The 72,089-nt window shown below is 43.1% G+C and overlaps 2 long non-coding RNA genes and 2 pseudogenes across 2 annotated transcripts; 3 read left to right on the top strand and 1 right to left on the bottom strand.

Annotated features, from left to right (window-relative positions):
* Positions 1-6,549: 6,549 nt before the first annotated feature.
* Positions 6,550-6,675, top strand: LOC145540949 (thymosin beta-4-like; annotated as a pseudogene).
* A 13,928-nt stretch (positions 6,676-20,603) lies between these two features.
* Positions 20,604-32,692, top strand: LOC145540473 (arsenite methyltransferase pseudogene; annotated as a pseudogene).
* A 5,749-nt stretch (positions 32,693-38,441) lies between these two features.
* On the bottom strand, positions 38,442-47,704 carry LOC145540950 (uncharacterized). The gene is made up of 5 exons (XR_014078660.1): positions 47,582-47,704; positions 41,883-41,968; positions 41,520-41,547; positions 41,103-41,353; positions 38,442-38,501 (listed from the first exon to the last, which is right to left on the bottom strand). It is a non-coding gene; the product is annotated as an uncharacterized LOC145540950 (long non-coding RNA).
* On the top strand, positions 46,021-46,450 carry LOC145540951 (uncharacterized). The gene is made up of 2 exons (XR_014078661.1): positions 46,021-46,084; positions 46,280-46,450. It is a non-coding gene; the product is annotated as an uncharacterized LOC145540951 (long non-coding RNA).
* Positions 47,705-72,089: the final 24,385 nt, after the last annotated feature.

Genomic DNA, 72,089 nt, shown 5'->3' with positions numbered 1-72,089 from the left:
TACCAGGCAGCTTGGCCCAGGCACTCAGGCGTGCAGAATGGGCATTTGTGTGGAATTGGCTCCAAAATGATCCACACGTCTTCTTTCTTTCTTTTTTCACTCTGACAACATTGTGACTAATGGCTTTACTTTTGGAGTTTCTGGATCATTGAGTCAATTTTAGGGTCATTAGTGAGGGGGAAAACAGCCTTCTCAGTCTTGACCGTCCCTCTCATAGCTGTCACGATCCCCGTGAGTACCCTCAACTCAAGTGTCAATGCCGTTAGGTTTGCACAGTCTCCATGGGCCAAACAAATTAACAGTAGCAACAACAATGTGCAGCTCTTTCCAGCATGAAAGCCTGGCACTGTAACGGACGTGCCAGTCACTTAGTCTGCCGGGTCTGGGTGGCCTCCATCTCCTGTTCTCCATCCCCACTGAGCAGGCAGTGGGCCAGACGATTCTACTTTACTGCAGTCATCCCTGACACAGCTCCAATCAACCCACTGGCATGCCAGCCATCAAACATAGTCTCTGCCTGGCATCTGGATTAAGGGGCATAGCCGTGCTAATCAGCGATGGGCAATGGAATTGTTGTGCCCTGTCCATTCAACACTGGTGGCCCCTTAGCTACGCACATGGCAGCATGCAAACAGAAGCAGAAGAGTGGGGCAGACACTAACAAATAGAGGGATGTGGGCACTCAACCCAAGGGAAGAGGTCCTGAGAGTGCTGCCAGAATAATTTCCGCTGCCTATAACTGGGGCCATAAGTTCCCCTGAATGAGGCAAGAATGTTTCACCTGAAAGGCCTTGGAAAATTTTCCTAGAACAACCAGCTCTTTTACAAATGGGAAAATGAGACCAGAAAAAGTAACTACGACCAGGGCTACCATCAATGATGGACCAGGTGTCAATGATGGACAAATTGTTACCTAAAACAAGTTCATGTACCCGAAGCACAGTGATGCCAAACAAACAAATGGCCAAACAAACAGAAACAATGGAGTTTGGAGAAAAGAAAGCCTTATTGCAGGGGCACAAGGAAAATGGGGGCTTATGCACAAAAAAATTCCCTAACTTCCCAAAGAATTTGAGCAAAGCATTTTTAAAGGCAAAATGAAGCAGTGTGGTTAGTTGTTGCAAACTTCTTGGTGCAGGAATCCTTTGTTCTAGCATCTATCCACATAGGTCAGGTCACGATGTTCCTATAAATCTACAACAAGACAAGTGTCATTCTCTATTCTGCAACTTTTTATCTCTATATGAATGGGAAAATTTTATACCTTTAAAGATCAGAGCCTTGAGAATGGGGTATCTTGTATATTTCAGGCTACAGGCAGCATTCTTAATTCACAGCAAAAGCAAAAGAATACAAAGGCTAAAGTAAAAGAAACAAAGCTAATATGGAGTCAAATTTGTTCTTCCCTATTACACTAAGACAAGGAGCTTCCCAGGTGGCTCAGTAAAGAATCTGTCTGCCAATGCAGGAGATTCAGGATACCTGGATTTGATCCCTGGGTGGGGAATCTCCCTTGGAAAAGGAAATGGCATCCCACTTCGGTATTCTTGCTCGGAAAACCCCATAAACAGAGGAGACTGGTGGGCTATAGTCCATGGTGTCACAGAGTCAGAAATGACTGAGCAACTGAGCACATTACACCAAGACTGGACTGAGATGCTTCATTTAACATACCAAGCTTGGCTACTAAGGGTTCTGCACCCAATTCCAATATGTGTGTATGGATTTTTCCACTCCAACAAGAAATACTCCAGCAGCAGCAGGGTGTCCTACAATTCAACTCACTTCTGACATGGTATACCTGGAGATGGCGTCAGAACCCACAGGATAAGTGCTCAGTCCTACAAGACTGAGTGGTAAAAAATCCACCTGCCAATGCAGGAGACTCAGGAGATGTGGGTTTGATTCCTGGGTTGGGAAGATCCTCTGGAGGAGGAAATGGTAACCCGCTCCAGAATTCTTACTGGGAAAATCCTATGGACAGAGGGCTACAGTCCATGGGGTCACAAAGATGTTGGTTGGACACAATTGAGCATACATGTATGCATATACCTACAAGACTGTTCCCTCTACCTCAGATACGAATCACAAGTCCAGGTTGTCACCTGTGCTTCTCACCAGCAGGTTTTAGGTTAGAGGTTCCAATGATCCCCTCCTTGAGTTCAATTAATTTTCTAGAGCAGCTCACAGGACTCAGAGAAACATTTTATTTACTGGATTACTGGTTTATTATGAAAGGATATAACTCAGGAAGAGCCATATGGAAGAGATGCAGAGGGCAGGATGTGGGGAAAGGACTCTCTGAGCACCTCTCTCCCTTTCAATAGTTCTGAGCACTGACTGGACCACCACACTTTTTGCTGTGAGTGGTTGAGCTAGTAAAGGGGGGTTTGTTGGCTCATGTTCCTGGGAAATGCAAGGGCACATCTTACTGCAGCACAGCTAGATCCTGGGCCCGAGGATGCCATCAGGTTGTGTCTCTTTCTGCATGGATACTCTTCTCTCACATGTTAGCTTTATTCTCAGGCAAGCTCTATTGATGCGGGTCCCAGACAGTCCACCAGCAGCTCATGACCAAGTCTTCTCTCTCCAAGTCATTCCCACAAAAGTTTCAGAATTTAGTTCTATTTGTCCTGGATTGTGTCTCATGCCCAGTACTGGACCAAATTCTGTGACTCTGATTGTCCAGACCAGGGTCACTCGCCCAGCTCTGAGTCAGAGAGCAGGGGAACAGGAATTCGAAAGGGGGATTTGAATGGAGTATAGACAAGGAAATGGATGTTGGGCAGGCAGATATGACTGATGCCTACTGTGAACACCTGCCACCCACTAGGATGGGGCTCCAAGCTCTACATCCACAGACCAACTGGTCTTCCAAGCATCCCTAAATTATATCCATTGTCATTTTCCAAATAAGAAAATGAAATCTTAGAGTGCTTGAGTCACTGTCTGCATTCCCACAATAGGTACAGGATCAAGGTGGATTCAAAGCCAAATCCTACTTCCCAAAATGGACAAAAGTTCCTTGCTGATGCTAGTGCCTATGAGCTCCTCCGCAGTCTTTAGCAGAGTCTGGCTCTCCCAGCCCTGTGTTTGCTAGTGGAAAGCATTAATGCATGTGCACACACACACACATACACAGGTCAACTAAGGTTTTTCCAACTTGAGCCATAAGACGATGCCTCCTTGTAGTTCCTATTTATGACTCCAAGAGAAATTAAGGAATCAGTGTGGCCTCACCTCTCTCCTTCCCTTCAGAGCCAAGGAACCATTTGAAGATCTCTGCTTTGCTCCCTTCATCATCACCCCTGCAGCCACTTGGTCTAAAGGCAGATCCCTAGTCTCCGTAAACTGAGGCAGAGAGCAAAGAAGGGATGAGAAGCGGCAGGGAGGGCTGAGTAACAGGGGTGGTAGTCCATGCTGCTGCTTCATCTTGCCTGTGCCAAGAGCACGGGACAACCTCCAGCAGGGCAGTGCACCTCCCTGCCCCTGGGTTCTCCTGAGTGGAAAGATGCTGCCTCTTGAGTGGCAATAAGGATTAAATACTCCAATACACATAGCATGCTCAGAACAGTGGCCAGTGCATGGTAGGCTCACAATAAACAAGCTCTGCAGCACTGAGTCCAAAAATTCAGCTTCTCTGCACTGGTGCCCAATCAAAACTCAGAGAGTTTTGGGTGAAGTAGAAAAGAATAGTTTTATTACTTTGCCAGGCAAAGAGGGACACAGCAGGCTCCTGCCCTAAAAAACTGTGTCCCAACCCAGGAAGATTTGGTGAGTTTTATAGGGATGGTTCAAGGGCAGGGTTGCTAATAAGGATAAGGGTGTTTGCAGGGCCTACGCCTCTTTAATCTGGCCTCAAGTGGTCTCCTCACGAGCTTCTGTGGTTCTCAAACTGATCAAACTGTGATCTTCTCTGGAATGAAGAATGCTAACATCTTCCTTTTATCGCAGGTTTTAGTTCTATAAAAAAGCTCAAAGATACTGTTATACGTACCACTTTAGATGGAACTAGGACCCCACCCCAAGGCTGCACTGTTTTATCTTTATTGCTCCTCCCTATTCTCTGCATCCCCTCCCTTCCCTGATTAGCAACTGCTTGAAAAGCTTCCGTACCCAGGAGCCCCACAGGGTCCTACTCAGCTTCAGTATTATCAGAGATAGGACTAGGAACAGGAACGGAAGGGTGGCCTACACACACAGAAAGGACAATCCCAGAGAAGGCGGGACCCTATGACCAGGCAGAGACATTCCAGACCAAGGAATCCCACTCAATCTCTGGGAGAAAAGATGGACCTGGGGTGACCTGTGAACACTGGGTCCCATACATGTGCACACAGATGCCCTCTGCATGGAGATTCAGGCCTCCCAACATTGCCTCCAGCCCAGACTTTCAGGAGAGCTACCAGGGAACATGCAGGTTCTGAGAATACAGTCTGCCTTCTGTCCTTTAAGAAGTAACAGATTCCAGTCTTGTAGATCCCAACGGATACTATCAGCCAGGTTCTGCCTTCAGATGGGGATTAATCCACTGACTACACTGTTCCCTGAGCACAGACCACGGGCCTCCTGATGGGGAAATATATATACACATATCAATAAATAAATCTGTATATATATTACATGTGTATCTACACATATATACATCTGTACATTATGTGTGTATATATACATATATATGTATTATATATAGATACACATATACACAGTCAGATATTATATTTTAACAAATATATATATATTTGTTATATATATATATATATTTGTTAAATATATATATTTAACAAATATCAACAGGTATTTGAACAAAACCTGGATGAAGGGAAGAGTCCAGCCGTTCACAGATCTGGACTTCTCTCTCTTACATCCTTTCTACATGCTTCACTCTTCAATAGACAAAAATTTTGGCTGTCAGTCCTTGCTCACTCTCAACCTCTGTACCATACTTTCTCTGTATCTGGGTACACTTTATCCTCTCCTTCTTTCCCTTCCCATTCAGGCTCTCCAGTTCAAGTTTAAAGAGATGTGACCAGCCTCAGTGATCGGCCCAAGTTTTCTTGCTATTTGGATCTTGTGTCCCAAGGAAACTCAGTTGCTTTGGGGAAAGTATTTGTTTTGCCTTTGGTGGTCTCCCAGATATCTTTGGTGCTGGGATCCCATTTGCTTTTCTACATCCCCTTCCTGGAGATGCCAGTCTTGACTGGAACTCTATGACAGCTAGCCCTCACTGCCTGTGTCTCCAAGGGCACATTCTTTCCCTTCTCTACACACCCCCAAAACCAAACCTTACATCTATCTTAGCCTAGGGTTAAGGCTTTCGTAACAAAATATCATAGACTGGATGACTTATAAACAGCAAAACATGTATTTCTCATGGCTCTGGAGCCCTGAAGTCTGAGATCAGAATACCAGCATGATGGGATCTGGTGAGAGCCCTGTTCTTAACTTGTAGATGGCTGCCTCTGGGCTATATGCTGACAAGGAGGAGAAAGAGAGGAAGAGGTCTTTCTCTTCTTATAAGGACACTTATTACCTCCATAAAGACCTTATCTTCAAATGTAATCACAATGAGGGCTTAGGGCATCAACATAAGAATTTTGGGGGAGACACAAACACTCAGCCCGTAACAACATATGGCACCAATTCTTTCACCAAAATGTCCAGCTCTGCCTTCACTCGATCCCATACCACTCAATCCAATACCTCCACCCATCTCCACGCCCTGATCTGTCACATGCATGATCAGCATCTTGCCCAGCAGGAAGCATGATGGAGGCAGCCTGTCTAAGGGAACAGCTGATGAAGTGTTGATCTCTAGTTACACCCCTGACTTTTGACCGCTGATTCCCCTTGACCTCTGATTCCTAGGGCTCTCACACACCTGGTTGCCGCCTGACATTTGGCCTTTGAGTCCCACCCCCATCCTTGATCTTTCAGTCCCACTGGACCTCAGTATCCCCAGTTCTGCTGCCTGTGCCCCCTGCCAGCCTCCTAATTACCTGTGGTCTCACTGAGACAACACTTCCAGATGGCCCTTCCCCCAGCGTTTCTTCCCAGAGCAGCCACTCCATTGTCCTGTCACATCGTCACATCTGCCACAGGTGTCCCTGTGGAGGAGTATTATACAGCTTCACAAAGAGGCTGGGGCCAGGCCGGGATGATAGGATAGGTGAGCCCTGCAACAAATTTATAAATAGAGTATTCCTGCCTTCAATTATCATCATCTAGCACATCATCAGCGACTATTTCTGGAAAACCCAAGCTGAGCCAATTGAAGGTTTCAGCTCTCATTTCAGGATTACTGCATGGCCATCATCTACAAGAAAAGAAACAAGCCAAAAAAATATCCAACATGCAGAGGCAGAGTTTAAGAGTCATCTCCAGCACTTGCCCTGGCAGGTGAGGCAGTGCCCATTAAAGGTACCAGTATCCCTAAGTCATAGCTGAAAATAACCAAGAAAAAGGGAGAAAGAGAGCACTCACCAGCCATCGCAGGCCGTATTTCTTTCCTTCGCAGCTCGCTCTGCTCCCTCTGCAACCACGTCTGACAAACCCGATATGGCTGAGATTGAGAAGTTTGATAAATCGTAATTGAAGAAAACAGAAACGCAAGAGAAAAATCCAGTGCCTTCAAGAGAAACTATTGAACAGGAGAAGCAAGCCAGCAAGTCGTAATGAAGCATGCACTGCAAGTATGCACTGTACATTCCACAAGCAATACCTTCTTATTTTACTTCTTTTAGCTGTTTAGCTTTGTAAGAGACAAAGAGGTTGGATCAAGTTTAAATGACTGTGCCATCCTTTTACACATAAAAGAAAGAAGAACTACTAACAATGTGTAGGCCACGGCCTGCCTCTCTCATCTGCCTGTCTAACCGGAAGGAAAAAAAATTGTTGGTGAAGGAGGGAGTTGGGTAGGGTGACTGTGAACTCTAGAGTAAAAAGCAAGCTGGTCCAAGATGTCCTGTGGGCTGTGAAGTGCAGTTTAGAGTGTCATTTCCTTTTTGGTACAATGTTTTAAATACTGAATGCACATATTTTTTAACTCAAATTAAAGTTTTAAAATGTTATAAAAAAAAGGGGGAAAGGGAAGAAACTGAGAAGATAATAGTGAAGAAAAGAAAAGGAAGACAAAGAAAATAGGGAGAAAAAAATAAATAGGTGGCAAAACCTGGTGAACCTTGGGCTGATTCACCTTCATACATATGAGGCAATCAAATTGTCGGGATGTCAAGATTTTTACTTAGGAATCAACCAGTTCCATATACCAAAAAGTAGATTTACATCAACCTACAGGTGGTCAACCAGTTAGATACAAACGCTCAAGAGATCTTAATAGCAGTCAACATTTACTTAACTTGACATGGGCAGTCACTCTGCTAAAGGCATCATGTGTATTATTTTCTGAATCCTCATGAAAATTTAAGAAATAAGAACTATGATTATTTCTCTCCTTACACATGGGGAAACATGTTTATCTATTTCCTGGACATGGGGAAATATCCTGCCATGATCATCCCACTACAAGAAGAAAAAAAAAATTCTACTGACTCCAGAGGCCAGTTGTTAACCAGTACATTTATTTCTAAATCAGGCTCCAAGGAATAAGATCATTCAGCAGAACATGGGTAAAATTAGGGAAGGAAGATTTAAATGTGTAAAAAGAAAGTGGCCACAGCAAATGCTGAGAGACATGGGTGGATTTAGCACATTCCAATTTGAAATTCTGATCTTTATTCCTCAGCAGTCAAGTTCAAAATTCAAATTCCTGGCACCTTCTTTGATTGTAAAAATGTTCACTCTTCAGAACCAGAAGATTCGTGCTGGAATGTCACTTTAAAAGCACTGTTTTCTCCATCTCAAGAGGATGGTAAAGACACTCATTCAGGTGTCATCTTTTTGAGATAATCAACGTCATTGTGAAAATAAAATGAAAGTGAAAGTGTTAGTCTCTCAGTCTGACTCTTTGCAACTTTATGAACTGTAGCCCACCAGGCTCCTCTGTCCATGGGATTCTCCAGGCAAGAACACTGGAATGAGTAGCCATTCCCTTCTCCAGGGGATCTTCCCAACCCAGGGATTGAAACCAAGTCTCCTGCTTTGCAGGCAGATTCTTTACCATCTGAGCCATCAAGGAAGCCCAACTGTGAAAACAAAGTGTTTCCAATTTTTGGCTTCCATGGAGCCATTACTGGGATATGGAAGATTGTCTGTTGGCAAAAATCAGCCCGAGGGGTCTTTGGATACTTTTTTATCTCCTCCGTGGTTGGGACTCCAGTTCCTCTGGTGTGTTACTTTGTAGGAGCTGCAAATCCTCTGAGAAATAAATTCAGGGTGGCCACTCACATCCTGTGGATTTGACTTTGTGACAGCAGTGAAAGAGAGCTAACTGACCATGCAGCCCAGGAGGAAAGCCAGGGAGAACAACGTTTATGGGATCCTGGTTGCAGAGGGTCATAAATCTCTTAGGCTCCACAGACAGAATTCCGAATGAGGCTCCAGACCTGCACTGTCCACCACGATCACCATGGCCATCTGTCCACTGAGCGCTCACAGGTGGTCAGTGCATATGAAGAGATGCTATCAGTGTGAAATACACACCAGATTTCTAAGACTAAAGATGAAAAATTAATTAACTCATTAATATTAAGTTTAGTCATTACTTGATAAGTTAAATAAAATATTTTATTAGAATTGAATGTTTCTCTTTACTTTTTTAGTGTAACTTCTATAAAATTTTCAATTATGTATGTGCCTCTCATTCTGTTTCTGTTGGGCAGTTCTGCTCTGGACATTCAAACCACTGAAAGGATCCTACAACTAACTCAGACCACAACCAATCAATGTATGCCAAAATTATACCACTTACAGACCAACTATCTATGAGAAAAACCTGATGACTAGCAGAAAAGATTTTCCACAATTAAAGACATAACGAGATGTATGGGAGGAATAGAGACATAGCATATCTGGATTCAAACCCTTGAGTCAGCAACCCGCATAAGGAGGAGCATTACAATCTCAGAGGTCCTCCCCAAGGAGTGAGAATTCTGAGCCCACGTGGGTTCCCCAGCCCTACACTAGAAAGAGGAGCCCCAAGAACATCTAGCTTTCAAAACCAACAGGGCTTATGTTCAAGAGAACTGGAGGACTACAGGAAACACAGAATCTCTGCTCACAGAGGGTGCATGCAAAATCTCACCTATTCTGAGTCCCAGTGCAGAGGTGGCAGTTTGAAAGTGGCCTGGGTCTGATACTTGTTGATCTTCAAGAGCCTCCCAGAGAGGCAGGAGGCAACTGAGATTTCCCCCAAAGGACACTGATGTTGGCAACAGCCGTCTAGGGGAAACACCAGTGCTGGCAAACACCATCTTGGAAGTTTTTCTCTAGCCGATTAGTGTTGCAGACCCAGCTGTATCCTCCAGTGGACCAGCACCAGCCCCAGGACATCCTGAGCTACACAACCAACCATGTAGGAAGCCCACCCTGCCCCCCAGTGGCCCATGGCCATTACACAAGGCATGATCTCACAGACAACCAGGCCAGGAGCCAGCCCTGCCTACCAACACATCCACTGAAGTAAGCCTGCCACAAGAGGAGGACCCTCACAGCCAACATAGAGGGCACCCCTAGAGCATATACTCTAGTGACCAGAGAGGAGCATGCTGCTGGACCTCATCAGACATTTACATAAGGCCACTTCTCCAAGATTGGGAAACATACCTAACACATAAATATAAACACAGAGTTGGACAAAATGTAGAGACAGGAGGAATATGTTCCAAACAAAGAAATGGGACATAACTTCAGAAAAAAGAACTAAACAGAACTTCCCTGGTGGTCCAGTAGCTAAGACTCTATGTTCTTAATGCAGGGGGTTGTCGTTCGATCTCTGGTCAGGGAGCTAGATTCCACTTGCCACAACTAAAGATCCAGTATGCCACAATGAGGATGGAAGATCCTATATGCCACAACCAAGACCTAGTGCAGCTAAATAAATAAATAAAAATTAAAGTAAAATAAAATACACTATTAGAAAAAGAATTAAACAAAGTAGAGATAAGCAATCTAAAGAGTTCAACGTAATGATTAAAAAGATGCTCACCAAACTTGGGGAAAGGATGGATGAATACAGTGAAAGTTCTTGGAGGAAATGCTTTCAGCTTTTTACCGGAGTATGATGTTAGCTGTGGGTGTGTCATATATGATCTTTATAATGTCAAGATATGCTCCCTCTATACCAACATTGTTGAAAGTTTTTATCATGAATGGATTTTAATTTCATCCAACTTTTCTGCATCTATTGAGAAGATTATGTAATTTTTATTCTTCAATTTGTTAATGTGCTATCACATTGATTGACTTGCAGATGTTAAAACATCCTTGCATCCCTAACTCATCTCCATCTTGAGCAAGAACAAAGCTGGAAATATCACATTCCCTGACTTCAAAGTATCATACAAAGTTACAGTAATCAAAACACTATGGTTTTGGCACAAAGAGACACATTGATCAGTGGGACAAGATAGAGTCCAGAAATAAACTCACATGTATATGGTCAGCAATTCTATAGCAAAGGAGACAAGAATACACAAGAGGGAAAAGACAGCCTCTTCAGTAAATGGTGTGGGAAAGCTAAATAGCTGCCTGCAAAATAATCAAATCAAACTACTTTCACCGTACACAAAAATAAACTCAAAATGGATCAGACTTAAATGTATGACCTGAAACCATAAAACTCCTAGAAGAAAAAACACAGCATTACATTCTTTGACATATGCCTTAGCAATATTTTGCTGGATCTTTCTCTTCGGGCAAGGGAAATAAAAGCAAAAATAAACAAATAAGACTACATCAATCTTAAAAGCTTTTGCACACCAAAATGAAAAGGCAGCTTACTGAAAGGGAAAAGATATTTGTAAATGGTATATTCAAAAAGGGGCTGATACCCAAAATATACAAAAATTTGTACAACTAAATATCGAGCAAACAAACAACCCCAATTTTAAAAACCAACCCAATTTTAAAAATGGGCAGAGAACTTGAACAGACATTTTTCCAAAGACAGTCAGATAGTCAACAGACATATGAAAAGGTGGTTCAACATCACTAATCATTAACGAAATGAAGATCAAAAAAAAAAAAAAGAATGGCTATTATCAAAAAGACAAGAAATAACAAGTCTTGTGGAGGACATAGAGAAAATGGAACCGTGAACTCTTGATGGGAATGTAAATTGGTCCAGCTACTATGTAAAATAATATGGAAGCTCCTCAAAAGATTAAAACTAGAGCTACCATATGATCCAGCAATTTCACTTTTGGGTATTTACATGAAGAAAACAAACACACTAATTTAGAAAAATATATGCATATCAATTTTATTGCAGTCTTAGTAGCCAAGATATGCATGTGTGCTCAGTGGTGTCTGACTCTTTGAAACCTTATGGGCTGTAGCCCTCCAGGCTCCTCTGTCCATGGGATTACTCAGGCAAGAATACTGGATTGGGTTGCCATTTCCTCCTCCAGGGGATCTTCCCCACCCAGGGATCGAACTGGAGCCTCCTGCATCTCCTGCATTGGCAGGTTGATTCTTTACCACTGAGCCAAAGCCAAGATATAGAAGGAAACTAAGGATCTGACTGGCAAAGAATTTGTGGTATATGTCTACAATGGAATATTAGCCATAAAAAACGAAATCTTGCCATTTGCTACAACATGGGTGACTCTAGAGGGTATTATGCTAAGTGAAGGAAATCAGACAAACAATGAAGGATCTCACTTCTACATGGAATCTAAAAAATAAAACAATCAAAATGAAACAAAATAAAAACATTCAAACAAGTAGGGAGAGGGATGTGAAAAAGGTGAAGGGGATTAACAGGTACAAACTTCCAGTCATAAAATAAATAAGCTGCAGGGATGTAACATACAGTGTAAGGGATACAGTTCATAATATGGTAATAAATTTGCATGGAGACAGGTGATTACTAGACTTAGGGTGATCACTTCATAATGTGTGCAAATGTCAGATCACTATGTAGTACACTTGAAATTAACATAATATTGTTTATCAAGTATATTTCAATTTTATTTATTTATTTTATTGTTATTTTTTATGTGAACCATTTTTTAAATCTTTATTGAATTTGTTGTAATATTGCTTCTGTTTTATGTTTTGGTTTTTTGGCCGTGAGGCATGTGGGATCCTAGCTGTCCAACCCGGGACTGGACTCGCACCCCCTGCAATGGAAGGCAAAGTCCCAACAACTGGACTGCCAGGGAAGTCCCAGTATATTTCAATTTTAAAAAATAACTGTGTGAATAGCTCTGACTGGTTGAACATGGAAAGCCCCCACCCTTCACCCCTAATCCTGCCTCTTTCTTCTTTTCTAATTCTCTTTATTTTATTAAAATCATATGTTAAAAGTTTACACTTCATTTGTTTTCCATCATCAGTAATGATAGAAGGATTTTTTTTAAAAGAATGGAATTGTATTCATTGTACACAAAATTTGAAACTATTTTCTTCAAACATGTCAATGAAAAATTTAAGTTATTGTTCCTAAATTTCCCAAGAAATTCTTTTTCTTCAAAAATAGGTCTATTGAAGCTAGGGCAACATAAAATTATAAGTAACAAATACCAAATTTTAAAATCAAATGTACTTAAAGCTTTTCTTAATTTTTTCAAAATTTAATTAAATTTTTTTAATGATTCATCTAAATATAAAATTGTTTGTGGTTCTGGTATTCACTGTCTATCTAAAGGCCAAAGTAAAGAAGAGTATCGTGTCTTGCAGTGCTATATCTAGACATACATACAATATTGCAAAATGTCAGCCATCACATGCAATGTTTGTGAATACTGGACTAATTGGTGAGTCCTTCTAATTGGAACGCGAAAAGGAGGAGGAAAATGGGTGTCGACACTAGTGGAAAATGACACTATTTTGCAAGACTGTAGTATTCAGGTGTTCTGAGAGAGAGAAATCGACAATTTAACGAGTCTGTCTTCAAGGGAAAATTTGACAACTTGATTAGCTTCTCTTTTCCTTTACCAAGTGCTTCTGCAACTCAAACCCTCCTTGTGTCCCAAAACAGTGTTCATCTACAAAATATGCAATGACACAGGCTACAGACCCGCATCACCTTCCAACATGGTCTACTGTTATGCTGAAGATGGGGAATCAAAGTTTCTGAGGAGGTGTTTCCCTGGTGCTTAAATGGCTTTAGTCAGGAGAATGGATGGAGGGAGGGAAGTAGGGAGGAAGGGAGACAGAGGGAGGGATAAAGCTACCAGAGCTGAACAGACAAAGGTGAGTAGGGAGGTTAGAGTACATGGGTCTATTTGGATAACAAGGAGAATGGAAACTAATAAATAAAAATCAACATTCCCCTCTTCATTAATTCTAGCTACTCATTTTTCTCTGAATTTGACTGACACTCTGTCCTTGGGGTGTTAAATGATGCTAGTATGAAGAAGCAGATAGTCTTTGTGAAGCAGAAATAATCACAGGCAAAATCTTGGATCCATATGGGAACTTCAGTGAACGCAGATTTTGACATTCCCTCTTGGTGTTCTTCCTTTTCCGATGATGACTGAATTTGTTCACTGCAACTCCTGGTGTTTGGTATACCACCCGTCAGCTTTCTAATCATTGTTAATTCTATCACCACAGCAGTTATGAACCATCTGGTACATCCTTCCATTTTCACATGTTATTTACAGATGGCAATTACCCAACTTAATGTGGCCATTTGGATGGCCAGGTCCTCATTTGTTTCCAAGACACAGTTGCAGGGATGACACCGTGTGAATATACCATCAAGGCATTTTAACCCCATCTCCTCCTTTTCCATTTGCAACCGCCCATTTCCTGGGCTGTGGCTCACGCTCCAGGGCAGAAGGTGGCCAGGCCACAAACTCTTTAACAAAACAATAGGCTTAGAAGTCAGGCATTGCAAATAAAGAGAAGAAAGGATTTGCTAAATGTCTTTTTTTCAATTACATTTTATTGGAGTATAGTTGTGTCAGCTACAAATTGGCACTGCCATCTACCTCTACAGGATTAAATCATGTGCTGCTGTAGCTGTTGATCTTCAACACCCTCTAAGAAGAATTCAGGGTGGAGAGCAGAAGTAAGGCACTCTGTGCTCAAGGGGAGCGGAGTGGGCAGGAAAGAACCTGGCAGAACAGGTCTCCAGATAGTTAGATAGTTAGATGTTTTCAGAAGCCAATTTCATGAGCCCAATTCTTGTATCTCCCCATATCTAGAAAAACACTAAAATCATTCATGATAATGACTGTTCCTTGTAACTAGCAAAAGCATCACAAGATTGGTGAAAACCTTCTGGAAAAATATATACTTGATTGCATGTATTCCCCCTTCACCAAAATCACATATATATGATCCTTCCCCAACTGCCTCTTTGGATCAGATTCTCAGAGCTAACTGCGGTACTGTCTCCCAGGCAGAGGTCCTCATTTTGCCCCAAATAAAATTTAACTCACAACTCTCACATTGTGCATTTTTTTTAAGTTGACAGTTGATTTACATTCTTGTGTTAGTTTCCTGTGTATAGCAAAGTGAATCAGTTATACATATATATATATATCCACTCTTTTTTAGATTCTATTTCCATATAGGTCATCACAGAGTATTGAGTAAGGTTCCCTGTGCTATGCAGTAGGTCCTTAGTAGTTATTTATTTCATACATAGTAATGTGTATATGTCAATCCCTATCTCCCAACTCATCTCACACCCGCTTTCCCCCTTGATAACCATAAGTTTGTTTTCTACATCTGTGAGTCTATTTCTGCTTGGTAAGTGGGTTCATTGGTACCTATTTACAAATAGCTTTTTGAGATTCCAACTATAAGTGATATCATGTGATATTTGTCTTTCTGACTTACTTCACTCACAATGACAATCTCTAGGTCCATCCTTGTCGCTGCAAATGGCATTATTTTGTTCTTTTTTATGTCCGAGTACATTTCTTTAGAATCTATCTGATATGTCAGAAGCCAGGCCTGGGTATGAGATCTGATCAGAAAAGGAAGCAAAAGCCCCCGTTCTGGCCCAGGGAATCCTGGGCAGAGGAGGCTCCTGGCAGGTGATGGGGAGTGGGTGTCAGACAAGGGGCAGGGATCCAACATGACTCCCTTCACCCCAGGGTACCAGATGCCACCTTGGAGAGGAGATGGGAGGGGAGAAAGGCTGGGATTAAAAGGCTAACATTTTTTTCCTTAAAAGTGTGAACATGTTGGGACTCCCCTGGTGGTCCAGCGGTTAGGACTCCACACTTCCACTGCAGGGTGCTAGGATGCGACCTCTGGTCAGGGAACTAGGATCCCACATGCCACAGGGCAGCAAAAAGTGTTGCTAATAATAATAATAATAAAATAATCTTGAAACACACCCCAAAATTTTTTGAATATGTTACCTAACAAATTAATCAGGCCGCACTATTTTAAACCTAGAAGGACTTAAAGTTAATTTAGGGGAATACTGCATTTATGGACAGCATAAAAAACTCCACTTTCTCTAGACACCTGAGTATGTTTGCAGCCTGCAACCTATAGCCACTTTGGTCAGTTCAGATTTTCTCCACTAATGTTGAATCCATAAATTTAGATATATAAAATTGATGTCTCCATCAGAGGGACAAATAATTAACCGGATTCATCTTACAGAGTAAATCAAATTATGGGAGAAATATACCTATTTAAGAGAATAAAACTATTAAACGTCTCCCAAGCACAATTTGCCTACAAAGAAGGTATTTTAACTCAAGAAGTAGGATGTGATGCTTAGGCCAGTGTTTGATATGCTAATTATGCTATTATTCAGTTATCTAGTATGAATTTATTATTAATGTCAGCTAACATTTACCAAGACTTTATTATGGGCGGCCAACATGCTAAACACTTACATTAGCTCCAGACTGTGAGGGACGTTATTACTCCCTTTCATAAAGGGGAGACTAGAGGAAACAGTGGAAATGGTTATTCTACTTATTGAACTCACTGTAGAAAATTTTTACACTCTATAGGGTTGTCACTAGCTAGCAAAACAATCAAATCTGTGTGATAACAAGAGATATTTTTTTTTTTTATAAAGGATAGTTGATTTTACAACCTTATGTTTATTTCTGCAGTACAGCAAAGTGATTCAGTTATATATATATATATATATATATTACATATATATATACACATTTTTTTCATATTCTTTTCCATATGGTTTTTCATAAGGCTGTTGAATATAGTTCCCCGTGCTGTACAGTAGAGCTTTGTTGTTTATCCATTCTCTATATAATAGTTTGCATCCACTAATCTTAATCTACCCCCTCCCCCATCCCCCAACCCTTGGCAACCACATATCTGTTCTCTATGTCTGTAAGTCTGTTTCTGTTTTGCAGTTAGGCTCATTTGTGTCATATTTTAGATTCCACATATAAGTGATGTCATATGGCATTTGTCTTTCTCTATCTGACTTACTACACTTAGTATGATAATCTCTAGGTCCATCCATGTTGCTGCAAATGGCATTGTTTCATTTTTTTATAGCTGAGTAGTATTCCATTGTATATATGTACTACACCTTCTTTACCCATTCATCTGTCAATGGACATTTAGGTTATTTCCATGTCTTGGCTACTGTGAATAGTGTTGCTATGAAAATAAGGGTGCCTGCATCCTTTTAGATTAGAGTTTTGTCTGGATGTATGCTCAGGAGTAGAACTGCTGAATCATATGGTAGTTCTATTCTTAGTTTTCTGAGGAACCTCCATACTGTTTTCCCTAGTGGCTGCACCAACTTCCAATTCCACCAACAGTGTAGTTCACAAGGGACATTTTTTAATGGAATTCAACAGTATGAGGGTCTTCTATTGGGGGAATAAAAATACCACAGGAATAATTTTTGGGTACATAACCTAAAAGAGTTTGTTTTCTTTTTGTTTCTGGGATTTTTTTCCTCTTGATTTATTTATTTCAGTTTCTTTGTTTGTCTTCTTGAAGGAATTTGTTTTAAAACAAACAAACAAATTGCTAAGATGCAACTCCCTCTGATGTAGAGATAAATGGGGGGCTTGACCCCCTCTTAGTGATATCTGAGACTGGATTTGCTAAAACTCTATCACAGGCCAGGGTTGCAGTCATTACTGAGCACTGTTCTTGAATAGTTTTTAAGCTCTGAAGGCAGAGAAACTCTTCCTTCAGTAAGAAAATCCATTTTTGTTTTTCCAAAATCTTCACTGAAAACTTCCAAAATGTTGCCCCAGTGGGGTCCCCAGCACACTGCCTCCTTACCTACCCATAGGTAGCAGGGCCTGGAGCAGGAAGGGAGTTTTCACCCAGTTTTGTTCACCCCTGAGAGTAGACTGGAACTTGAACTTTGATCAGGCAAATCTGGCCCTACCAGCTATGTGATCTCTGAGTTTTAGCTACTTTGCCATCAAAAAGGATATAATAAAAATATCTAACTAACCCATAGGTTTGTATGCTGATCATATTAACATCAATAAATGTAGATAAAGTTCTTAACATCATATCTGGCCTGTGTTGAACACTCAGTGAATAGTGGCTATCACTATTTTACTGCAAATAATCACTTCTCAAGTAAAAACAGGGGCTGCACCAAATACTGGCCTAAGTACCATTCACATGGGAATAATCTTGACATAGGGAACTTCCCCTTGACTTTCATACTAAAAGACTAAATGGCATGCAGAAAACCATAATTGAAAAAGACACATGTACCACAATGTTCATTGCAGCACTATTTACAATAGCTAGAACATGGAAGCAACATAGATGTCTATCAGCAGATGAATGGACAAAGAAGCTGTGGTGTATGTATATATATATATATATATATGGGCTTCCCTGGTAGCTCAGAGAGTAAAGAGTCTGCCTGCAGTGCAGGAGACCCGGGTTCCCTGGGCTGGGAAGATCCCCTGGAGAAGGAAATGGCAACCCACTCCAGTATTCTTGCCTGGAAAATCCCATGCACAGAGGAGCCTGGCACGCTACGGCCCATGGGGTCACAAAGAGTTGGACATGACTGAGAGACTTTACTTCACTTCATATATATATATATATATATATATATATATGGAATATTACTCAGGCATAAAAAGGAAAAGGAAGAAATTTGGTCAGTGTTAATGAGGTGGATGAAACTAGAGCCCATTATACAGAGTGAAATAAGTCAAAAAGAGAAAAACAAATATTGTATTTTAACACATATGTATGGGGTCTAGAAAGATGATACTGATGATCCTATTTGCAGGGCAGCAACAGAGATACAGACATAAAAAACAAACTACAGGGTGGGGGGTGGGGGGGAGAGGGTGGGACGAATGGAGAGAGTAGCATGGAAATATACACACTACCATATGTAAAATAAATAGCCAATGGGAATTTGCTGAATGACTCAGGGAACTCAAACTCAGGGCTCTATGACAACCTAGAGGGTTGGGATGGGGTGGAAGGTGGTAGGGAGGTTCAAGAGGGAGAGGACATATGTGTACGTATGGCAGATTCATGTTGCTGTGTAGCAGAAACCAACACAATATTGTAAAGCAGTTATCCTTCAATTAAAAATATTTATTTAAAAAAGGCTAAAAGGCAAGAAGAGCCTTTTAAAAGCCTTTCATTGACAGAGGGTAGATCAATTTGTTCAGGTCCGTTCTAGAGACAGGCCAGCTCCTAGTAATTTAAGGAGAAATTCAATATTGTGTTTCAGCCTAAGTAAAAAAGATAATGCCACCCCATTTTTTAAGGCAAATTTGAAAACATCCATGGGGAGCTCCCAACTTCCAGTTCTGTATTTAAGAACTGAGCTGATTAGAGGGTTTGGCTGTTAAGAAATTGTACAAACTCCACTGTTGATTTTAGAACTTTTTCTGCTCAAAATTAACATGGTTGTTATAGGAATTATTTTCTTAAGTCACAACAAAATTTTAAGAAGCACATTCATCATCCCAAGGGTGCAACTGTTCACACTTGGATGCATAGCCTAATCTTAATGCTATCTTCCCAGTTTTCTGCTCCTTTTTAAACTAATTTCTTTGAAAAAAATTGCAGCAATTGCTTCCTCCAAATTCCTCCCTGGTGGGTCTGCCTTCAGCCATTCCTCTCAGCCTTCCACTAAAAGAGCCCTCTTCTCTCTGGTGTTTGCCTCTCTTTCCCTCTCCTTCCTCATGAAAGCTTTGTTTGCTCTGCTTGTAGGATGTCAGTCCTCCAGTCCCCCATTCCCCACCCGTTCTTGGCTTGCTTTGCAGTTTCTCCCCTTCCTCCAGCCTTTCAGAGCTGGAGCACCGGGGGCTCAGTCCTCTTCTCTTACCTGGGGTCCTTGCCTAGACCCAGGGCTTGAAACACTCCCTCCAAAGCTCACTCCCCAGCCCTGCCCTCTCCCCCAACCCCAGACTGCCCTCTGTAACTCTCTACCAAGCATCTCTGCTTGGCTGCGCTGTGGACACCTCAAATTCAATACCCGATGCTAAGACCTGATCAGTCCCAGCTCCACCCTTCCAGTTTCCTAATTAAAAACCCTAGAGTTATCCTCTCACACTCCCATCCAGTCTGTCCCCAAAACTGTATCATTTATGATTCAAAATATATCCTAGGTATTCCCATGTGGTCCAGTGGTTAGGACTCAGCTTTCACTGCTGAAGGCACGGGTTCAGTCCCTGGTAGGGGAACTATGATCTCACAAGCCATATAGCACAGCCCCAAAATAAATGAATGTGAATCTATATCTCATCTCCTACCATTTCTGCTCACATCTGACACAATCACAAGGGTCCCATTTGCTTCCACCTCTCATCTGTAGAATTGAAGTCATCTGGACAGCAAGGAAAACAAACCAGTCAATCCTAAAGGATATCAACTCTGAATATTCATTGGAAGGACTGATGCTGAAGCTGAAGCTGAAGCTCCAATAGTTTGGCCACCTGATGCAAAGAGCCAACTCATTGGATAAGCTCCTGATGCTGGGAAAGATTGAGGGCAGGAGGAGAAGGGGGCAACAGAAGATGAGATGGTTGAATGGCATCACTGACTCAACGGACATGAGTTTGAGCAAACTCAGGGAGATAGTGAAGGACAGGAAAGCTTGATGTGCTGCGGGCCATGGGGTCACAAAGAGTCAGACATGACTGAGTGACTGAACAACCCCGTTGTTCTCTATGGAGCAGGATCGTCCAGTGGAAATAGGAGGGGATCACACCTGTAAGCTTACATTTTCTACTAGCCACATCCATAAAGGGAGAATGAAGCAGCTCAATTAACTTTAACAATATATTTATTTAATTCCATATATCTAGCTTCCCTGGCAGCTCAGTCAGTAAAGAATCTACCTGTAATGCAGGAGACCTGAGTTCAATCCCTGGGTTGGAAAGATCCCCTGGAAGAGGGCATGGCAACCCACTCCAGTATTCCTGCCTGGAGAATCCTACGGACAGAGGGGCCAGGTGGAGTACAGTCCATGGGATCACAAAGAGTCAGAGATGACTAAGAAACTAAGCACAGCACACAGCATCTAGCCTCAGGAGTCATCTGCAGGGTACCCAAGTCCTGGAGACAGAGGAGACATGGTGATCCCCCACGACACTGAGATCCAAAAAGATGTGCAGGCACTGAAGATATCAGCAGACCAATGCCTGTATCACTGCTGCAGGCTGGTCCGCAAAATCTTCCAGGAAGCCCTGCAGAATATACACAAGGAAGCATCCTTGAGGTATTATGGCTGTGGTCTGGTCATCTCTGAGTGTCTTGAAAATGGCTGTATTTTGGACCTGGGTAGTGGAATTAACCAAGATTGCTATGCTCTTAGTTGGTTGGTGAGAAGGGACATGTCACTGGAATAGACATGACAGAAGGTCAGGTAGAGGTGGCTAACAAGTACATTGAATATCACACGGAAACATATGGCTTCCAGGTGCCCAATGTGACCTTTATTCATGGCTACATAGAGAAACTGGAAGAGGCTGGAATCAAGAATGAGTGTTATGATATTGTGATATCCAATTATGTCATTAACCTTGTACCTAATAAACAGCAAGTGCTGCAGGAGGTATATTGAGTGTAAAAGCATGGTGGGCGGCTATATTTCAGTGACATCTATGCTAGTCTTGAATTGCCAGGAAAAATCAGGACACACAAAGTTTTATGGGGTGAGTGCCTGGGTGGTGCTTTGTACTGGAAAGACCTTCCTATCCTTGCCCCAAAAGTTGGCTTCTGCCCTCCATGTTTGGTCGCTGCCAATTTCATTACAGTTCAAAACAAGGAACTAGAAAATGTGATTGGTGACTGCTGCTTTGTTTCTGCAACATTTCACCTCTTCAAATCCCCTAAGACAGGACCAACCAAAAGATGCCAAGTTATTTATAATGGAGGAATCATAGGACATGAAAAAGACTCAATATTTGATGCAAATTTCACATTTAAGAAAGATGAAACTGTTGAAATGGGTGAAGAAACAGCAGCTATCTTGAAGAATTCACAATTTGCCCAAGATTTTCTGATCAGGCCAATTGGAGAGAAACTGCCAACATGTGGAGGCTGTACTGCTTTAGCAGCAAAGGATACAATCACAGATCCATCCAAGGTTGCAGAAGGGTCTGACAATACAAAGTCCAGAAGTCCCCCTACTGTTGTTGGCTGCTATCACAAAGAAATGCTGCTAACACAACAGCTGACCAGAAGACAGTGGGCAGGAGGTGACAGAATGATTTACACATGTTTAAACCTGCTCTTCCTCATTGCCCATATGACAAGAAAGAACAAATGGCAAAAATCCACTGTATTTCAGATAAAAATAAATGAATTATTTTTACAAAGTAAAAAAATTCCACATATCTAAAATATTGCCATTTCAATGTGTAATCAAATATAAAAATGATGAAGATATTTTAAATTATTTTTTGTACTAAAGAATACAGACTTGGGCTTCCCCCGGTGGCTGAGTGGCAAAGAATCGCCCTGTAATGCAGGAGACACAGGAAATGCAGGTTTGGTCTCTGGGTTGGGAAAATCCCCTGGAAGAGGGCATGGCAACCCACTCCAGTATTCTTGCCTGGAGAATCCCATGGACAGAGGAGCCTGGCAGGTCACAGTCCATGAGGTCGCAAAGAGTCGGTCACGAGCGAAGCAACTTAGCAGCAACAGCAGCAGCAGTATTGAATTTGGCCTTTGAGCCCAGTGTGTATTTTACAATTACAATGCACTCAGTTCAAAGTAGCCACAATTCAAGTTGTTAGTAGCGATGAGGAGTTAGAGGTTATCGTACTGGACAATGCAGCTATAGAATAGTATAAACACAGAAAACATCCCTCCCACTTCTCTTCAAGCAAAAGTAGATTTCCTGGCAATGGCTCTCAGGACCCTCTGTAATCACACTGCCCTCACCTTTGTGGCCTCACCCCTCCTTTGACTGACTCCAGCCTTATTGGGCCCCTCAATGGTCCCTGGATAAGCCCATGTGACCCCAGGGCCCTTGCAAGGTCCCCTTCACCTGGGGACTTTCCTATACCATGGTCACTCCTTCACCCCCCTTCAATCTATCTTTTAATTTATTTTATTGGAATATAGTTGATTTACTATGTTGTGTTCATTTCTTCTATACAGCAAAGTGATTCAGTTATACATACATATATTGGGTTGACGAAAAAGTTCATTCGAGTTTTTTCTTACCATCTTAAGAAAAACCCCAAATGAACTTTTTGGCCAACCCAATACATACTTTTCCATATTCTTTTCCACTATGGTTTATCATATAGTTCCCTGTGCTACATAGTAGGAATTTGTCGTTTATTCACTCCCTCAGTCTTAACCCAAATGCTACCTTCTCAGTGAGGCTGTCCAGACTGAGGCTTTTTTCAGACTGAAAACACTCCACCCACCACCCCTACACACTCTCACCATCCTCTATCTTCCTTAGACCGATCTACTTTCTGTCACACTTTTAACCTCCTAACATGCCATAAAATCACCTCTCTCCCCACACTAGACAGTCATCTCCATGATTACATCAGGGTTTTGTTGTTTTTTGTTCAGTAATACCTTCCTAGGGCCTAGAGCACTGCCTGGCGACACACAATAAGCACCCATTAAAGATTTGTTGACTCAGATTGTATTTTTATTCACTTCACACAACATGAAGACTGTTCCTCCACCATTAAATATTCCTCTTTATCATCATTTAATGATGGTATGGTATATATCATGTGTAGATAAAGTACATTTTTATTCACCCAACCTAATTGTGAAAATTAAGATATTTCCAGCTTTTCGCCACTATGCAGCTATCCTTGGGATCTAGATAAATACTTGTTGGCAAATCTGATTATGTCTGGATCAAAAGAAATGTAATTTGAAAGCCTATTGTTTTTCAGTCTCAGATTTCCCATTATAAGTAAAATTTAGTAAGCACTGTCATTATAATGTCATGTGCATCTGGGATTGTCTCTTTGAATAAATTCCTAGCAATGAAATAATGGAGGAGGACAAATGTTTTTGTTATCATTTTGGTACATATGGACTGTACTTGTCTTAATCATTGACTAGCTTTAGCTAGATCAATGAACTATACATCTTAATCACCTGCATAGTCTTTGTATTTTTTTTTATTGAAGTATAGGTGGATTATTCTTTTCCATTATAGATTATTATAAGATACTAAGTATAGTTCCCTATGCTTATTGGTTATCTATTTTACTTATAGTAATGTGTATATGTTAATCCTGAACTCTTAATTTATCCCTCATCCCCTTCCCCCTTTGGTAACCATAAGATTGTTTTCTATGTCTGTGACCTATTTCTGTTTTGTACATAAATTCATTTGTATTGTTTTTTTTAAATTTCACATATAGGCGATATCGTATGGTATTTGTCCTTCTATGACTGACTTAACTTAGTATGATAGTCCCTAGGTCCATCTATGTTGTTGCAAATGGCATTATTGCATTCTTTCTTATGGCTGATGTCATAAACATCTTCTTTATCCATTCATCTGTTGATGGACATTTAGGATGCTTCATATCCTGGCTATTGTAAATAGTGCTGCAATGAACATTGGGTTGCAGGTATCTTTTTTAATTAGAGTTTTCATCTTTTCCAGATATATGCCCAGAAGTGGGATTGCTGGATCATATGGCAACTCTATTTTTAGGGTTTAAGAAATCTCCATGCTCCTCTCCATAATGGTTGTACCAACTTACATTCCCAACAGTAGAGGAGGGTTCTTTTTTCCACATCCAAAAGAGGACTTTTATTGGACCTGGGATAGTTTCGTTTTTTTGGTGGTCCTTATAGAATGCACAACTGCAGACATGTATGTAGAGGCTAAAGTTTAATTCAACCAACCACACCAAGCCCCACTGTCTCAGCACCCAGCTTCCAGGGCAGAGCTTGGGAGAGGAACACCACCACCTCTCTCCCGCCTGGCACTGCACCCATCAGACACTAGTTTCACTGATACCAAGTCGGTGTTGTCCATGCTGGGGTAGTGGGGCACAGAACCTGGAAAATCTGCTTCCCTGCAAGTCATTAAGGAGAAAACACCCAACTATCTGAAATGCTTGGGTGCGGTCAGCAGAAATGGAAGGATCAACCAAAGTCCCGGACTTTTTATCAACTAACTGCAAACATGGACACTTCTGTGAACAAGTCATTTGACTCCTCTCTACCTCAGTTTTCCCATCAACTAAGTACTTCACCATGAGGATCAAACTATATGTTGTCTAAAGCAACAGTCCCCAACATTTTTGGCATCAGGGACCTATTTCTTGGAAGACAATTTTATCATGGACCGGGGAAGTCAAGCAGATGGTTCAGGTGCTAATGCGAGTAATGGGGAGTAGCAGATGAAGTTTCACTCGCTCATCCACTGCTCACTTCCTGCTCTGCAACCCAGTTCCTAACAGGCCATAGCCCAATACCAGTCCGAGGCCCAGGGGTGAGGACCCCTGGTCTAAAGTACTTGGGATGGCACCCAGCATAGAGTGATTCCTGCACAGCGACAGCTATGGGCATCTCTTAATACCTCTGTGAGTCTTTATCCTTGCCATCATCATTTTCCATCTACATGTCTGCATTGCAGTGGGGATGTTTGAAGGGGGTGAAAAACATCTTACTCTTTTTACATATAAAACACAAACATATGCACAATATATGAATGGACAGACAGTATACCTGTGCTATTAAAGGGTCATGTTATGCCCTGTATATTTGGACAAGCTATAACCTGAAAAGATAATTCACTCAAGTGTTCATTGCAGCACTATTAACAACAGCTAAGACATGGAAGCAAACTAAATGTCTATTGACAGATGAATTTGAACAAAGAAGAGGTGGTACATATACAAACTAGAACACTACTCAGTCATAAAAAAGGATGAAATGATGTCATTTACAGCAACATCAATGGACCTAGAGATTATTATATTAAGTGAAGCAAGTCAGTTCAGTCACTCAGTTGTGTCCTACTCTTTGCGACCCCATGGACTCCAGCACGCCAGGCTTCCCTGTCCATCACCAACTCCTGGAGCTTACTCAAACTCAAGTCCATCGAGTCAGTGATGCCATCTAACCATTTCATCCTCTGTCGTCCCCTTCTCCTCCTGTCTTCAAATTTCCCAGCATCAGGGTCTTTTCTAAGGAGTCAGTTCTTTGCATCAAGTGGCCAAAGTATTGGAGTTTCAGCTTCAGCATCAGTCCTTCTAATGAATATTCAGTACTGATTTCCTTTAGGATTGACTGGTTGGATCTCCTTGCAGTCCAAGGGACTCTCAAGAGTCTTCTCCAACACCACAGTTCAAAAGCATCAATCCTTCAGTGCTCAACTTTCTTTATAGTCCAACTCTCACATCCATACACGACTACTGGAAAAACCATAGCTTTGACTTTAGACGGACCTTTGTTGGCAAAGTAATGTCTCTGCTTTTTAACATGCTATCTAGGTTGGTCATAGCTTTTCTTCCAAGAAACAAATGTCTTTTAGTTTCATGGCTGCAGTCACCATCTGCAGTGATTTTGGAGCCCCAAAATATAAAGTCTGTCAGTGTTTCCATTGTTTCCCCATCTATCTGCCATGAAGTGATGGGACCAGCTGCCATGATCTCAGTTTTCTGAATGTTGAGCTTTAAGCCAACTTTTTCACTCTCCTCTTTCACTTTCATCAACAGGCTCTTTAGTTCTTCATCCCGCCCAGCATTTCACATGATGCACTCTGCATATAAGATAAATAAGCAGGGTGACAATATACAACCTTGACGTATTCCTTTCCCGATTTGGAACCAGTCTGTTGTTCCATGTCCAGTTCTAATTGTTGCTTCTTGACTTGCATACAGATTTCTCAGGAGGCAGGCAAGTCAGCCAAGGACAAATAGCATATGATATCACTCGTATGTGGAATCTAAAATATAACTGTGTAAAATTCTTAAAGAGATGAGAATACCAGACCACTTACCTGTCTCCTGAGAAACCTGTATACAGGACAAGAAGCAACAGTTAGAACTGGACATAGAACAACAGAGTGGTTCCGAATTGGGAAAGAAGTACATCAAGACTGTATATTGTCACCCTCTTTATTTAACTTATATTCAGAGTACATCATGGGAAATGCTGGGCTGGATGAAGCACAAGCTGGAATAAAGATTGCTGGGAGAAATATCAATAACCTCAGATATGCAGATGACACCACCGTTATGGCAGAAATAAAAGAGAAACTAAAGAGCCTCTTGATGAAGGTGAAAGAGGAGAGTGAAAAAAATGCCTTAAAACTCAACGTTCAAAAAATGAAGATGATGGCGACTGGTCCCATCACTTCAGGGCAAATAGATGGAAAAGCAGTGACAGACTTTATTTTGGGGGGCTCCAAAATCACTATGAAAGGTAACTGCAGCCATGAAATTAAAAGACACTTGCTCCTTGGTAGAAAAGCTATAACAAACCTAGACAGCATATTAAAAAGCAGAGATATTACTTTGCCAACAAAGGTCCATACCGTCAAAGCCATTGGTTTTCCAGTAGTCATGTATGGATGTGTGAGTTGGACCATAAGGGAGGCTGAGCACCAAAGAATTGAACTATGGTGTTAGAAAAGACTCTTGAGAGTCCCTTGGACTGCAAGGAGATCCAATCAGTCAATCCTAAAGGAAATAACCCTGAATATTCACTGGAAGGACTGTTGCTGAAACTGAAGCTCCAACACTCTGGCCACCTGATGTACAGAGCTGACTCACTGGAAAAGACACTGATGCATGGAAAGATTGAGGGCAGGAAGAGAAGGAGATGACAAAGGATGAGATGGTTGGATGGCATCACCGACAATGGACATAAATTTGAGGAAACTCCTGGAGATAGTAGAGGACAGAGGAGCCTGGCAAGCTGCAGTCCATGGGGTCACAATAGTTGGACATGACTTGGTGACTGAACAATAACAGAAAATATAACACAAATGAACTTACCTACAAAACAGAAACAGACTCATATACAGAACAAACCTGTGGGCCCCAAAGAGAGGTAGGAGTGATGGGAGATGGTCTGAGAGTTTGGGATTAGCAGATGCAAATTTTTATATATAAGATGGACAAACAAGAAGGTCCTACTGTATAGCACAGGGAACTCTGTTCTGTATCTTGTGATAAACCATAATGGAAAGGAATATTTTTAAAAAATATCAGCCCTGGACCACAAGACCACAGAGCAGACCCACTGTCTTGGACCACTCAGCCCCCATCAGAGCACCTGCCAAAAGGGCAGAGTTCATACAAACACTCATCTCAGTCTCAAGGGATTCCTTAAAAAATCCCCTTTCTCCTCAGAATACACTGAGACATTTCTCTTGTCTTTAGAATGTTTTATTGTTTGGTAGGATTTTTTTTTTTTTTAATATAGAAAAAGATGCCTTTCTTTGCACCTTGGATCATACCATGCAGCTGGGTTTACTGAGTTGCCTTTGTAGACAGCTGGCTTCAGGAACACCTCTAGTTAGAAACATGTTGAAATCAAAGCAGAATGTCCCCAAATGGAGCCTGGCATAGAGGAATCACTCAACAGATCTTTCTTGACTACACATTAAGCACATTTTATTAATTGAAGTATAGTGGATTTATAATTTGTGTTGGTTTCAGGTGTACAACAAAGTGATTCAGTTATAGATACATGTATTCTTTTTAAGATTTTTTTCCCTTGTAGATTATTGCAAAATATTGAGTGTAGTTGCCTGTGCTATATATGGGTCCTTGTTGGTTATCTATTTTATATATAGTAGAGGCAGTTTTTTTGGTAATCTTGGTTGTCACTTACCTTTATTTTTACAGTAGGGAAGACAGGCCAAAGAACTCCACATCACATGACCTGTAAGGTCACTCGGCCCACACTGAGGTTCCAGGCTGTGCCCCCAGGAGGCAGCAGGAAAGGGGTGCTATTGGGATCCCCACAGACTGGGCTGAAACTACCTAGCTGGGTCATGTACATGTATCACTGCCACTCTGTAAGTTGCATCCTAGCCCACCTGCAGCTCCACAGAGATGCATATCCTGAGAAATGGCATAAATAAAGAGGCAGAGACACAGGGGCCAGGAGGTGCCGGCATCTGGAGCCGCTCTCGGCTGAGCCCTGGGAGAAGGCGGTCAGATGTACAGCTGTAATTACAAACAGCAGCCTTCTTTATTTACACTTTCTCTTCGTTCATGTCTTTAATGAGCTCCTGCTAATGGCACACGTGAATTGGAAAGGCCTTAACTGCGCTTTCAACACCTTGTCATTCTTATGAGCCAATTACAAGGAGCTGCTCATTGCTGATTGCAGTGAACTGAATGTTCATTACCCTGAACAGGTGTCTCACCAGTAATAATGATCATGATCATCTCCTACAGAGGAAAAGAAGGACGAAGTTTAAAGACAAGGGGAGGACGGCTCCATACCCTGCTAACAACAGCAGCTGGTTGTGCAGCACCCACTTATCCAAAATGCCCTCCCCTGCCCAGACAGATGGTTTTCCTCACTCTTTGAACCTTCTATTTACTGTGTTCCAAATACTTAGCAGGTTAACTATTGACAAGCCAAGACATGGACACAACCTGAGTGTCCATCAACAGACAATTGGATTAAGAAGATGTGAGATACATAAATACACATATATACTTTTACACATATATACAATGAAATACTACTCAGTCTTTAAAAAAGTGAAATAATGCCATTTGCAGCAACATGGATGGACCTAGAGATGATCATACTAAGTGAAGAAAGTCAGACAAAGACAAGCACCATATGATATCACTTATATGTGGAATCCAAAATACGACACAAATGAACTCATCTATGAAACAGAAACAGACTCACAGACACAAAGAACAGATTTGTGGTTGCCAAGGGGAGGCAGGAGTGGTGGGAGATGGACTGAGAGTTTGGCATTAGCAGATGTAAACTATTATGTGTAGAATGGATAAACAACAAGGTCCTACTGCATAGCACAGGGAACTATATTCAATATCCTGAGATAAATCATGATGGAAAAGAACATGTAAAAGAATGTATATGTATGTACAACTGATTCACTTTGCTGTACAGCAGAAACTGATACAATTTGGCAAATCAACTGAACTTTAATAAAATAAATTTTAATTAATTGATTAACTAAAATAAAAAGAATAAGGTAGAAAAAAAGAATTTGCATTTTGAACAAGGTTCCAGATGAGGCTGCTTCTGCTGGTGCCCAAACCACGGAAATAGTGGAATAGTTGTGAAGAGAGTAAGTGTGTGCCAAGTTGCTTCAGTTGTGTGGAACTCTTTGCAATCCCTTGGACGTAACCCGGATTCTCCAGGCAAGAGTACTGGAATGGATTGTCATGCCCTCCTCCAGGGGATCTTTCCGACCCAGGGATCGAACCCATGTCTCCTGCAGCTCCTGTGAGGGAGACTGTAGTATCAACTTAGATTCAAATATTGATATAAACCTGCTTTTTACCTCCAGGGGGATCATTGGCAAGTCACTAATTCTTTCTGAGCCTCAACTGTAAAATGGAGATAAGACTATCTATTTGAGTGTTGCTCAGAGGCCGAGCAGTGAGCAAGCTTTCCTGGAGGCTCAGATGGTAAAGAATCTGAATGCAATGTGGGAGATCTGGGTTCAATCTTGGGTGAGGAAGGACGCCTGGAAAGATGAATGGCTATTCACTCCAGTATTCTTGCCTAGAGAATTCCATGGACAGAAAAGAACCTGGTGGGGTATAGTCATGCGGTTACAAAGAGTCAGACACAACTGAGTGACTAACACTTTCATTTTCTTTCACTTTCAGAGAACAAACAATGAGCAAGCTAGGACTCACGCAGCAGGCACTCAGTAGCTATTACTGTTTGTTGGAGAGCCTAGGCATCTTGCTGCGTGGCACCAAGTCAAGCGTGACAGTCAGAATTGGAACCGACGTCTTTCTCCCGAGCTTGGCTATCTTCCTCTGAGGACTTCCTTAACACTCTTACCCCACCCCTTGCCTCCAGAGTCCCAGTGCACTTAAGGATGTACCAAAAGGACTTGCCTGGTGGTTCAGTGGATAAGAAACAATGTCATGGCCATCGTTTGTCCATCCAAGACCACACTTGAATTAGACTGTAAGTGACACAAGATCAAGAACCATGACTGTCTTCTTTACAACTGTGTGCCCAGAGGAGATCCTCAATCAATATCTGTTAGAAGAACAAAGAGCTTAGGTGAGCCCATAGGAAAGATTTTCTCTTTTGCTGCAGTGGTTAGCAGGAAATTTCTGAAAGTAGGGAGCTGGCCTGAAGCTTTGTTTTTAAAAAATATTTATCTATTCAGCTGCATCAGGTCTTAGTTGTGGCACACGGTATCTTCAGTCTTAGTTGCAGCATGCAGGATCTAGTTCCTTGAGGAAGGATTAAACGCAGGCCCCTCTATTGGGAACATGAAGTCTTATCCACTAGACTACCAGGGAAGTCCCATGATCTGAAGATTTCATTGCAAGTGATTAATGTTAGAGGTCCCTGGCTAAGGTACATATTATATTCCAGTTTGCCCAGGACAGTCTTGGTTTCAACTTTTGTCCCGTGTAATTAATACTCTGATTCTCAAAAGTGTCCGTGTTTGGAAAATGAGTCATGTGATCATTTTATCACCAGTCTAAATGAGAGTTGTTGACAGCACAGCGTTGAGATCCAAAAGCAATCACTCAGACCTCCCAGATCCCAGCAAGGTACATCACTCAGAAAGAGACAGCCTGAGGTCACTGACAACAAGAGAGAATTTAGACATGGGACTACTCTCTCATCCCACCTCCAAACCCTCTGCCCTTCATAGCTTTAAAAATAAGTGCAAAACATACATTCGACCTCACTTGTCATCTGTGAGCCAGAAAGGTCTTTGCCGGAAATTACGCACTGCTTCAAACTCATTGGCGTGGACCCTGAGCTGAAGATGAAGCTTTTTCTATTGTGTCCGCTGACACTTCAAGGAAGTAAGGCACATTTATTAATGGTTTTACATCCCCTGCCCTCTCTCTCCATTGCATAGGCTGTAAATTAAATAGGAAGGAGATGGAGCAAGGGAAGTAGAATTTCTATTTATTTGGAGCAAAGTCAGCCCATCACTACCCCCAAATGAGACTTCCTCCAGCGATGCTGTAGGCATCCAGGCAGCTGGAATTTGGGACCTGCAGGTGCAGCCCGACTCTGCCAGCCTGCCTAGGTCTGTGCCCACAGTCACACATCCTTCAGGCAAGCGGACAAATTCCCTGAGTGCTCAGAGAGTCAGGGGTGCCTCAAATGCAGGCATAGCTGGGATATCCTGGAGAGGGCTGCAACCTGCACTTGAGCTACCTGCTGTCTAGGCTGGAAGACAAGATTGACAAGTGCCTGAAGTGGCTGGAGCGAAATTCAGTCTCCACAGGCTTTTACCGGGTTAAGTGGAATCATTCTGATGTTCAAAATGTGCCCTCACTTGGATGGCTTTATACAAATTCCACAGACCAGTTGGCTTAAACAGCAAACACTTATCTCTCACAATTCTAGAGGTGGAAAGTTGAAGATCAAGTTACCCGCAGGTATCTGGTGAGAGCCTGGGTTGCCACTTTCTCCCTATGTCCTCGTATGGCCTTTCCTTGGCATGTGAGCATGAAGGAGAGAGATGTTCATGCCTCTTCCCCTTCTTATAAGGGCACTAATACCATCAGAGGAGCCCCACCCTCATGACCCCATCTGAACTTACCTCTCAAAGGCCCCAACTCCTAATACCATCACATTGGGACTGAGGGCTTTGACACATGGATTTGGGAACATTCAGCCAGGAACAAAACACCTATCTGTGGAAGATGAGTCATTTAATAAACATTTACTGTGACCAGCCACAAGACAGGCTGTATTCTGAGCACCAGAGTTACAGCAGCAGTGACTATAAGAAACTCCCAACCTTCTTCCAATGAAGGGGTTGGAAACCATCCAGATGATACAGCTGCCAATGTGTTTATGAATTCACATGCAAAGCAAATCCCTCAGAATCATAGTATCAGATACCATTCCCTGGCAGGCACTGTGGGAGTTCTTCACCTTTGTTCCTTCTTCCGTTTTAGCCAAGCATGAGAAAGGAAGTTGTAAAGATCAAAGGTGCCAGGAAAGAGAACTTTTTTGTGAACTATCTTACCTATCATTGCAGCTGCTCTAGATTTGGCATCTCAAAGCTCTGGTAGCAACTCTCAAAATCTTAAATGAAATTTCCATGGAGATAGGTCTGTGGCCCCACTAGGTTTGGCAGAACAATGTTGCTAAGCATATAAGCATCACTTTGAGTTTTCAAATTACATATTTGAAGCCATTATTTGTCATATTGATCCTGCAGTGAAATGCACAGTTAACTTCCTTAAAGCCACTGTAAACCTAAAACTACCAAAACCCAAAGCTCCCATTCATCCCAATTCTTAAGGTCAATGTGGGTGGCAGTTCAGAGCTGAAGCAGATCCAAAGGCTTTAGGTACAACAGACTTGAGGTCACAATGATGCGAACTTGGGCATGTTACATAATTTCTCTGAAATATGGTTTTTTCACCTGTAAAATGAGAACAGAGACTTTGCAGGTATATAGAACTATAGCTAATAGATGCAATATGCACAGCACAGAACAATAACAAAGCAACTGGTACTTACTGCCAAAACTAATGTGATTGTCATTGCTGTTCATCACCATCACTAGTGATCATAAGAGACATAATCCTGCATTGGTAAAGTTATGTTGTCTGTGTCAGTTGCTCAGTCACGTCTGGCTCTTTGTGACCCTATAAACCTTAGCCCACCAGGCTCGTCTGTTCATGAAATTCTCCAGGCAAGGATTCTGGAATTGGTTTCCGTTTCCTTCTCCAAGGGATCTTCCCGATCCAGGGATCAAACCCAGGTGTCCTGCACTGAAGCATATTCTACCCTCTGAGCCACCAGGGTAGCCTGTCTGCTATCTGTTCTCTGTAAAATGCATTGAAGTATCTCACTATAAACAGCATCATATATTTATGTAAATAAGTTAACTGTAATCTATATCCAGGGATGGTTGAAGAACATTTGAACCACCTAATTATAAATCAACACTCCAAGAAAAGAGAACCTTCCTACACTTTCTCCATTGGTGCAGCCACTATGAAGAGCAGTATGGAGGTTCCTTAAAAACTAAAAATAGAGCTACCATATGACCCAGCAATCCTACTCCTGGGTATATGGCTGGAGAAAAACACAGCTTGAATGGATACATGCACCCCAATGTTCATTGTAGCACTGTTTACAACTGCCAAGACATGAAAGCCCCTAAATGTCCATTGACAGAGAAATAGATAAAGAAGATGTGGTACATATATACTATGGAATATTACTCAGCCATTAAAAAAGAATGAAATAATGCCATTTACAGCAACATGGATGAACCTAGAGATTGTCATACTGAGGGAAGTAAGTCAGAGAGAAAAGGAGAAATAGCCTATGACTTCCCTTATATGCAGAATCTAAAAAAAAGAAAGACACAAATGAACTTATTTACAGAACAGAAACAGATTCACAGACTTAGAGAACAAACTTATGGTTGCCAAGGGGGAAGAATGAGGGGAAGAGATAGTTAGGGAATTTGGGATAGATATGTACACACTGCTGAGAAGAGCTAATGCCTATCCTTCTAAAACTCTTTCAAAACATTGCAGAGGAAGGAACACTTCCAAACTCATTCTACAAGGCCACCATCACCCTGATAACAAACCAGACAAAGACAACACAAAAAAAGAAAGCTACAGGCCAATATCACTGATGAACATAGATGCAAAAATCCTCACCAAAACTTTAGCAAACAGAATTCAGCAACACATCAAAAAGCTCATGCACCATGGTCAAGTTGGGTTTATTCCAGGGATGCAAGGATTCTTCAATACATGCAGTCAATCATTGTGATACACCATATTAAGTTGAAAGATAAAAACCATATGATAATCTTGATAGATGCAGAAAAAGCATTTGACAAAATTCAGCACCCATTAATGATTAAAACTCTTCAAAACAAATGGGCATAGAAGGAACCTACCTCAACATAGTAAAGGCCATATATGATAAGCCTACAGCAAGCATTATTCTCAATGGTGAAAAACTGAAAGCATCCCCCCTAAAATCAGGAACAAAACAAGGGTATCCATTTTCACAACTAGTATTCAACATAGTTCTGGAAGTCCTAGCTACAGCAATCAGAGAAGAAAAAGAAATAAAAGGAATCCAGGTCGGAAGAGAAGAAGTAAAACTCTCACTGTTTGCAGATGACATGATACTGTACACAGAAAACCCTAAAGATAGTATCAAAAAATTACTAGAGATAATCAGTGAATTTAGCAAAATTGCAGATACAAAATCAATACACAGAAATCACTTGCATTTCTATATACTAACAATAAAAAATCAGAAAAAGAAATTAAGGAGTCAATCCCATTCACCATTGCAACAAAAAGAATTAAATATCCAGGAATAAACTTACTTACAGAGAAAAAAGAACTGTACACAGAAAATTATAAGACACTAATGAAAGAAATCAAAGATGACATAAACAGATGGAGAGATATTCCATGTTCCTGGGTAGGAAGAATCAATGTTGTGAAAAGGACTATACTACCAAATGCAAACTGCAGATTCAATGTGATCCCTATCAAATTACCAATGGCATTTTTCATAGAACTAGAACAAAAAAATTCACAACTCGTATGGAAACACAAAAGACCCTGAATAGCCAAAGAAGTCTTGAGAAATAATAATGGAGCTGGAGGAATCAACCTTCCTGACTTCAGATTATACTACAGAGCTACAGTCATCAAGAAAGTATGGTACTGGCACAAAAACAGAAATATAGACCAATGGAACAAAGTAGAAAGCCCAGAAAGAAATAAACCCATGCACATATAGTTATCTTATTTTTGACAAAGGAGGCAAGAATATACAATGGAGCAAAGACAGCCTCTTCAATAAATGGTGCTAGGAAATCTGGACAGCTACATGTAAAAGAATGAAATTAGAACATTTCCTAACAACACACACAAAGATAAACTCAAAATGGATTAAAGACCTAAATGTAAGACCAGAAACTATAAAACTCTTAGAGGAAGGCATAGGCAGAACACTCCGTGACATAAATCAAAGAAAGATCCTCTATGACCCACCTCCTAGAGTAATGGAAATAAAAACAAAAGTAAACAAGTGGGACGTGATTAACTTAAAAGCTTTTGCACAGCAAAGGAAACTATAAGCAAGGTGAAAAGAAAACCCTCAGAATGGGAGAAAATAATAGCAAATGAAGCAACTGACAAAGGATTAATTTCCAAAATATACAAGCAGCTCGTACAACTCAATACCAGAAAAGCAAGCAACCCAATCAAAAAGTGGGAAAAAGACCTAAACAGACATTTCTCCAAAGAAGACATACAGATGGCTAACAAACACATGAAAAGATGCTCAACATTGCTCTTTATTAGAGAAATGCAAATCAAAACTACAATGAGACATCACCTCACACCAGTCAGAATGGCCCTCATCAGAAAGTCTACAAACAATAAATGCTGGAGAGGATGTGGAGAAAAGAGAACGCTCTTGCACTGTTGGTTGGAATGTAAATTTATACAGCCACTATGGAAAATGGTATAGAGATTCCTTAAAAAACTAGGAATAAAACCACCATATGACCCAGCAATCCCACTCCTAGGCATATACCCTAAGGAAACCAAAATTGAAAAAAACACATGTATCCCATTGTTCATTGCAGCACTATTTACAATAGCTAGAACATGGAAGCAACCTAGATGCCTATCGACAGATGAATGAATAAAGAAGTGTGGTACACATACACAATGGAATATTACTCAGCCATAAAAAGGAATGCATTTGAATCAGTTCTAATGAGGTGGATGAACCTAGAATCTATCATACGGAGTGTAGTAAGTCAGAAAGAGAAAGATAAATATGGTATTCTAATGCATATATATGGAATCCAGAAAAAATGGTACTGAAGAATTTATTTTCAGGGCAGCAATGGAGAAATAGACATAGAGAATAGACTAATGGACATGGGAGAAGGGAGGAGAGGGTGAGACACATGAAAAGAGTAACATGGAAATTTACATTACCATATGTAAAACAGACAGCCAACGGGAATTTGCTGTATGGCTCAGGAAACTCAAACGGGGGCTCTGTATCAACCTAGAGGGGTGGGATGGGAAGGGAGATGGAAGGGAGCCTCAAAAGGGAGGGGATATATGTATACCTATGGCTGATTCAAGATTGCTGGGAGAAATATCAATAAACTCAGATATGCAGATGACACCACCCTTATGGCAGAAAGCAAAGAAGAACTAAAGAGCCTCTTGATGAAAGTGAAAGAGGAGAGTAAAAAAGTTGGCTCAAAACTCAACATTCAGAAAACTAAGATCATGACATCTGGTCCCATCACTTCACAGAAAATAGATAGGGAAACAGTGGAAACAGTGACAGACTTTATTTTGGGGGGCTCCAAAATCACTGCAGATGGTGACTGCAGCCATGAAACTAAAAGACACTTGCTCCTTGGAAGAAAAGTTATGACCAAACTAGATAGCATATTAAAAAGCAGAGACATTACTTTGCCAACAAAGGTCTGTCTAGTCAAGGCTATGTTTTTTCCAGTGGTCATGTATGGATGTGAGAGTTGAACTATAAAGAAAGCTGAGTGCAGAAGAATTGATGCTTTTGAACTGTGGTGTTGGAGAAGACTCTTGAGAGTCCCTTGGACTGCAAGGAGATCCAACCAGTCCATCCTAAAGGAAATCAGTTCTGAATATTCATTGGAAGGACTGATGCTGAAGCTGAAACTCCAATACTTTGGCCACCTGATGCGAAGAACTGACTCTTTGGAAAAGGCTCTGATGTGGGACAGATTGAAGGCGGGAGGCGAAGGGGGCGACAGAGGATGAGATGGTTGGATGGCATCACTGACGTGATGGACATGAGTTTGAGTAGGCTCTGGGAGTTGGTGATGGACAGGGAGGCCTGGCGTGCTGCACTCCATGGGGTCGCAAAGAGTTGGACACTACTGAGTGACTGAAATGAACTGAACTGAACTGAACTGATGGCTGATTCATGTTGAGGTTTGACAGAAAACAACAAAATTCTGTAAAGCAATTATCCTTCAATAAAAAAATAAATAAATTTTAAAAATGGAAAACAAACAAGGACATACTGTATAGCACAGGGAACTCTGCTCAATGTTATGTGGCAATCTGGATGGGAGGGGAGTTTGGGGGAGAATGGATACATATATGTGTATGGCTGAGCCCCTTTGCTGTCTACCTGAAACTATTACAATATTGTTAATCTGCTATACTCCAATATAAAATAAAAAGGGTTTTAAAACTTAAAAAATTGAAAGTGGGGCTATTTGCAAGGGTCATTTTTTTTTCATTTGCTTAAAGTGGAAAGAGTATTATTTAATCACTGATATTCCCTAGTGGCTCAGATGGTAAAGAACCTGCCTACAAGCGGGAGACTCGGGTTTGATCCCTGGGTCAGTAAGATCCCCTGGAGAAGGGAATGGCTATCCGCTGTAATATTTTTGCCTGGAGAATGCCATGGATGGAGAAGCCTGGTGGGCTACAGTCCGTGGATTCACAAAGTGTCAGACGTGATTGAGTGACTAACACTTTCATTTTCACTGGGCAATATTAATGGTTCGCAGGGAATGTGATATGATACTTTTTCCCCTTTGGTTCTCCTTTACTTTAGTAAACAGACATCACTATTTAAAAAGGCTGATTGATGTTTGACAGAAAACAACAAAATTATGTAAAGCAATTATCCTTCAATAAAAAATAAATTTTAAAAAATAAACATACACAATAAAATAAATGAGTAAATAAATAAATCCACACTCCAGAACAGAGTAAGATGTTGCCTCTCAGAAGTTTTTATCTGTATGGATACCAGAGGATGCATTGTTTAGCCTAAGGAATGAGAGAGAACACAGAGTGTCAAATAAAGCTCTTAAGAATCAGAGATCTTACCCAGTATCAAAAATTTTGATACTTTGTCTTTCAAAAATACAAGCAATTGTGAAGCAGAAATGATGCAAGGAGGGGTCTAGACCCGCCCCTGTCCCCAGTGTAAGCTCCCTAGATTCTTTTTTGTTACATTAACAAGACTCTGAGGCATGGCATGTAGCCACAGCTCTCATGCAAAAGGGATATGCTTAGATTAGGAAACATCTCTGTTTTCACACTCAAATTGTCACATAGCCTACTTGACACTTACCAGGGAGTCATGCAACACAAATCCCTAGATTCCAAGTTTCCTTATCATAAGCAACCTTATACAGACCAGATACATCCTGCTAACAACATTCCACAAGTAAGGACTCCCCTGTTAGTTACCATTAATGTTATCTGCATGGCTTGAAATTAGCATGTTTACAAGAACTTTTACCTTCCTTCTTCATTTCCCAGAGGCATTCCAGCACCCTGCCCAAAGGAACGGACTAGGCTGAAGGGCTGCTGTGAGCCATCCTTTCCCCACTCTGAGAAATACACCTTCCCTGGTTCAGAACATGGTACCATGGTACTCAAGGACTGTAATTGGCTAGAAAGGTAGATGGCAGTTCACGTCCTTGCAAGAAACAATCTGTCAAACCCAGCAGATTTCACCCATGGCTCCAGGTCTAGACTGCATTCTCTCATTGCCCTCAACATAAGATGCTATCACCCAACCCAACCAGAAATTTCTGATTCTGCCATCAGAATACTGTTGCCTCTGCCTCTAAGTGAACATTCTATGCAAGGTGCTTGTCAAAGAGCCTAAGAATTGGGTGTGGACTTGATGGAGCTGACAGAGAGAAGTTGTAGAACTCTTCTGTGTCTGCTTCTAGTAAATATGAACTTGGTAATAAATAGAGCACCTGTAGCAGAACTAGATGTGAAACATGTTTTCATTCTAATTCACCACCTGATGGAAAAAGTGAGGGGAAGGGAGGTAGGGTCCCATCTTCTCCAAAACATCAAATTTGCCAGCAATTATTAAAAGGATGACTTAGCCAAGATAAGTTGGCAGAGAAATTGGGATAACCTGGTCCTTGTTCTGCTCTCACTCCCTTGTTGTGTTGCCTTCGCTCAGACAATAACCCTTCCAGCCTCAGTTTTCCATATGGACCCAATCCTATTCAGATCTGTTTGACAGCAATTTCCTCCCTACTCTGACAGCTTTGTGCCCTATTGAAGTTCAGTTCAATTCAATTCAGTCGCTCAGTCGTGTCTGACACTTTGCAACCCCATGAACCGCAGCACGCCAGGCCTCCCTGTTCATCACTAACTCCCTGAGTCCACCCAAACTCATGTCCATTGAGTCAGTGATGCTATCCAGCCATCTCATCCTCTGTCATCCCCTTCTCCTCCTGCCCTCAGTCTTTCCCAGCATCAGGGTCTTTTCCAATGAGTCAGCTCTTTGCATCAGGTGGCCAAAGTATTGGAATTTCAGCTTCAACATCAGTCCTTCCAATGAACACCCAGGACTGATCTCCTTTAGGATGGACTGGTTGGATCTCCTTGCAGTCCAAGGGACTCTCAAGAGTCTTCTCCAACACCACAGTTCAAAAGCATCAATTCTTCGTCACTCAGCTTTCTTCATAGTCCAACTCTCAAATCCATACATGACTACTGGAAAAACCATAGCCTTAACTAGATGGACTTTTGTTGGCAAAGTAATGTTTCTGCTTTTGAATATGCTGTCTAGGTTGGTCATAACTTTCCTTCCAAGCAGTAAGCGTCTTTTAATCTCATGGCTGCAGTCACCATCTACAGTGATTTTGGAGCCCAGAAAAATAAAGTCAGCCACTGTTTCCCCATCTATCTCCCATGAAGTGATGGGACTGGATGCCATGATCTTAGTTTTCTGAATGTTGAGCTCTAAGCCACCTTTTTCACTCTCCTCTTTCACTTTCATCAAGAGGCTCTTTAGTTCTTCTTCACTTTCTGCCATAAGGGTGGTGTCATCTGCATATCTGAGGTTATTGATATTTCTCCCAGCAACCTTGATTCCAGCTTGTGCTTCATCCAGCCCAGCGTTTCTCATGATGTACTCTGCATATAAGTTAAAGAAGCAGGGTGACAATATACAGCCTTGACATACTCCTTTTCCTATTTGGAACCAGTCTGTTGTTCCATGTCCAGTTCTAACTGTTGCTTCCTGACCTGCATATAGGTTTCTCAAAATGTAGGTCAGGTGGTCTGGTATTCCCATCTCTTTGAGAATTTTCCACAGTTTATTGTGATCCACACAGTCAAAGGCTTTGGCATAGTCAATGAAGCAGAAATAGATGTTTTTCTGGAACTCTTGCTTTTTCGATGATCCATCGGATGTTGGCAATTTGATCTCTGGTTCCTCTGCCTTTTCTAAAACCAGCTTGAACATCTGGAAGTTCACAGTTCATGTATTGCTGAAGCATGGCTTAGAGAATTTTGAGCATTACTTTACTAGCGTGTGAGATGAGTGCAATTGTGCGGTAGTTTGAGCATTCTTTGGCATTGCCTTTCTTTGGGATTGGAATGAAAACTGACCTTTTCCAGTCCTGTGGCCACTGCTGAGTTTTCCAGATTTGCTGGCATATCGAGTGCAGCACTTTTACAGCATCATCTTTAAGGATTTGAAATAGCTCAACTGGAATTCCATCAGCTCCGCTAGCTTTGTTCATAGTGATACTTCCTAAGGCCCACTTGACTTCACATTCCAGGATGTCTGGCTCTAGGTGAGTGATCACACCATTGTGATTGTCTGGGTCATGAAGAACTTTTTTGTACAACTGAAGGGACTATGATAAAAAAAGGGGGGGGGGGGATGAGGAGGGAGATGGTAGAAATTTACTTAAGTGAAAAATAACCAAAAGTGGGGGAAACTAATTATAGACATGTGATTGTGGGGAGAGGGGACATCTGGGCGGACAGAAAGAAGTTTGTTCTTCAATAGCACCGTCTTGCCTTTGAGGAAGCTGGGACATGAAGAAATCTGAACAGGTAGAAGGAAACAAAACTGTTAATATCTAGGGTGATTATATAATTTCTTGTCCACACCAGGACTCTTTTGAGAGTGAAAGGGAATATTATAAGGAGCTGCTTCAGAATAGGCAAAAATTATAACAATCCAGGCATATCAGGATGGACAGCCACCTGACCCAGAGCTGCTCTGGTCCTCACATTGTTGGACAAAGTTGGCTGTGTACTTGGTTCCTACCACTAGGATGGATTAGCGAAGGTAGCAATCCATTTCTTTCAAAGCAAGAACACTGATTTTCAAAAATGAAAATATTCAAGCAAATGTGGAAATACCAAAAAGTAACTTACTACCATTGTTTTTTCACTCTTAATGACTATTTGAGTTTGATTTCCAGTCTTATTTTATCCTCTGTCCTTGATGAAGAACTTCAAACCTTGAGAGAAAAAAAAAGAGAGATTTTTCCCCTCACCCATGGTATAAATATTTTAAATAGACAGACTAGAAAAGATCTTTCAGGCTTCAATAAAAAGACCACTCAACTAACCAGACTGCCTTTCATATCATAGTCATCATTAAAAATTAATCTACTAATTTCACCTTTTCAAATAAATTAGGGAAAGTACTACCTTACTTCAGGGAAAAATGTATTTATTTGTGAGAGCAAGACTGAACTTGAGTGGAAACACTAAATCAAAAGGGTTGTAATATAAATGTCTAACAGTAAGAAATGCATTCTAATGCATTCTAATGCATTCTAATGCATTCATATACGGGAAAACCATGTAGTCATTAAAGCTAATCATTTAGAATTATATTGACATAGAAAGATGTTTATGATATATTAAAGGTATATTGAAACACATCAAATATTTTTAAATCTACTTCTTACCAAAAACAATAAAGAAAAAAAACTGTCACTCACTTTGGGGGGATAAGAGACCAAACTGTTATTTTGAAAACTGGAACATAAAGGAAAAGAATCAAGCATCTATCTTGTTCTTCCTGTGCTAATTTTCCTTATGGGTAACCTAATAGAGATCGAAGGAAAATTTATCTTTACAGAAGTATTTAGCTGATAAACAATAGATATGGTAGGATTTGAATATGACAATTTTATATTGTCTAATGAATTTATAGATGTATTAGTTTGCTAGGGCTGCCCTGACAATGTACCACAGACCAGGGGGCAAGGGTGCTTAAATGACAGAAATTTATTTTTTCACAGTCCTGGTGGCTGGAAGTATGATCAAGGCATCAGCAGCACTAGTTTGTCTGAGGTGTCCCTTCTTGGCTTGTGGATCGCCGTCTTCTCCTCGTGTCCTCACATGGTCATCCCTCTGTGTGCGTCCGTGTCCATACCTCCTCTTTGTATCTGTTGTTGTACAGTTGTTGTGTCCAACTCTTTTGCAACCCCATGGACTGTAGCCCTCCAGGCTCCTCTGTCCATGGAATTTCCCAGGCAAGAATACTGGAGTGGGTTGCCATTTCCTACTCCAGGGGATCTTCCCAACCCAGAATTGAACCCACATCTGCTGCATTGGCAGGTGGATTCTTTACTTCTCAACACGAGGGAAGCCCCCTGTTTGTATAAGAACACCTAACGACTTCATTTCAACTTAGCCACCTTGCCTCCAAATACAGTTACATTCTGAGGTACTGTGGGTTGGGACTGGAACATGTGAATGGGAGGGGGAAAATAATTCAGCTGCAAATAATAGATCTAGGTAACATTTCAAAGTGAGACAGCAACAGACTTTATGTGCCTCCTGGAGGTGTTCACAATACCATTTATGAAGTAGACTTGACTAATAAGGATGGAATCTGAATCTGATCAAAGTTTGAGATTGAACTAGCAATTTAAGGGAACATTATAAATGATGCCTTGGGGAGGAAATCAGCAAAATTCATGCTGAGAAGTTCTATAGAACAGATGACGAGTTTCTTCGAGAAGTAAACTGCAAAGAAAATAAAATGGAGGTGGAAACTATGGATGAAAAAGATTGAAGAGACATAACCAAAACATCCAGTTAGAAGTATAAAACTTCATTCTGATTCAAACAAATCATTGTAAGACAAAGACATTTTAACAGTGACTAGATATTTGAGAATTTCTAAGATATTGCTGTTAATTATTTAGGTATGACAAAAATATTGTTATTTCTGAAGTGTCTTTATCTTTCAGGGAGAACTAGTTACTGAATAAATGACATGATGGCTAGGATTTGCTCCAAAATAATCTGGGGAGGGAGTGTGTTAAAATACAGACAAAACAAGATTAGCCACAAATGAACATTACACAGCCATAAAAATGAATGAAATTCTGCCATTTGCAGCAACAAGGATGGACCTAGAAAATATTATGCTCAGTGATATATAAGTGAGTGAAAAATAAGTCAGACAGAGGAAGACAAATACCATAAGGTATCATTTTTATGTGAAATCTAAAGAATAATACAAATAAACAGAAACAGACTTACAGACATAGAAAACAAACTAGTGGTTACCAGTGGGGACAGAGACAGTGGGGCGGGAACGATAGGAGTATAGGATTAAAAGATACAAACTACTATGTGTAAAACAGATAAGCAACAAGAATACATTGTACAGGGGCTCCACTAGTGGCTCAGAGGTAAAGAATCCGCCGGCCAATGCAGGAGACATGGGTTGAATCCCTGGTGCAGGAAGATCCCACATGCCACTGCACGACTAAGCCCCTGCACCACAGCTACTGAGCCTGTGCTCTAGAACCCAGGAGCCACAACTATTGAGCCCATGTGCCGCAACTACTGCAGCCCATACTCTCTAGAGCCTGTGTTCTACAGCAAGAGAAGTCACCACAATGAGAAGCCCACGCGCCACAACTAGAGAGCAGCCCCTACTCACCTCAACTAGAGAAAAGCCCTCACACAACGATGAAGACTCAGTGCAGCCATAAATAAATAAATAAATAACTTTTAAAATGATATATTGTACAGTACAGGGAAATATAGCCCATGTTTTGTAATAAATCTAATAATTTTTTAAAAGATTAGTCACAAATAGAGAAGAAATATATTATACAATCTGTTTTAGTACATATTTGGAATTTTTCATAATAAAAATATTTTTTAAATGAAGGGAAGGAAACATTTAGATCATATATATTATGCTTTATTATGAAAAGGCAGGGGGTGGACATGCATATACATGTGCATGATCTTAGGAAGAAAATCAAATGGTAACACAGTCAAACCTCTAAGGTTGTCCCTAAGTGGCAGAGTTATGAGTCATCATGAATTTTTATACTATTCTTTTTTGTTTACATTTTAAAGGTGTATCAAGTTTTTTCACCATTCGGAAAAATAAGCTACTTTCATATTTAATAAAATGAAAAATGAACAGTCTTTGAATAAGTGAAAGGTCTGCATCCTTCAGGACCTTTGTAGACGGCAATTCTAGAATTATGCAGATAGATAAAAGCTTCTTTCTCTGCTCATTCTTACTACTGGAGTCTAGGGGCTATAAGAGCCACTCCCCCTATGGAGTAAGATAACATTCGAGATCACATCAAATCAACGTTCAGATAGTAAAAACGGCACCTTTCACAGACATGCCTTAAAGGGCATAATTGGACCCATTAAATACAAAGCATGTGAATTCCAAAGGCTACTGAATAAATAATGTTGCTTAACAAAGTGAGATTGAAGTGTGAATTGACTGAAATGAGAGTTCATTTCCCTTCTGAAAATTTCATACTTTCCTTCAAAGAGTGAACCAATCAGAGCCTTCTCTCCAGCCTGGTTCTCCCAGATCCCATCTAGAGAAAGCCATGGATGAGTGGTCGAGAGTCATCTTTGGCTACAGTATCCACCAGAAAGCTTCACTGGGGGTTGGTTCACACACATTTATTCAGTGCCTCCTGTGTTTGGCCCGCTGGTGGAAGGTTGGGGGGCTATGAGGACAGGGGCTAAAAAAAGGCTTTTCAAACACAGCCTTGCTTTGGAAGATTGCAAACTAGTTGGAATCTCACACACACACACACACACACACACACTTTGCTGATACTACAAAAGCACTAACAAAATCACAAGCGTTCCCTGCTGTTATGGACTGAACTGTCTCCTCTACCCACCTAGGCGCTTCCCACGTGGTGTTAGTGGTAAAGATAATGCCTGCAAATGCAGGAGACATAAGAGACGCAGGTTCAATCCCTGAGTCGGGAGGATCCCCCGGAGTAGGAAATGGCAACCCGTTTCAGTATTCTTGCCTGGAGAATCCCATGGACAGAGGAACTTGGCAGGCTATAGTCCATAGGGTCACAAAGAGTAGGATATGATTGAAACGACTTAGCATGCACACACTCACCCACCCAAAGCATATGTTGTAGCCTTAGGCCCACTGTGACTATAATTGGAGATCAGGCTTTTAAGAGGGTCATCAAGGTTAATGAGGTCATAAGGGTGAGGTCCTAATCCAATTGGACCCATGTCCTCACAAGAAGGGATGCCAGAATGTACATACACAGAGGGAAGGTCATGTCAGGACACAGAGAGAGACGGCCATCTGCCAGGTGAGGAGAGAGCTCTCCGCAGAAACCAACCCTGTAGCACCCAGAGCTTGGACTTCCAGCTTCCAGAGCTCTAAGAAAATTAATTTCTGCCAGTGAAGCACCCCAGTGAGTGGTGTACTGTTAGAACAGTCCTATCAGACTATGACCCCTGCAAGTCACATTTATTCACTTCCACACATCTTCTTTCCTTTTCAGGAATGGCCATTCCATCTAGGGGACAACAGAAGCCATGGACACTCCTCTTGCTTGCCCCTCGCCACTTCTCAGGATCCCATCCCAAATGTAGGGTGTCTGGGATGCTCAAACCCAGAGCAGACCCAGGCTAGGTAGAACCTTTGGGAAAATTAAATCAAGGCCCTCCTCTGAGTCAAGACCTCGGTGGGGTGTGGGGAGAGTGTGCGGGGGTGGGGGAGGAGCACAGCAAGGTGAGGACACATGACTTGTAGGAAAATTGGAAAAATTGTGCCCCTTCCTCTGTGCAGGCTCTGCTCCATACTAGGTGCAAGGCTAAGTCAGCAGAGCCCCGTTACCATGCTACTTGGCCTGATGTCCTTGTGCACAACGCTATGCAGGTCATAAGTGTGGTGTACTAATCCAGTAGGACTCATGTCCTTACAGAAGAGGAAGAGATACGATGAGTATACTCCACAGAGGAAAGGTCATGGCAGGACTCAGAAGGATGGCTGTCTGCAAGGTCCAGTCCAAACCCTTGACCCATCCTGCTCCCTGAAGCTGTTCACCTCAGCCCAGGGTTACTTCAAGGGAGAGGTGGCAGCACACACAGACACAGGGACAGTCAACACCTGGGTTCCTTCTCCTCAGCCACCAGCTGCAGCCCTGGTCCCATAGACAGCAACATTCCACACCCACCACCCGCCCAGCAAAGCAGCCCAGACTAAGTCTGGGTCCTCCCCTAACCTCCTCCCCTGACCACTTTAACTCCCTGGGCCTTTGTCATCCCTACAAGGCTGCAGGGGCAAATGACTGAATGTCCCCAGAAGCACCTAGGAGGGAGCTTCTTACATTATCTGTTTGCTATTACTGGTAGAGGCTCTCCCTAAGAAGCTGCCAGGGTGTTTGGGAAGGGGTGGGGCCATTGACCCTCAGCACCCCAGTGGCCCCCACCCCCAAGGCTCTCTGCTCAAGTGAGGGATCTAAATGCCTTTCCAGAATGGTCACCCATGCAAAACTAATATCCTACTCTTAAACTCTAGAAGTCACACCCATTTGGAAGGACATCCATATAATGACAGGTTGAAGAATCCGACTCAAGGCTGATTGTTTTAAAAGTGTAAAATGCACCAACACTAGTGTGGGGAAAACACAAGTTCAGAGACAAGGGTGGTGACTAGACTCCTCTGTGTCTCTCTGCGTTCCTTCCAACCCATTCATGACCAGCTCAAAACTGATCTCAATTCTTCCAACTCCATATCTGAGAATTAAGAATGAGGATAATGCTATATATGAAATCTAGAAAGATGGTACTGGTGAACTTACCTACAGGGCAGCATTGGAGATGCAGACATAGAGAACAGACTTATGGACACAGTGGGGGAAGGAGAAGGTGGAATCATTTGAGAGAGTAGCATTGAAACATACACATTACCATATGTAAAGTAGATAGCCAGTGGGAATTTGCTGTATGACACAGGGAAAAGTGCTCTATGACAAAGTCAGTGCTCTATGACAACCTAGAGGGGTGGGATGGAGAAGGAGGTGCCAAGAGGTTTAAGAGGGAGGGGACATGGGTATACCTATGGCTGATTCATACTGATGTATGGCAGAAGCCCCACACAGTGTTGTGAAGTAATTATCCTCCAGTTAAAAGTAAAATAAAATAAAATAAAAAGAATGAGGATGGCCCGCCCCATCATCCAAAAGCATGCAAATAACCAGTGCTAGAAAGAGTGAGGAAAAAAGGAACCCTCCTACACTGTTGGTGGGAATGGGAATTGGTGCAGCCACTGTGGAGAACAGTATGGAGGGTCTTCAGAAAACTAAAAATAGAGTTCTCATATGATCCAACAATCCCACTTCTGGTCATATATCCAGAAAAAAACTGTAATTCAAAAAATACATGCACTCTGATGTTCATTGCAGCTCTATTAACAATAGCCAAGACACAAAAGCAAACTAAATGTCCATCAACAGATAGATAAAGAAAATGTGGTACATATATGCAATGGAACACTACTCAGCCATAAAAATGAATTAAATAATGCCATTTGCAGCAACATGGATGAACATAGAGATTATCATACTAAGTGAAGTAGGTCAGACAAAGACAAATATCATATGATATCACTTATATAGTAATCTTTTTAAAATGATATAAATGAACTTATTACAGAGCAGAAACAGACTAAACAGACATAGAGAACAATCTTATGGTTACCAAAGAGAAAGTGGGGGGTATTAATTAGGAGTTTGGGATTAACATATACACATTCAGTTCAGTTCAGTTCAGTTCAGTCACTCAGTCTTGTCTGACTCTTTGCGACCCCACGGACTGCAGCACACCAGGCTTCCCTGTTTGAGCCTACTCAAACTCATGTCCATCATGTCGGTGATGCCATCCAACCATCTCATCCTCTGTTGTCCCCTTCTCCTCCAGCCTTCAATCTGTCCCACATCAGGGTCTTTTCCAAAGGGTCAGTTCTTCACATCAGGTGGCCAAAGTATTGGAGTTTCAACTTTAGCCTCAGTCCTTCCAATGAATATTCAGGCCTGATTTCCTTTAGGATGGACTGGTTGGATCTCCTTGCAGTCCAAGGGACTCTCAAGAGTCTTCTCCAACACCACAGTTCAAAAGCATCAAACCTTCAATGCTCAGTTTTCTTTACAGTCCAACTCTCACATCCATACATGACCACTGGAAAAACTATAGCTTTGACTAGACAGACCTTTGTAATGTAACATATACACACTACTATATACAAAATGAATAACCGATAAGGACCTACTGTTTAGCACAGAGAACTATACTCAATATCTTGTAATAACCTATAATGAAAAAGAATGTATGTATGTATATGTGAGTGTGTGCTCAGTCACTCAGTCATGTCCCACACTTTGCAATCTCATTGACTGTAGCCAGCCAGGCTCCTCTGTCCACGGCATTTTCCAAGCAATAATACTGGAGCAGATTGCCATTTCCTATTCTAGAGTATCTTCCTGACCTAGGAATTAAACCCACATCTCTTGTGTTTCCTGCATTGGCAGGCAGATTCTTACCTCTGAGCCACCTGGGAAGCGCATGTATGTGTGTGTGTGTGTGTGTGTGTGTGTGTGTGATAACTGAAACACTTTGATGTACACTTGAAATTAATATGACATTCTAAATCAACTCTCCTTCAATTAAAAAAAAATGATTGAGTGTAACAAGCTCCATCTTGGACATGACCACAGACTGGGCTTATCAATAGACAACAAACTGCACCAAAAGCTTGGCATGATTTGAAAGACATGTTGTAAAGACTTTCCAGCTCAAACGGTCTTCCTCACCTCCCTGTCAAATGGCCACCAGCATTGCTTTATTCCATTAGCTTCATTCTTGATCCTTTTAAAATGCAACCATTTCTGGGATCAATGACATAGAAGCTCTTCTTTTTTCAGTTCACTTTTTTATTGAAGTACAGTTGATTTACAATGTTGTGTTATTTCAGGTATACAGCTAAGTTATTCATATATATATATATATATATATATATATATATATATATATATATATGGCTTCCCTGGTGGCTCAGATGGTAAAGAATCTGCCTGCAATGCAGGAGATGTGGGTTCAGTCCCTGGGTCAGAAAGATCCCCTGGAGATATACATATATATGTGTGTGTGTGTGTATACATAGAGAGAGAGATACAGATTCTTTTCCAGAGAAATTTCACAGTAAGACAGCAGGCAAGAGAATGGGCTCAGGAGCCAGGTTTAGGGATTCCCATCCTAGCTCCAGCACTTACTGATGTGTGATCTTGGGAAGGTTATTTATCCTCTTCTTGAGTCCCATTTCCTCATCTGTAAGATGAGGATAATCATAGTACTTTCTTTGTAGGCTTACAGGAACTATAGCTGAGGTCATGTATAAACTGGTTAGCATAGTGACTGACATGGAGTAAGTAATCGGTAACATTAACTCTCATTAGTCCTTAATATTCAAGTATAAATTTGTCTATCAGCTCAGTTTCTTAGAGGATGACAGAAACATAGACATGGTTGGTTTTAATTAAATGATCAAAAAGTTAGTGAATCTGGCCTCTCCCAGTTGTCACCCACTTTCTCTCCAATGTCACCCACTCTCAGGCAGATGCCACCCACCCTCCCTCCAAATGAGCCATCCTCACCACAGTGCCACCTCCCCTTCCTGTGTCTTGGGGACACAGGGCTCACAGAGAAGGTGAAAAAGCTTCACCGTATCCAAAACTTAGCCAAGAGCCTGCCCTTGGCCTTGCTTGGAAAACTGATACGTGAGGCATAAAATATGAGAGCTATTGAAAAGCCAAGTCCAGAGCACTTCACAGAGGGCAAGGTGAATGTGGCTGAAATTCTGTCCCTCTCCACTGGCTGTAAATTTGATTTAATCAAGAAAGCATGGGTTAAGGATTTAATGGAAACTTGTCTCCAGCTTGGAAAGAAGAAGAGTAAAAAGAGAACGGTTATTGACATTTTTACTGCCTACCAGGAGATGCATGTCCTGCCCAAGTGAGTGAATCAGGAAATCTATCAGCATTGGAAAATGGATGAGGCTCTGATCAATCTCCCTCCCACTCCAATGGAGCTGGGCAGCACCAACCATCAAGCTGTTCACCAAGTAGATGCCAGCAGCTCTGCCTCTGGACTTACAGAGCCAATAAGGGCACAGCTAGGCTGAAATTTGTTTGAAAACCTATGAAAGGGATGTTTTCTGTCCCTTCTCTGATATCAGCAGACTTGGAGATTTGGAGGTGAATCCCCCTAGCACATAGGTGAATACGTGTCCCTCTACAAATTAACAGAAGATATCATAGCAGGAATACCTCCCATTCCAAAATATCTCCTCTGCCTTTAGATTCACTGCCTTATCTTCCTATTCTTTTTAAAATTTTAAGTATCCTGGGAATAATAAAACGTTATCATATATTAATGCAGAGAGTAAATGCATTCATGTAGTTTCTCTCCCCAAGCTGGTGAGTCAAAGGCCGGTTGTTGGGGAAGGTTTCAGTATTAGATAGAAGAGTAGAGATGGTGGCAGACCAACGTGGGCCCACAGCATCACATTGTTGCTTGGAAGCCAGCCAACATTTCCCAGCTCCCCTTGCATTTGGTTGGCACAGGAACTACATTTCCCAGCTCCCCTTGCATTTGGGTGGCACAGGGACTACATTTCCCATTTCCCAGCTCCCCTTGTATTTGGATGACACCATATATCTTGCCAATGGAATGTGGGTGGAAGAGATACATGTCACTTCAGACTGATCTGGTTGAATATGAGGTCCATAGGTCTCCACAGTCTTCCCCTACCTGCCCACTGAGTGACACCAGGCTGGCCTTTTTGTAGCACAAGAAGCACAAGATGGCAAAGCCATAAGATAGAAGCAACTTGGGTCCCTGCAACACTCCTTGGAAGAGAGCTGCCTGATTCAGGAGGGATGTGATGTGAGATCCGGGGGTCAGCCCTCAGCATCACGGCCTCAAAGGAGGAGCATTGGCAGAGAACAGGCCTGCGTGTGGCATTCTCACTGGTCTGGCTGTGGGGAGTGAGGGCGATAGCACCTTTGTAGAAGTGGGGAGAGTGAAGAGCCAGTAGTTACTCACACTGTGGTCAAGAATTCCCAGCCTGTAGCCATCCTGGTCAGGTCACAAGAGGTCACTCAGTGAGCAAAAGGAACAGGAATCCAATATGCCAAAGAGGAGTTGTTTTATGAGAAAAAAGCTTTCTGTATTTGGTTGAGAGTGATGGGCTGTTTTCCACTTTTATTTTGGTTTTGATTTGGTTTTCATGAAGCCTGAAACCACATCAAATAAAACACCATTTCTCTCTCAGCTTCTCTGCATCCTTATGGCTAAAATGCCAAGAAAAATTGTCCTCGATCCACGTTCACGCTGACACACTCATTTCAGTGGTTTTTTGAACCTTCAAGCTGGGATTTAGACTAGGTTATAAAGTGAGGTTAAATGAAGTCGTTGATGGTAAATATTTCACCTTATAGTCTCCTGTCCCTGGTGTCTGTTATTCTGTTCTCTTCCTATGGGCCAGCCGCTATTCTAGGAACTTGATTTGTATACACCAGTAAATGAGAAATCAATAAATGAAACACTATTCAAAATCATTTGTCTTCTCAATTAGTTTAAAAATCTTCCAGGTCACTTCCATGAAGATTCCTCCAGCCTCCTCTCTCTATAAATACTGGGTAGCAAATGTAGGGTGTGAGAGGTGGAAACCATCTCAAGCAAAATTCTCCCACATCCTAGTTCTGGTTAAGGGTTAGCCCAGATCTGAATCACCTCATTCATCCCACTGACGATTTCTGCTCCAAGCCTTCTTAGGATGAGGTCTGTGAGTGAATTAACTTGCTTCTTTCCCTATGAAGGCTTTTGAAAGCTCCAGTTGCTAATTCTCTAACGCACTGAGTTAAGTTCTAAAACACAGTCATACACAGCAAAAAAGTGATTTATAGTATATTGAAAGCTCTAACAATCTGTGTTGTGCCAGGCAAATAACAGAAAATACCACCAAGCGAAGTGAAGCAAAAAAGAAGTTTAATTGCAGTGCATTGGCTAGCTCACAGAATCGATGAAGCCTAGACAATCAGGTTAGGAATAGAGAAGAAAATGAAGGGAAATAAGACTCTGAGAAGCTCAGACCCTGAAAACAGCCTTCTGGGCCCACCATCACTAGGGGCATTGTCACTGGACTCTTGGCTGTCGCAGCTACAGAGAACCATGTCTTCCTCTCCTGAGCAACCCTGAGGTGCAACTTTCAGGGTCCTGGGCAGGAACATCCAACTGACTCAGGCTGGGTTACCTGCCTGAACCCTGGTTGCCAGGAAGCCAGGAGAGATGGCAATTGTCCCCTTTCATTTTCTGAAGTGGATTATTTGGAGACTAGTAGGTCAAAAATAATCTGTCCATTCCAGGACATCCCTTTGGCTCCCCCAAATTCCCTCACATTATTCTTCTCACATTTAAATCTCCTAAAGGAGGCCCTAACATAATACAGTTATCCTTTAAGACACCAAAAGTACTTTCAACTCTCCCCAAGGTGAGGCCACCATATTATTTCGGTTATTTCATGTATTTCATATTATTATATTTCATATTTCATATTATTTCAAGAATATATATATTCTTTTTCAGATTATTGATCAGGCTTCCCTGGTGGCTCAGACGGTAAAAAAAATCTGCCTGCAATGCGGGAGACCTGGGTTCAATCCCTGGATTGGAAAGATCCCCTGGAGAAGGGATAGGCTACCCACTCCAGTATTCTGGCCTGGAAAATTCCATGGACTATATAGTCCATGGGGTCACAAAGAGTCGGACACGACTGAGTGACTTTCACTATCACTATATATACTCTTTTTCAGATTATTAATCATATTATTACTAAATGGCTATTGTTAATTATCAGTCACATTTTCCTTGGATGTTGATTATCTCACAAAGAATGCAATCTGTACCAATGATGGACAATTCAGGCATCCAAAACAGAGCAGTGAGGAAAATTAAAGGAATAAGGAAGAAGTTTGGCCCTAGTGAAATCACTTCCTAAATCAGGCCTGCTGTTCAACCAAACTGAAGACACCCTCAAGCACCTGGTTCTCCCAAGTGCACAGGACCTGTGGGGTAACAGGCAGAGGAGAGTTGCTCTGGCCACGTGGGTCTGCCAACGGGACAGGGGGAGTGTACACCTGCCTGCAGGCACTCAGCACCACCCATCTGCATCTCAATCCATTTAGCTTATAATAGCAGATATGAAAATTTCATCAGGTTTTCTGCTTTACTGTTGTGAAATATTAAACATTAATAAATTATTCAGCTCAGTGTAAAATACTACAAATGTTCAGAGGTTTCATCACGAGGTAGCCCAGCAGCCCGTTTGTTCTAGGGCTATTTAGGGCAAAGCAATCTGCTCCAGGAAGTGGGTGTCTTTTTTCTTCTTCCATTATTTGTGTTCCTTAATGGGGAAATGTCTATTCTGGGATTCAGGTGCTACAAATCAGTACATAAGGATGCAGGAATATTGCCCATGAAGCTGCTCTATGCATTCAGGGATGGCTGTGGACCATCCATGGGTGCTGTGTTGGGAGGAAAAGAACGAGCGGAAGGAGTGTGGCCCAAACTTAAGAAGAACGAGGTTGGACATAGAGAACAGACTGGTGGTTGCCAAGGGGAAGGGGTGGACTGGGAGTTTGGGATTAGCAGATATAAAATATTATATAGAGAATAGATAACCAACAAGGTCCTAGTGTAGAGCACAGGGAACTATATTCAATATCTTGTGATAAACCATAATGGAAAAGAATATGAAAAAGAATGTATATCCATGTATAACTGAGTCACTTTGCTCTACATCCAAAACTAACACAACATTTTTAATCAACCATGTTCTAATAAAACAAAATTTTCAAAAATAATTAAAGAAGTGTCTCAAGTGTCCCCAGTGTGAGCCTTTCTCTTAGCCTCTGACGCAGAAGCTCATCACAGGGCTGGGTTGGTCCATAGTGGTTGTCTGGGCATGCTCGTTCAGTGAATTGACCAGAAGCTGCCAAACCCAGTGTGTTATCCTAGGAGACAGAGGCTGTTCCTGAGACAAAAGTCAAGCTGGATGTAAAACCAGCTTGTTGGCCAAGCCGAAGGGCTGATGCAACAGGAGACAGCTGTGTCCTGGGAAACTGAGGAGCTTCCTGGAAAAGGGGTCACCCTAAGAACACAAGACCTCCTGGTCTTTAGTTGGAAGAAGTAATTCTGTGCCCAGTCTTGCGGCTAGTTTCTAATCCTCCCACAGCCCAGTCTCATAACATGTTGTATCTGCGGAAGAAAAAGAAAGACAGTTCAAGTGATGCCAGAAATCCACAACAGGTATTTCAGGACCAGTGTTCCAGCAAAAACTGTTTGGAAGTTACAACACACCTCAAAGGAAGGAATTGACAGCTTTCTCGAGACAGGCCGGGCTTTAAAACCTGCTGAATGCAACAGACTAGCTTCTCAGGTGGCACTAGTGGGAAAGAACCCGCCTGCCTATGCAGGAGACATATGAGACAATGGTTCAACTCCTGGGTCGAGAAGATTCCCTGGAGAAGGAAATGGCAACCCACTCCAGTATTCTTGCCTGGAGAATGCCATGGACAGAGGAGCTTGGTGGGCTACGGTCCGTGGGGCTGCAAAGAGTCAGACACAGCTGAAGTGACCTAGCACAATGCAAAAGAGCGCACAGCCCAGCCATGCATCTTCCCCAGTCTCCAATCTTCCTTCTACACTCTAAACTGCACCCTACCCTGCTGCCCCACCTCCACCCTGCTGCCCTACTCCTACCTCTCACCTAAACAATTTTCAGTACCTCCAACAAAGTATTTGTTTCACCAGTCTCCCCCTTTTGTCTCTCATTCTAGTTGCCTGCAGGTCCTCAGGACGGAGGCACCCCAATACCCAATGAAAATTCAGGAAGATTATTTCTAAAGGAGGCCAGATGCAGAGGTTTGTGGGGCTGGGCCGTGGACCAGACATGGGTGTACCAGAGAGGAGCCCAGGGCACCCCTCTTTCTCCTGCCCACCATGGGTTGGTCTAGTCCACATGACCAACCTCAGGGATGATGGGAGCCTACATGATACCTTTGTGCAAATCAAAAAAGATGCCCATTCTGAAAAAACCTAAGGTTAAAAAAAAATGCCCCTTCTTAAGATAGTTCTTCGCCATTCATAGAAAAAATTCATCATCATTTTATGCATTTATTAAAATGGGGCATTTTACTTCCATTTTTGAGAATTAGCACACCAGACATATAAATCTAGGGTTTCTATTATGTGAATGGTACTCACTTAGATGTGGCATCCTTGGGCAGTGCACAACCCACACAACTGCACATAGGGCCCCTGCTTACCTTGGTATCTGATAATGCCAAAGTTACATCCTGAAGCCTGGCCCCTTCCCTCTTCTTTCAGTCATTGAAAGAACCTCTCTTATACACACACAAAGATGTATGAGCCAGCTGTCTACCTGAGTTCCAGAACCAGTTGCTACTTGGACATCTTATTTCCAAGCCCAACCACACTAGAGGCATCTGATCAACCTTACACATTGACAGTCCCCTCCTGCCGACAGGGAAAGCCCTGGGGGCCAGTGTCCTCACTCACCATCTGGACCACCTTGCTCCCCCAGGAAAGACACAAGCCCCAGCCTCCTTCGATGCTCAAAGCCCCTCCTTCAGATCATGTTTCCCAATCCCCCATACACCTCAACTACTTCCTTTACCAGTTTATGCCTCAATGTCCTGTTCCTGTCTGTTACCCTCATCAGATGTCAGGCTCCTTAAAGACGGCCCTGTCCCTTATCCCTCCTCATAGTTTCTGGGTCACACCTAGTGCTGCCAAGCTAGCCACAGCAGAGATACCTTGCCCAACCATGAGAAAGCTGGTCTCGCTTTATACCTTCTTGGGATTGTGAACACTGAGTCCAGGTCAGAGGAAGCAGGACCCTCAAATGCAGAGGAGGTGGGTGTGCAGAAAGAGTGGAGACCACTTTTTTTTTCAATTTATTTTGTTGAAATATAGTTGATTTACAATGGTGTGTTAATTTCTGCCGTATAGCAGAGTGATTCAGTTACACATGTATATATTATTTTTCATATTCTTTTCCATTATGGTTTATCACAGTATATTGAACATAGTTCCCTGTGCTCTACAGTAGGACCTTGTTGTTTATCTATCCTATATAGAATAGTTTGCATCTGCTAACCCCAAACTCCCAATCCATCCCTTCCCCCATGCCCCTGCCCCTTGGCAACCACAAGTCTGTTTGGATGCCGCTTTAAATGCTCTACTGTTTAGGAGGGAAGCTGCTCTGCTCTCAGGGCTTGTGTCTTATATTATCCTGCTTCCTGAGGAAGATGTCCTCTGAGGGCTGTCAATGCCCTCCTGATAACCAGGCCTCCCTGTGGACCTGATTTCACATTCCTCTGACTCTACCTGCACGGAGGACTCAGGGAGCCATCCACACTTCCCCAGGGAGTAGAAGCTAATGGATGCTTAATTCAATAGCGCTCACACTGTAAAGAGCTGGCTAATAAAAAGCATCTATAGAAAATTCAGTGGAGGACTTTACATCTGCACTCCCTCCATAAAAGCTTGATCGCCTCCCAATGTGACATGTTCACGTGGGTGGAGAGGCTGGCTATGTCCTGCATCAGGCTCACAGCAGAGCATCTGACCCCTTCCTGTCTCCCTGTTGCCCCATAACCTCGTCTTCCACCTTCCCTCCATCTTCCCTATCCTAAAGTGCTGTTTGTAAATGAAATTTTTACAGTAGGTTCAAACTCTGACCAGCTCAGGAGGAAACATTTCCAAAGGTGGCATATCAACCTAGGGCAGCTGTGGTATCTACAGGGTTGCTCTTGCCCAGCCAGGACCCCTCAAAAGAGTTATGAATACTTTCTGGGGGAACCCAGGGTCCAGAGAAAAAGACTGGCGGAGATTGTGTGATGAAAAGATGATTTGGGGAGGGGTGCCTGGGGCTCAGAGTCGGGCTGCAGAAGCCTGGACCAGAAAGGAGGTGAGGACAGTGTCCACCACCAGAGAAGAGAGGGTAGCCTGTGGGGGAGCCATAGGAAGGGTGGGTTACTTGTCCTAAGAAAGAACATTCCAGAAATCAGAACTTTCTAATTTGGGGAGGACTCCTCTTGAGATTCCAGTTGCATAAGAGAAGGGACTGTTGGTCTTCGTCACTGCACTCTCCCCACCTTAGAGCAGTGCCTAGTGCACAGTAAATTTCAGTGACCTCTGCTGAATGAGCAAGTGGACTGATGACTGAATGGACGTGACGAACGAGCCCTCAAGGGAGATGTGGGGACACCATGTGCCAGGCAGATGGCCTTGGCCATGGTGCTGCTAAGTCAAAGGTGGTTGAATGGATGCCTCTGAGAAGCATCCCGCAGGCCAGGACACGACAACCCAGAGCCACTGGCCGGAGAGTGCAGCCAACTCTTCCTGAGCAACCCCTTGTCCCTTCCCTCCATGAACTCTGTAAGATCCAGCCCAGGGCACATCCAGAGCAAGTGTCCAATCCCATTTACTGCCTGCCTCCTTACAGGTCACACCCAGCCAAGCCAACCAGGTCCAGGGAACTCTACTTTGAAATGATTCTCATCTGTCTTGGAGGCAAATTCAACCTCCAATAGGTTTCTTAGCCAACCTGATGGTACTAAAATAATGTAGGAAATGGGGGCTTGGTTTATAATTACTGTCTAATTATTATTATCAAGACTTTTAAGTAATTCCAGCCATACAAACCCTATTCCCTAGGTCTGGGATCCTTATGTTTCAGTCAATCCTAAAGTAAAATCAGTATGTCTCAGAGGTGGATTTTAAAGTTCACTGATAATGGAAGTGAATGTCCTTCCTGGCATGTGGTGGGGTGTCATAGTATGTTTGCTGATGAACAACTGGGGGAGTGAAAAAACACATTCCTTTTGACATGGTGTTATTGTGGGTGCCTGGGTACACAGAAGCCCCCCAAAGCCATGTAGGGGCAGACAGCTAATCTGCTAGGGGCCCTTACATATCATTCAGTTCAACCCACAAACAGGAAGAAGCTTACCTTTGGGAAGACAGATGATCCTGAGGGCACACTGCATCCACTGTTTACTGGTGGCCTCACCTTGGTCAAGACATCATTTTTCCAGACCTCGAGTTACTCATCCATTCATGGGGATAATTCCTTGCTGCCTCATGGGGTGGTGGTGAGAAGGTTAAATGTCACTCAGAGAGCAGATGCCCAGTGAGTGATGGTTATTATTTTCCAGGTGAGGAAACAGGCCCCAAGGCAAGATGCCAAGCCAGCATGAGCCCATTAGAGATGCTCAGAGGTCTGTGCTCTGCTCAGATGCAGGCTAGGGTCCCAGAGTCTCAGTGCTGCCTCTAAGTCCAGGCAATCAGTATGGGGGACACGGAGCTTATGTCAGCCCCAGCTCCCCCAAAGGACTGACAATTTCTCCAGCCCTCTCGCCTGACCTCTCTAGAAGGTCAGAGAAGTCTTCTGGCCACATGGAGCTCCTGGGAGCTTGCTGGAACCTCAGCCACAGTAGGTTAAGGCTTGATGAAGTTTGATTTTTTATTAGATGAGCCCAATGAGGTGAAGAGAAATTCTATCTCTTCCAACAGCCCCCTCAGAAACCTTAGCTTCATCAAGGCAACCGAGATTAAGTCATTTATCTTTTTTTTTTTTTTAATCCCTGCTAGAGAGGCATTGTCTAAACCAGTGCCTTGTCCAATTAAAGAAAACATTTCTCGGCAATAGTTTCCGGCGGGGCTCTTATGAGGCGTGGAGTATCCCGGCTTTGTGTGAAATCAGAGGTGATGGTGCTGACATTTCAATTAGCTTCGTTTTACTTGAGGGATTTATACCTTTCTCCAGCATAATTACACTCAGAGCTTGTCCTCAAGTCCTCCCACCCTTGACAGTCTCTGTCTTCACCTCCTCCTCCAGGAAGCCTTCCCTGACCCTCACCCTGCAACCTTAATGACTCATCCTGACTCTGATGTCCCAGATACTGCATTCTTCAGGCCCCTGATTACAGCTTCTCACACAACCTCCAAAACAAGCTGGCTCTCATCCTTGCATCACACAAGGCTAGCAACATGAGCAAAGTTCCCATCTTTATGGAGTCTGCTGACGAGTCATGAACAGGCTGTTGGCAAAGTCTAAAAACACTCCCTTCCTAACAGATCTGCATGAACAGACAGCAGAGGGGCTGAGGGACATTCAGGCTCAGCAAGGTCACCCTAAGAGAGGCCTGAGGACCATCGGGGAACAAAAACGTGTCCTCTGCCCTGCCTGTTACCAGGCATGAGAAGCCAAAAAACAAAAGAATAAAAAAAAGAGAGAGAGAGGGTGTCCCTGGTGTTGAGAGCTCTGGGTCCAGAGAAGCCCAGCACTAAACACAGAGAGGCTGTACATGTGACCACTGGCCTCTCGGAGGGCACCCAGGGGCCATGGAGGCCCAGAGGGGACGCCTAACCCGGCCCGTGGGGTCAGCGAGGGTTTACAGCAGGGCTGATGTACCTGGACCGCACACTCTCTCACTTTCTCTCTACGAAGCTTCTTGACCCTGAAAGGCAGTCACTATCCCAGGCCCTATTTACAGACAGGCACTGAGGGAACCTTAGGTCACTGGCCCGAACTCTGGCGCTCTCTCAGCCCATCTCTCAGCAGCACCAGTTAGTGTTGGATGGGAAGACGGGCTGAAGGGGTTTGATGTAACCAGTGCCCATGCAGGGGGTCCCGACCTGCCCATGGTGCCCACTCCCCGGCCATCTCAGGGATGGTGCCCTTCCCTTCCCATGACCCCAGAGCCTTTGAGAGGTATGACCTGCCCTCAGAGTCCCAGCCTCCAAGGACAGGAGGCTGCCCACCTGGCTTCACCTGCCCCACAGACACTGTGGGGTAGTGACCGGGGGAGTCCAGGGCCTGGGCCCAGCAGCTCTCTCAAGGAGCAGGCAGACCACCAAGAGGCTGATGGGCTGGAGGGCAACCACCCTCACCCCCACTCCAGTCCCTTCAGACTGGGAGCCACAGGCCCTCCCATCGAGGATCTGGCAGGGACCTCAACTCCTTCAGAGCCTCAGGGGCTCCTTTGCCCACTTTTGCCCGGTCCTCAGGCTTGTGTGTGGCTGGATAATCTTTTGAAATAATCATGGATGGAAGTACCTTCTCCCCGCCTTTCCGTCTTTCCTCCCTACCCCCAGAGTAGGTAGCTGATTAAGTCCTTTGGTGCCTCAGGGCAGAGAAAAGGAAATGGCAGGTCTTTGTGGATCTTTGTCCCAAAAGTCTAAGCTCTTAGGACAGTAGTCCTTAAACCCCATAGGGTATCAGAACGACCCAGAGGGCTGATCTGATGCCCAGCCCAGAGTCTCTGCTCCCCAGTCTGAGGTGGGGCTTAAGAACTTCCACTACGGCCAGGTTCTAGGCACAGTGGTGCTGCTGGTCTAGAAGGCCATACTGAAAACCCCAGTCTTTCACCCATCCTTCTCACCTTGGCCATAGATCAGAGACGCCTGGGGAGTTTTCCAAACCCCATCCCTGGCATGTGTATGCCCAAAGATTCTGGTCTCAATGGTCTGGGACAGGGCATGGGCACTGGAAATTCCTCAGTTTTCCTGGCCAGTCCCAGCTAATAGCAAGCTCTAGAGTGATGGCCCCCTCGGCCGGGTCTTGGCACCCAATCCACCTCTAGGAGCTCACACAGGCCAGCTCCTCACATCCCACTGCTTCAGCCATACTCTGTGCCCAGGGACGGCTCTGAGTTTCTGCCCTCTGCTCACTGCCTAGAAGGCTCTGCCCCCATGAACTCCTCATTCTCCTCCCTGAGGATCTCATTCAAGCACCTACTGGGAGAAGCCAGCCCCCAAGCCATCTGGGCCCTGCTTCTCCCACCCCCTCAAGTTCCTTGTCCACGCTCTGTCCCACCTGCAGTGGGTGATGAGCATCATGGACCCAGGTCTTCCCAAGGCCCCAGACTGCAGGACAAGGACTGAGTTTCGTGTTCACTTCTGTGTTCCTGTCACTTGGAATCGAGTTCTGAGCACAGTAGGTGCAGGTTGTTACTTGAAAGAGTCCTGAAATAATTCTCTTTCCACTCTGACCACACTGAGAGGCCCAGATTCAGCCTCAGACACCATATAGCTAAAGAGATCTGGAGCTCATTGGCCTGCAGGAGGAATACTAGTGGGAGACAGTGGGTTATGTTCAAACATCCAAATGGCTGCAGAAAGGACCAGAGCATGGCTTTCTCCAAGTCACCAAGAGCTGGTCATTGAAGCTCTAGGTGGAGATTTCAGGGCAAGTCAGGAACACATCATTTCCATGGTGATCAGAGCTCCCTGGAGAAGGCCTCCGGGCAGTGTGCTGCTTTCCCCGGCCTGAAGGGCTGGGAGCAGCCCTGGACCCTCCCACCCAGAGGATCCATCAGTCCATGATGACTACAGTGACCAGGCTCCCCAGAGCTCTGGGAGCAGGCAAAGAGGCAGTGGACTTGGGGTCAAGATGAGGCATGTGGCTCGATGCCCTTGGTCTGACCGAGCCAGCTACATGAGGAGTGACCCACGCAGATCCCAGACCCCACGCTCAGAAGGACCTGACTGTTGGTTTCATGCTCTGCTGTCACCACCGTGAAATTCTCAATAATTATTTTTGACCAGGAGCCCACATTTTCATTCTGTATTGGGCCTTGCAAGTTCCATAGGGGGTCCTAGGTCTAGCCCCCCTGCCACTGTGAGCAGGGTGACCTCTCAGCTTCCTCAGCTGCAAACTGGAGACCTCAACCCCTCATGGAACATCAAGGGAACCACAAGAGGGGGCAGATGGGAAAGCTCTTTGGAAAGGTCCACCTCCCACACAAGCGGTGCCCAAAGATCTGCTGAAGGTGTGTTCATGAGGACGAATGGATGAGCTTGCCAGTAATCATCCTGTTACAGCTGCCATGCCTTCAGCATCTCCTCCATACTCTATGTTTTCCTTAAATTCCACAACAAACTAACAAGAGACGTTACTTTTTCAGGTGTATGGATGAGGAAAGGGAGGCTCAGAGAAGCTGAGTGATTTGCCCAAAGTGTCACAACTGTGACAAGTGGCAGTGCCAGGAGCAGAACCCAACCCTGCTGGAACCCAAGCCCAGGCACTTCCCTCTGCACCAGTCGGCTTGGGTTCTTGGGGAAGTGTCACCTCCAGGGAGTTTCCTGGGACCAAAGAAATCCAGGGAAAATGAAGCACTGATCTTGGGTTAAAGGCGAGCCCCACCCCAGGCCGGATCCATCCAGTAATGTCCCTGTGACAGTCCAGCTATTAATCCTGAGCACTGTCCCTCTCTGCGGCCGTTGCCTCAGCTGACCCAGTCTCCGGCCCTCCTGTCCTCACCCTCATCCTTTAAGACGCAAATAAATTCCCTATAGCTTCAGATACAGCAAACCTCTGCTGGTCTGAACCAATGTATACTGTATTTTAAAAAGACTTCTTGGGAATTCTCTATTTCTCTTCCTTATTTTCCCTTTCAGCACCAAAAGAAGAAAACACATGACCTCAATCTGCCAGCCACCTTTGAAAAGAAAGCCCCTCGGGGAAGAACACATTAGCAATCCACATGGCTTATTTAATTATGATGAAAATACCAAATTATTAAACAGCCAGAAAATACTTTGAATAAAAAGTTGGTGATTACAGTTCCAATTTCATTTGTACCCAGACACATATGGTAGTTTCATAATGCACGAAATATTTTCAGACAGAAATAATTACATAGGGCTCTCAGGTCACTTTTAGTAAGGGAAAATATCCTATGCACTTTTAAATCACAATTTGTAGCACCCCCAAAAGCATCCTTTGGGAATTGCAAGTTGCCCCAATCAGAGCTGCATGCACAACATCCTTCTGCTTGGAGGGATCAGGGCGAAGGATCCATAAGGAGTGGTATGGCTCTGGCTGTGGCCCATTTATAAATGCACATGGGTTCTAGACCCTTAGGTACTAACCCTGTGCTTGGCTGAGCTGACTGATCAATCAAACAGCTATGAAGAATAAAACAAAATACTTTTTTTAAAAGGACTTTCTATTCACTTAATTGGCTCTAGAGAAAGCAAAAAGGCAGGACATCAAGAGCCTGCCTTTCTGAGCTTTCTATCTGTGCATCTGTTCAGGACAGCTGCTAAATCACTGTTCTTTCCCCAAATACGTGCACAACACATAGCTCCAGGAGTTTTTGAGAAATAACTTCATTCAATCTACTTAACATTTAACAAAGCACCCGCTCCTGGTTCTGTACTCTATAAGGAATCCAGAGATTTCTTCATCTGCATCTATCAAGTCTTCTTATTCCTCTATTTGCCCCCAGGCCCCCTTGCATCCATCTGGTTACTGTGAGAGCCCTATGAGTGATGCTCTGTGATGTCACCTCATGGTCACAAGTGACTGGACCAAGATTGGACAATTGATCAAAGCTAAGCCAATCAGAATCTTTCTTCCAGAAATTTAGAATTAATAGATTCTAGCCTCTCAAAAGGATGTAAAACAGGCAACTGATAGGAGCTGGAAGCCATGATATAGCCTGGGAGGCAAGTAGGAAAAGTTGCTCTTCAGAGCAGGAGGAGAGAAGGGAGATGGAAAGACAGTTTTTACAATGTGTGACTTCCCTAATCTCAAGGCCAGACTGGCCTTCCTCCTGCCAATTTCCCAATCTTCCCTTCTACATTACTTTATTTTTTTAAGAGATTTTTTTGGCTGCACCACGTGGATTTGTGGGCTCTTAGTTCTCAACCAGGAATCGAACTTGTGCGCCACTGTAGAAAGCAGAGTTCTAACCACTGGACCACCAGGGAGTTATCGTCCCCTGAAATGGAATACTACTCAGTCATAAAAAAGACTGAAATAATGCCATTTGCAGCAACATGGATGGACCTAGAGATTACCATATTAAGTGATGTAAGTCAGACAAAGACAAATATCACAGGATATCACTTATAAATGGAATCTATTAATAAAATATAAGACTTCCCTGGTGGTCCAGTGGTTAAGACTTTGTGCTTCCAACGCAGGGGGCACAAGTTTGATGTCTGGTCAGTGGATAAAGATCTCACAAAACTGCACAGTGTGGCCAGAAAAGCAAAAAACAAGCTAAAATATTATACAGATAAACTTATTTACAAAACAGACTCAGAGACATAGAAAATAAACTTCTGGTCACCAAAGGAGAAAGAGGGAGGGATAAATCAGGCATTTGAGCTCAGCAGATGCAAACAATCATATAGAGAATGGATGAACAACAAGGTCCTACTGTACAGCGTACGTGCATGTTTGCTTGGTCACTCAGTCATGTTTGACTCTGCAACCTCATGGACTGTAGCCTGCCAGGCTTCTCTGTCCACGGAATTTTCCAGGAAAGAATATTGGAGTGGGTTGCCCTTTCCTACTCTAGGGGATCTTCCTGACCTAGGGACTGAACCTGAGTTTCCTGCATTGGCAGGTGGACTCTTTGCCACTGTGCCACCTGGAAAGCCCTACTGTATAGCACGGGAAACTATATTCAATATCCTGTAATAAACTACAATGGAAAAGAATATGAAAAAGAATACATATAGAAATATACATATAATTGAATTGAATCACTTTGTTGTCCACTGTAAAGGAACACGATATTATAAATCAACTATACTTCAATTAACAAAATTAATTTAAATTAAAAAAACAAAACAAAAAAGAAACCAACTTCCTCCCTAGACCTACCCATTCAGAAACTGGGTGCAGCCCAGCCCTATGTGTCTAACAGCCCTCCAGGTGATTCTGATGCCCACTCCCTACTGTTTGGGAACCACAGATTTTCTAGGTACCAGGGGCTTTCACAGGCATTCTCTGAGCAGCCCCTCAACATAACCTTGTGAATAACTGCTCTGATCCCAGTTCCACATCCGAGGATGCGGGGCTCCAGGCCACGACCTAGTAGAAGTCACTGGACTAGAAGAGACCCTGGGTGCCTGGCACTCAAGAAGCCTGCCCAGCGCTGTGCTCCACTCTGCTCCTCCCCCATTCTGCTCTCCGTGGGATCTCTCTCTCCCTTTCTTCCCTGGAGACTAAGTCTCTTCTGGGTCCAGCTCAGGCCCACAGGACCGGCCTTTCTCTACTACCAAACCCAGGCTCTCCCCTCAGCCTCATCACTCCCTGTCATTCAAGCCCTTTGGGGGAAGAGATTATCCTACACATGCAGAGACTGACTTCCTCTCCTTTGATGCATCCCCAGCCTAGAGCTGGGTCCAAGCGCTCCATGGTTTTCTAACAGTCCCTTTCTAACCAGCTTACACACAATTTCACAGTTCCCACCATTATACAGACAGCCCACACAGATGGAATTTGTGCCCCAGGAAGCAAGTTTTACCTACGAAGCATTAGATTTTGGCAGCAAATGCAGCTTTCTCAGAAGGAATCTGTGCTTAATCAATAATGGGTCATTTATTTTTAAGTGTGAATTGAGAATTAGTTGAAAAACTCCCTGTGTGTTGATAAAGCCGACACCACCAGAACATTCACCATGCTGACCAGAAAGAGCTGAGAGAGGACCAAGGAAGTGCGTGCTGCCTCCCCAGAGCCTGGCCTTGTGGATAGCGGTTCCAAGATCAGGAGGAGAGAAGCAAGGGTAGAGGAGGACACTGAGAATTTGAGCAGGTGGGAAAGTACTTAGCCCCAAGATCACAGGTGTAAACAGTCTCCAGCCCCTTTTAAACACGACCACGACCTGCATCTCTAGGCCTGAGGGATTGCTTCCCCAGAAATACAGAGGGCCACTCTGCCCATGAGGCAAGGCAGAAGTAGCAGGAATATAACAGCTGCCAGGAGCAGCCTTTCAACTTAGGAAGTGGTATGTAAATACCCTGGCTCTCTCCTTGCCCCTGTGATAGGGCAATTCAGAATAGATTTTGCAACGTTTCTCAGAATTTCCCTCAAAGATGATGTTCCGTGTGCCCACTGTGTCTGCTGGTTTAACAGTACATTCTTCACTAGCTGTTCCTTCTCTTGCTTACTGAGTTAGTCTCCTAGCAGTATGTTTCCTGAACTTCCCAAATAAACTACTTGAACTTAAAAATAAATAAATAAATAATAAATACAGCCAACATCACCCAGCAGGGTACCCTTGACAACCTATGCTTCCACTGCTTACAGACTGTCTGGTTTTGGCCATCACCCTTACCCTGCTGGTACACCCACCTGGAAGAACGTGGGTCCCAGCATCTGAACATATGGGGCCAGGGGCTCAGAGAAAAAGCAAAATGACAAGTACCAAGTCTGCAGGGCTTGTCCTTGAGAGAGAATTCCTAGGTCCACCTGCTCACAGTGTCTCAGGAGCAGACTTACAACTGAACCAGAGTCAGGGTCCCCAGGGGGGAGGCAGGGGGGAGGTTTGAATCATGCCCTACTTCTGCTCTGGGAGGGTTTCTGTACAGAAATGTCAACAGGATCAAAACAAAGAAAACAGGCTGCTCCAATGGGCAGGGGCTCAGCCTCAGATGGACCTGCCCCTGGAGGCCACAGAAACTCTGGATCAGCTGAATCAAAACAGCAGGGCAGGGCTCTGCTGGTCCCAAATAGTGCTGGACAAACCTAGTGAAGAGAGACAGTGTTGTCTCCAGTGTGAAGGAAATAGGAGATTTTGTTCTCATCCCCAAAATGCAACAGAGAATCAAGGAATACAGAAGGAAGCCATCAAATATTCAAAAAGTATTGGACCAACAGTGAGTAATAACTATAATAATAAGCCTACCTGTGTGTAATAACAGAATAAGAAAATAGCAATGACCATGTATAAACACCTAGTAGGTGCCTCACGTTGCGCGAGATGATTTCCATAGATCTTGTTTAATACTCATCACGTCCTGTAGTATAGAAATGATTACTCCCACCTTGAAGATGAGAAGACTGAGGCCCACTGAGATATCTGGGGGAAGTTGCATGCTGGCTACTGCTGGGCCAGCTCTTCTCTGAACAGCTTTGCTCCTTTCAGTCCATTGCCTTGCACTTAGGGCCACCAGTCTCCTGTTCTGGGTGGCTGCCTTCAGAGAGAGCCCCCTGGTCCCAATCACTCCAATATATGCCCTTACTTCTTTCTGAAAGTGTTCACACATCATCTCGGGCTCCTCCATGAAAGCTCAGCCTTCACCCAGACCTAACAGCCCAGAGTCAGGTGACCTCCTGGGCCCTTGCTCCCTTCGCTCATCCCTCTCTCTCTCTCACCTGCTCCATTCAGTTCACTGCCACATCCCTGCAGCCCAAATTCCGCCACCTGTGCAGGCCAGTGGCCCCATCACCTGGATGGCACAGCTGCTCCTCCAATAGCTCCTCCATCCCTCACCCAGAATGAGCCTCCCAAGATGCAAGATTGCCCCGGACCCTTCCCTTTCATGGCACAAATGGCTTCCTGTGGCTCTCAGGGTGGCGCAAAGCCCCTACTGCACATGGGCTTCCCAGGCCCTTCCCCATCTGGCCCTACTCCCACTCCAGTCCCCATTCTCACTGTTGGCCACAGACCCTGAAATTGCAAAGCTCTCTTGTGCCTCACAGCTCAGCCCGTGCAGATCCTTCTCCCTCAACCAGCCTCCTCCTCCCCTCCACCCCATCCTGAGCTCACAATTGCTCAAACTGCTCCACTCAGACTCACCCAGACTGAGTCAAACGAGCCTCCCCTGGGCTCCCATGGCCCCTTGCTCACCCTGCCAAAGCACCTGTGGTCCTATACAGAAATTGCTCTCTGCTTGTTTGTTTCTGCAGTCGAGCCTCATCACTGAGAGTAGGGATCATGTCTTACTGATCATCATGTCCAATCCCCTGAGAGTGCCTGGTAGCCACTGGGTGCAAAGAACTGAGTGAATAAAGGAATAATTAGTCAAGCCCCCCTCCCACTCCCTACCCCTCTACACCCCACCCCCTCTCCAGTGCTGAGCCCTCAATGCTGCAAGAAAGATCTGGTGCATCCTGCCGGTGCCTCCAGCCTAAGCCACCAAGAGCCCCCTTGCAGTGGGACTAGATTGGGTTTGTTGACTGACTGCAACAGGGGGAACTCAGACCATGGGGAACAAGGGGTATCTCACCCACAAGGTGTTAGAAAGGCCTTCCAGGACTGAGGTTTATGTTCAGTGACTGGGGGAAGGGCTTCACTCTGGACTGGAAGCTGTCAAGGAGCAGGGCTGATGGTCTGACTGGGTACTTTACTAAATCTTGTCTAACAATTTAGTATCACATGAGGTGAAAGGGGCAGTCACTTTTATTAGCCAGAGTGTAGAGTGCGTGCCACTCCTGTGGCTTGGACAGCATCCTTGTGTTTGAGTGCAGACGTGATGACGGAGGGTCTGGTTTTTGCCTTGACTCATCGTGGTCACAGAGAGGGCTTCTCTGAGGTCAGTGTCATTGTTGTGACACTGATCTTGCTCCTTAGGAGAGCACTGGGCCAACTGTGGTACAGGCCAGCTTCCAGCCGCTGGGCACTGCTGATCTCTTTCTTCATCTTTTGCCAATCTGTCCTGCAGTTAACTGGCCATGCATCACCACCAGGGCCAGAGGCTGAGCCTTGTTCTTGGCTTCACATTCAAGCCTTGTGCTCCAACCCAGAATTCACGAGTGTAGGAAGTGCAGGTGGTTCTCTCCATGGCCCTAAATCTCCTTTACTCTTCTTGCTACCCTGACTGCCACCCCAGCTTTTGTTTGAGTGTCAGTTCTTTGGTTCCATCGAGTTCCATTCAAGGTAGGTTATGAATGGAGCGGCAGAGGAGATGCAGATTTTGCAACTGGATGGGAGAGAAGAGAAAACTGACCTCACCAGTCCTCTCCCCAGTGGTGTTTACCCCAAATCATCAAAGCTTCATGCTGCAGGGTTCAGCTTTATCTTATCGTGGATTTTAGCACACTTTTGCTAAGATACACTCTCTTTCTCACACTCACATGTGCTCACTCTCTCTCTTTTTCTCTCTCTACTTTGGATTATACCACCAGTGGCATCCTATATCAAGAAGACACATTAGGGAATTAAAAGAATTACCAGAAAGAAATAAACTATGGTGAATAAAGATGAAATCTTCCTCAACTATCTCTGAATCTCCAAATCCTTGAAGTCTGCACTCTCCACATTGTGCATCTTCTCATTTGTACTGTCTCCTGGGTCTCCCCTATGTTATTTGGTTCCCCTGATGAAATCATAAACCCCCAAGGAGAGAACCGTGCCCCATTATTCTGACAGCTACCCTCCCAGCCCCAGCCCGGTTGGCTCCCCAGCAATCCTGGCCATACATCTGAAATGTTCATAGTATTCCCAGAATTGTTCTTCTATGGTCTCCATGGGGAGTCCAAAGGGATTTAAACAACTGAGCTTCTCCCAGGAATCTCCAGCTGGGAAGGGGCTGCAGGGGCAACGCCCCTCTCATGGAGTGGAGCCTGCCCTTTTCTCCCACAGAGGGGCCCAGGGCCAGGCACTGGCCAAGGAGAAGATGTCAGCTGAAGTCCTCTCTCTACCATCACTAAGAGGATGATCCATTGTCTGCAAGCATCTGAGGACGAGTGCATGGTATAAAATTCTCTTTGATGTGCTCCATTCAGAACAATTGGTTCAAAGGAGAAAAACCACAACCTCTTCCTGAAGATGCAGGCTGGTTTTGTGGGTGTGTATTAGGGCAGATGGGGGTGGGAAAGGCAGAGATTCTCCATCAGCTCTCCGATATGTGTTGATGGAGACTTCAGCCACCACCTCCATTCCCACAGCACTTGTTTTCTGTACTCAACTGTGTACAAGGCAGCACGGTCATAAACCAAATTTTTCCCAAATTGGTGTTGCTTCCTAACCAGTGTGTGGATTGGGGTTGGGGGCCAGAGATAGAATAACTATGATATCTTCAGGGCAGGACCTTCCTGTTTTGGAGTTAGGCATTCACCCCACAGTTGATGACACCTGGCTGGGCAAACAAAGGTGCTGTTCCATTCACAGTCTTAGATCTTAACTCTCCGAGGTCAAGGCCAAAAGCACCAGCATCTCATTTGAGCCCAGGAGGCTGTTAAGGCTACTTGTTCATTTACATCTATTCTAGTGTGAAAACACATTAAGAAATAGCCAAGCTTGGAAAAATCACAAATTCGGAGAGATTATTTGCATTATAAAAATATTTATTTTTTGGAGGATTTTCTTAAATAATAAATACTTCTTACACTTTTTAGTTGCATGTTTCCAAGATATTACTTTCTTGTCAAAATAAAAACCAGAAAAGTTGAGAAACTTAAAATTAAATTAGCAGATTAAAATGGTAAATACTAAAAAATTTAAATAGTAATAAGCTAAAAGAAAACAGAATTGAGTATATTTTAAACACGTGAAAGAGGAAAAAATGTCTAAACTTAAAGCAATAGAACCCACAAAGGAAAATAAATGAACACATCACATAAGTGAAATATACATGGTTAAATTTTAATGTCTAAAATTAATACAAACTGATAAAAGCACAAAGCATACAAACCATTTAGAGAAACTATAGTAAATTGTAAACATATGAGCAAATATTCAACTTCATTGAGAATCAAATAAATATGAATTAAAACGACAGAAGAAAACTTCTTTGGGACATAAACACTTAGCATAAAATGCCTATTGTTGATGAAGATGTGGTGAGATGAGCAATAAACTGAGCAATAAACTGCATTCCTGGCAAAAGCATAAACTAATCTGTCTTGGAAAGAAGTGGAGACATGTATGTTTGTGTGTGCGTGTATACCTTTTGCCTTTTCTTTAGCTTTGGTATGATATGAATCTGTTATGAGTATATGTATGTATTATGTAATGTAGTGTAATATATAATATATTAACATGTACTACATATTATATCTATAGAACTATGCTATATTTTGGCATGGGAAGTGGCAAACCGCTCCAATATTCTTGCCTGCAGAATCCTATGGACAGAGGGGCCTGGCAGGTGACAGCCCATGGGGTCGCAAAGTGTCAGACACGACTGAGGACATGACTGATACTATACATAATGTATTAATACCAGACTACATAAAATGTACAGATGTGTATATTAATATATATCATGAAAGAGTTACATCCTGCCAAAGCTGAAGAAAGAAATTCAAATGGAGAAAAGACCAAAGGCAAAGGCTTCTCTCTGCCACACCAATTAAACTGATACTTATATCTTCTACCAAGAGCAGCGTCTGGCTTTTCCTCTTTCTATGTCCCTTGCCAAGCCTGAAGATGCCTTTGCACTGGTTCTTTCCCATGACCATCATCTTCATCAGTGACCCTC

Source organism: Giraffa tippelskirchi, chromosome 3 (assembly GCF_054371585.1).
Source record: "Giraffa tippelskirchi isolate mGirTip1 chromosome 3, T2T-mGirTip1v1.2.pri, whole genome shotgun sequence".
In the NCBI taxonomy this organism is placed as follows: Eukaryota; Metazoa; Chordata; class Mammalia; order Artiodactyla; family Giraffidae; genus Giraffa; species Giraffa tippelskirchi.
This window is presented reverse-complemented; position numbering and strand designations above follow the sequence as displayed.